General features: G+C 37.2%; 4 protein-coding genes and 1 pseudogene across 7 annotated transcripts; 2 read left to right on the top strand and 3 right to left on the bottom strand.

Moving 5' to 3' along the window:
- The first annotated feature begins 289 nt into the window (after positions 1 to 289).
- Positions 290 to 5,056, top strand: LOC108172114 (tetratricopeptide repeat domain-containing protein PYG7, chloroplastic). 3 transcript variants are annotated; one of them, XM_017329249.3, is made up of 5 exons: positions 290 to 651; positions 3,263 to 3,314; positions 3,496 to 3,788; positions 3,978 to 4,124; positions 4,548 to 5,056. In XM_017329249.3, the coding sequence occupies exons 1-5, from the start codon at positions 397 to 399 to the stop codon at positions 4,845 to 4,847; spliced, it is 1,047 nt and encodes a 348-aa protein (XP_017184738.3). In that variant the 5' UTR covers positions 290 to 396; the 3' UTR covers positions 4,848 to 5,056. The 3 variants fall into 3 exon arrangements, with proteins under 3 accessions (XP_017184738.3, XP_017184739.2, XP_017184736.3); XM_017329250.3 differs by having other exon boundaries at positions 290 to 657; positions 3,259 to 3,314; XM_017329247.3 differs by having other exon boundaries at positions 291 to 657.
- Positions 5,057 to 5,927: 871 nt separating this feature from the next.
- Positions 5,928 to 8,652, bottom strand: LOC103424223 (probable arabinosyltransferase ARAD1; annotated as a pseudogene). The gene is made up of 2 exons (XR_011575503.1): positions 7,439 to 8,652; positions 5,928 to 6,880 (listed from the first exon to the last, which is right to left on the bottom strand). The product of XR_011575503.1 is annotated as a probable arabinosyltransferase ARAD1 (transcript).
- Positions 8,653 to 18,998: 10,346 nt separating this feature from the next.
- Positions 18,999 to 22,750, bottom strand: LOC103430924 (NADH--cytochrome b5 reductase 1). Its single transcript, XM_029092762.2, has 9 exons — positions 22,356 to 22,750; positions 21,133 to 21,274; positions 20,832 to 20,922; positions 20,477 to 20,554; positions 20,283 to 20,363; positions 20,103 to 20,192; positions 19,694 to 19,759; positions 19,437 to 19,523; positions 18,999 to 19,321 (listed from the first exon to the last, which is right to left on the bottom strand). Exons 1-9 carry the CDS (start codon positions 22,459 to 22,461, stop codon positions 19,229 to 19,231), a joined length of 834 nt encoding a protein of 277 aa, XP_028948595.2. The 5' UTR covers positions 22,462 to 22,750; the 3' UTR covers positions 18,999 to 19,228.
- Positions 22,751 to 24,924: 2,174 nt separating this feature from the next.
- LOC103453976 (zinc finger protein VAR3, chloroplastic-like) lies at positions 24,925 to 28,662 on the bottom strand. Its single transcript, XM_008393568.4, has 5 exons — positions 28,091 to 28,662; positions 27,888 to 28,005; positions 27,060 to 27,343; positions 26,821 to 26,919; positions 24,925 to 26,723 (listed from the first exon to the last, which is right to left on the bottom strand). Exons 1-5 carry the CDS (start codon positions 28,546 to 28,548, stop codon positions 25,103 to 25,105), a joined length of 2,580 nt encoding a protein of 859 aa, XP_008391790.4. The 5' UTR covers positions 28,549 to 28,662; the 3' UTR covers positions 24,925 to 25,102.
- An 18,420-nt stretch (positions 28,663 to 47,082) lies between these two features.
- Positions 47,083 to 49,744, top strand: LOC103414850 (transcription factor CSA-like). The gene is made up of 3 exons (XM_008353215.4): positions 47,083 to 48,179; positions 48,404 to 48,877; positions 49,098 to 49,744. The coding sequence occupies exons 1-3, from the start codon at positions 47,717 to 47,719 to the stop codon at positions 49,379 to 49,381; spliced, it is 1,221 nt and encodes a 406-aa protein (XP_008351437.3). The 5' UTR covers positions 47,083 to 47,716; the 3' UTR covers positions 49,382 to 49,744.
- The last annotated feature ends 11,204 nt before the right edge of the window (positions 49,745 to 60,948 follow it).

Raw genomic sequence — 60,948 nt, 5'->3', positions numbered from 1 at the left:
ATTTTAGTCAATTTTACTAGGCTACTTTACACAAATAAAAAATGTAGATCTCTCTCTTCAACGGCTGCATCTCTGGCCCTTGGGGCTTTGGACATAAGATATCCAAAGAGATCTCGTCTCAGGTTGAGTGAGTTATTTTGGTGTAATGAATTGTCACTTTTAGAACTTCAGGGGTGGGTGTGCCCTGAGTCCTACAAGTATATTAACCATACGATCAGACCACATCCGCATCCAACGGTTCAGATCAAATTAACTGCCTTTATGTTTGGAAAGAAATTTAAAAATCTTTGTCAGTTTTCATTATCCACAACAGTTACCCACTCTTAGTACTATCATTAATTCCACTCCTGTTTTCAATATCGCCACTCTTATCTCTCCCAGCTCTGAGCTCCTCCAATGGCCACCTTCCTCCGAACTCCACCTTTACGAGCACCGTTCGCACCGTCTTCCTCCACCGTTTCGCCCAACCATCCGAGAACTTCATACGTCTCGTGCAGACAAGGCTCGAGCAGCACGGCGCAGTTTCTTAGTCTCAGCTCTCTTCGGTCATCTCACTCGCCGTCCGTACGGTTCCTCAAGTTCGCGCCTTTAGCTTCCCGCCATGAAACTCTAAGTGCCGAGACGGCGGAGGAGATTCGAGAGCTCAATGAGGTCGAGGTATTATTTACTTTTTTCTTAACAAGTTTCAGAATTGGTCTTTTGTTTTCTTGAATTGAAGTTCATGAGTCTGTTCGTTGATTGTTGATGAGGAATTGATTTCGCAACGAAACACGATCGAAAAATGCAATTGATTTTCTTAAATTTCAGGTAAACGGGTCATGAGCCCGCTTCAACAACACCGATACTATCCCACGACCACCACTCCAACAACACCGATAGTATCCCACGACCACTGGTCAATCCGTTAGACGTGGGGTTTTAATCCAAAAAACTTTGGTGTTAGTTAGAGGAAGGTAATTCTATTTAAAGGCCTTGTTAGACGTGGGGTTTTAATCCAAAAAACTTTGGTGTTAGTTAGAGGGAGGTAATTCTATTTAAAGGCCTTGTTCTCAAGCCTTTTGGCCGATGTGAGATTGAGGAATTCTAACACTCCCCGCACATGAGATCCCATTTTATGGGTCACACGTGAAGTTTCACACATCAGCAACCACGTGGAGCCAAGTCAGGGCTCACCTGTTCACGCAGGGCCAATGGGGACCCATTCATTCACGTGGCATCTCTTGGCCTATGTGGAGCCAATTCGGGCCTCACCCATTCGCGTGGGGTCAAAGGGGATCCACCCGTTCACGTGGATGTATAGGCCAGTCCCTTGGAAATGATACCATCTTAAACTTCAGGTAGACGGGCCATGGGCCCACTTTAACAACATCGATACTGTCCTCACTTGACCACATGCTCGATCCGTCAGGTGGGAGGTTTTAATACAAAAGACCTTGGTGTTAGTTAGAGTGGAGTAATTCTATTTAAAGGACTTGTTCTCAAGTCTTCTGGCCGATGTGGGACATATGAATGAATTCTAACACTCCCCTGCACGTGAGATCCCATTTTATGGGTCACACGTGAAGTTCCACACATCGACAACCACGTGGAGCCAAGTCAGGGCTCATCTGTTCGTGCGGGGCCAATGAGGACCCACTCAATCACGTGGCAATACGAGCCCATCACCTGACTTTGATACCATGTAGAATTTTTCAGGTCAATGGGCCGAGGGCCCACTCCAACAACACCGATACTGTTCACACTTTACCACCTGCCCAATCCTCAGGTGTGGGGTTTTATCATAAAAGGTATCGGTGTTAGTTACCATCTGCCCAATCCTCAGGTGGCTTTTCTCCTTCCCTCCTGGCCGATGTGGGATAGATAACACTCCCCCCACGTGAGATCCCATTTTATGGGTCACACGTGAAGTTCCACACATCCGTAACCACGTGGAGCCAAGCCGGGGCTCCCCCATTCGCGCGGGGCCAATGGGGACCCACCCATTGAGGTGGCATCTCTTGGCCTACATGGAGCCAAGTCGGGGTTCACCCATTCACGCGGGGCCAAAGGAGACCCATTCATTCACGTGGTAGTACGGGCCCGTTCCCTGGCTCTTATACCATCTTAAATTTTAGGTAGACATGCCGTGGACCCATTCCAACAACACTGATACTGTCCCCACTTGGCCACCTGCTCAATCCATCAGATGTGGAGTTTTAATCCAAAAGGTCTCGGTGTTAGTTAGAGTGTGCTAGTTCTATTTAAATGGCTTGTTCTCAAGCCTTCTAGCCGATGTGGGGAATTCTAACAAATTTTGCTACAAAAGCTGTTGTATTTAATCAATTCTGTAGAGTGTCGTAAGAATTTGCATTACATAAATTGAGTTTATAGAAAGTGTTGGAAGTGAATTTTTATGGTTGTGTAGTAGTTTTGATCAAAATTTGGAAGCAATAACGAGAATTAATCACTCAAAACAACAACAACAATAACAACCAAGCCTTGTCCCGCGAAGTGGGTCAGCCGTATGAATCCTAGAACGCTACTGCTCTCGATTTTGCGCCAAGTCTTCTATTAGCTCCAGGTACTCCATATGACTGATGCCTAAAACTACGTTTAGTTGTGGTGGTGAAATTTAAAAGCATTGGACAAAGAAAGGCACAAAATCTTTGACACCGGAGGCAGTTCTAGTTGAATATCAGAGTGCGCAACGAACAAGATTACAAAATAATAGGAATATTATTAAACTAACGGGAATGCCGAAACGGCTACAAAAAACCCTAACAAGCTACATTATGAATAACTTGATTCTCAAATGAATAACAAGCAGGCTATTTATAATAAACTAACCCTAATCCTAAAAGGTAAGAAATCAAAACCCTAATGCTAACGGGCTAAGCCCAGAAAACTAAGCATTCAAATAAACCTAAATATGCTAATATTTTCCAACAGTTCTGAGTTATGGACCGAGATTTTTATAGCTTTGAATGATTCATGTTACTACAAGGGAACCATTGTCCTTTCTTCTGCTTCCGCATTTTGAAGCGTCGAAGGCTTGATATCCATCCTATAAATAGCGCTTATGTTCCAAATGATTCATGCTTCTCCTTTGTGTTTTGATTTTAAAAAAAATCTAAAGAGATGATAGTCTAACAATTTTTTGTGACAGTGGCTCTTTACAACGCCTGATTAGAAGCATCTGCAAGATATTTTTGTGGCTTTCTTAGTCTAAATTCCGTTAACAATTGTTTTTACTAATATGTTGTTCAATCGTGGGTGAAGGCAGATACTCCGTGGAGAACTAGCAGTGGAAACTCCTGCCTCAACAATTTTGGAGAGTAATTTCCTGTTCACCACAAATATTGATCTTCACATAGACATGATACAAATTGTTAACTTTTATGGACCGCTCGACATTTCTTTAACATGATGTCATTATGTACCTAAATGTTTCATTTGTTATATACTTTTTACTCGGTCGTTGGGAATGATCTTTGTGATATCATCATCTTATTGCAGAGATTTTTGGGAACCATTTGGTTACCGGGGATGTAAAATTCATGAAGAGGCCATATGATTGGGTATCTGCATTCTTGGTTGGACAGAGCTTATTGCTGATTTCTGCTCCAATGGCTCGATCACGTGATATTATTAAACCAAATGCGGTTTATGAGACCGGGGAGTTATTTGAATTAGGAATCCAGCTATCATACTTGCTACTATTGTTAGGTTTTCTTGGGGTTGGAACTTTCTTTGTGATCCGTCAAGTGCTTGTACGTAGAGAACTTGATCTTTCTGCCAAAGAATTGCAGGTATGAGCCTTGCATTTTCCATTATGCACTGTTTTCAACATACTTTGCTCCTGCCTTGACACTTGCTACACATCCTACACTAGACATTAAATTCTTCAATGTTTCTCTGCTGTTATGGACATTTGACAGAGGCTGTCTACAACCGCCAACCGGTTACTCACCTTGTAATGTTTTCTATCGAAATACCAGGAGCAAGTAAGAAGCGGTGATGCTGATGCAACTGAGCTTTTCGAACTTGGAGCAGTGATGCTGAGGAGGAAAATTTATCCTGCTGCTATTAAGTATTTGGTTCAGGCAATTGAGAAATGGGATGGGGACGACCAAGATCTTGCTCAGGTATGATGACTTCTCAGATATATCTGCACTTCTATTGTCTAAACTAAAGCACATCATACTGAATCCAACAAACAGATGGGCCTGGCTTAAGAATTGTGTTATAAAAATACTTGCGACTGTTTAATTGTTGTATTCCAATTGCAATGCTTGCTACCTGGTTCTGTTGTTTGTATTAGTCCTTCCCGGAGTTGCATCTGTTAAAAGAGCGCTAACTTGTCATTCTGAGTAACGCATATTCAGTGCTGTCGTATGATTGTCTCTGTTCGTGTGTTCAGGGTGTCTACACATCCCGAGTTTCATATGTTTTGAACTGTAATCCCATCCACCCTATTAAATCAGATTGTATTTTTCTTTACATCATATGTTTGGGCTTGGATTATGAATTTTCTGATATTGGTTTCCACATTTCATGTATTTGAATAGGTTTACAACGCCCTCGGTGTCAGTTATGTCCGTGAGGGTAAACTTGCTAAGGGAATTACGCAGTTTGAAACTGCCGTGAAGCTTCAACCGGGCTACGTCACAGCTTGGAACAACCTAGGCGATGCTTATGAAAAGAGGAAAGACTTTAAGGCTGCACTGAACGCATTTGAAGAAGTACTGCTGTTTGATCCGAATAACAAGGTAGCAATACCACGGCGGGAAACTTTGATGCAACAAGTGAAAATGTACAGAGATGTTCCGGTGAAGACAAAGGAGAGATCATCTGACAGTATGCGTTGACGAGGATATTACCAGCAACAGCTTGTGTAAGTTTTGCTTGGCATTCTCCGAAACATTCAATGGTTGTTGAGTTATCATTTCGTTTTTTCCACGGTCCAAGATTTAGGCCTGCCTTCGATAGTCACATTTTGTATTCTCTTGCATCTAAGTCTGTAATTTGATTCGGAAAACTTGATTGTTGCTATCCATACATCCTTTTTTACCTTCAATACACCATTAATTTTTGTTTTTTGTTTTTTTCAATTTATTCGACCTGACGGCCTAAAATTGCATGTATTCAATACAATCTCTATCTAACAATCAGATAATAATTCATGTGATACATGTATTTAATACAATCACCATCTGGCCGTGGATAGAATGATTGTCTTAAATACAGGAGCCAAAATCCTAAAATCTTGAATATGCCCCACCAATTTGAAAGGTCAAGATTGTAAACCTAAGGCGATTACCATATAGTAACGTAGTGGCAATAATCCGCTTTATAAAAGAGAACTAGTGGAGTTTCGCTTTTAAAATGAAATTTTCTGTGCTACAATGATAGCGTTTTTAGTGGGTTAAATAGTTAGTTATTAGGAAGAAGGAGAATCGGTAAGAATCAAATCCGCATCAGAATGCATAAACATGATTGTTTTTCATTATTTCAATATAAATTAGTCATCCTTAGGAGTTTAGACTGGAAAACACAATGTATTTCAACAAATTCAGATACATTTCAATTTCGTTGTTAACTTGTTTGTAATTTTCGGATTTCAATTTTTGGATGTCGAATTTGATTTAAGGTGCTACAAAGTCAAAAAATATTGGATTGGAAAGCTCAAATCAAAATTTTCAATTCAATTTGCCCCCCTTGTCGAAAACTATCTTCTTTTTTAAGTGCTTTCAAACTTGAATAATCGCATTTTGGCCCTCCAACTTGATTGTAATGTCAGATTGAAACCACTAATTTATGTAAATTTGACCACCAATTTTTATTTCCTGCACACATTCGTCCTTTCAAGTTTTCATGCAAATTGGAAAAAACAGACCACAGTCTACATCTAGTTGGCCAAACAGAACAGTCCCCATGAAGGGAATAGAAACCCAGAAAAATCATAGATATTGACAAGAAATGCAAGCCTATTCACCGGTACGATCATCCAAACGATCATTTTGCCGGTTCGTTGCTACGAAACAACACAACGACAAGGACGAAATGCGTGTAAGAATGTCGGATGCAAGTGACCAGATAAAAATATTATGAGTTTACAGATGACAACCTTTTCCTTAGAAATGAAATATGACTACCAACTGAATTCTATCCTGAGTAGGAGCGAAGAACGAATCGGTTTTGAAGGCGTAGATCTAACTTATCCAATTTAATTTTCTAATGTTGGAGCAAATGAAGATGTTTGCACAATGTTGTTTCTTGTAGTTTAGTCCTGTGTGGCTGTTAATAGTCAGAAAATCTGCAGAGACAGACTGTTAATTCCCCCGTCTTACCAAAAGTTACTTGGTGATGGTATCCTGCTTAATCCCGTCTCCTTCCGAGAAACTGTTCGAGAGAATCGTCTAGACTTGTGTAACTTCATTCTGATAGCCGGAACTCTGCGAGCAACTGCTTGCCATATCATCTGGACAGCATCGCCCTCCCTTGATGGAAACTGAAACTCATAGAATTTCTGAACATCCTGCAACTTCTTCCACATTCGCGTCCACTCGTCCCTCCCAATGTTCCTGGTGAGGTTTACGAGAAAGTTCTGCTTAAGAGCATCCCTTGTTCGAATAAATATGCAGAACTCAGAGTAGTCAAGCACATCCTCGTACGGAAGTTCAATATCATCACTGATGATGACGGGGACACAGTGGCTAGCAATAGCGTCAAAGAGGCGATTTGATGATGGGGTGTCACCAGCTATGTTGAGGCAGAATTTGGAGGTGTGCATACCCTGGGAGGCCTTGTTGATTCCATCTTTTTGAACACTCCCAAATGTGAAATGAACATCTTTTTCGTCTTGTAGAAGATAGAACAACTCTTGCCGAACAAAGCCACCCTGAACATGTGGAACCGGAAAGTCAAGAGCCGTGAGTTAGGAATGAACATACAGCCTAGACCAAAACCGAAAATGAAAGACAGAGGAAGTCAACATGAAAAGAATGAGCAAACATTTTATGTTGCATTCTTTCTGCATAATGCATCTCCTTCACCGTAGCAAACTATACGAACAAGTTAACATGTAACTCTCAAATCCTGAATCGCCTCCACTATGTATGCCATATCCAGTAAAAATACGAAATTTATACTTGAATCTATGCAACTAAGATTGCTGTCTTGACAACTGCAACATATGCAGATTTAGAACTAGGTCTTATTGATTTTACATCGAAACGCATCTATGTAAAAGGAAATTTCTTTAGAGAGTATCTAGATTTAACCTTGATCTGTTCAGATTTGATAGTCAGCATTAACACATTAGCTTTTCTATGACTGAGCAGATTAAATTTGTCCGGGTAACATCAGAAACAAGAACGAGCAAAATTACATACTTTTCCTCCATCAAAGGTTAGAAGAAACAACCAACATAAGTAAATAAAGGAGAGAGAATACGTACATCCTTTCGATATATCGCGCCTTGGAAGTACAGCAAAGTTGGCCGACTATCAAAAGTAGACGAGTCATTCACATAGGATTTGATTACATGCTTGTAGGGAGCAATGACATCTTTCTCCACATTTGCTACGTTTGGAGGATACCTCCCAAAGTCCGAAAGTATGAATGTTGCAGGCCATAGACTCATCCTCGCGTCTAAAAGGCTATTTGGATGGTGAGCCACAATTAAGTGGTCTCTTCCCCCTGACCTCTTCCATTCCTTTTGAGCAGTCACATACTTAACCAATTTATCTTGCAGCACCTTATTACTGCTTTTCTTCTGGTGCGGGTTTCTCTTGGAGAATCGGTTATAGCTTAAGGAAGAAAAGAACGGTATAAAAATAATGTCAGCTTCGCTAGCATTGCGCACTCTCATTGCAGCACGAGCATTTGGTGGGTTGGGAAGTTCCGAAGCAAGGAGGTCCAGTGTCAGCCAATATTCTATACTGTGTTGCAAATTCAACCCGCCGGGATAAGCAGGTATTTTAGTATGAAAATCTGGCCAAACGCTACGCCCTTGGGGTTTCCAATTCAGGAGTCCGAAATGAAATTCGGGGGGGTAAATCGTACATGAACACCTTGAGAACTACTTTCTCATTTGTGTTACATCTGACACCATTGTTAGCTTGGGACGCTTCTTTTTCTTGGGATGAAGATGATGGCTTTTCTTCTTCCTCATTATCCACAAGGATTGCTCGATTCCCAGTTGAGGGTTCGTCATCTTTTTGACTCTCACTTCCAGAACTCCTGCTGCCAATAACGGCATTAAGCTTGGAATTGGGTAACAATTTATGGTCAATGAAGCGAGGACTGCCCGTCGAACGCAACACAAAGAACCAAGATAATATGAAGAGTGTTGATGTAACTATAAACAAAAAGAACAAAGATTTTCGAGTAATGACAGCGAGGGACGAAACATTCCTTTCGGCCATTGTAATTCCCATCCCAAGCGATTCAATGAATCATGATACTCAATACCCGAAAAATCGAAAACCATGAAAACCAACGAGAATTAAACTAAATGATTGATGAAACACATCACGGAATCATAAAAAACCGCGGCATTTAGCCGAAAGAATCTAAACACTGATCGGAACAGATTTCCATCAATCATTTCCCGGCACCATCACAAAAATGCAGAAACTTTCAACACCCAGAAGAGAGAAGAAACGCTAAGATTGGTAATCCAATTCAAAATATAGATTGAAGATGGTGAAACTAACCCATGAAAACAGATCTCATTACGCTCTCACACCATTGTTTTCTCTCTCCATTTCGCTACACGGGCTACGATTGAAGAACAAGAACAATACAGAGAGAGAATCAGCTCAGAAAAAGAAAACCCAGATGAAATCAGATGAGAAAAAACAGAAAACCCAGGTGAAATCCAATCAAATGTGATCAAACCCACCAGAAGAAAGCAACCCAGAATCCAGCTGAAGCAGAAGAAGAGAAAACAGAGAGAAATCCAATGTGGGTGCGTTGGTTTGGTAAGGAAGAAAATGGCGTGGATTTCGTACCGTGGATGAAAACCAATCGCCGCGGTTGGTATTTTTGTTGAGTAGGTGACGAATTTGCCAGCTGAGAATTCGAGTTTTTATCTCAGAAGCAAAGGAGTGGGAAGAAGGAAGCGTTGGAATAGGGGGGTCTATCTGTTGAAGCGGGCTCATCTGTTCTCGTAATTTCAATGGACTTTCCATAATTTCTAATTTCTTTGTTTTAATTTTTGTATTTTATTTTATAAAAAGTATTGTTATTGCTACTTAAGTTTAACTCAACCATAATTATGTTAATTATGGCAAGCAACAAATAGTCTATTTATCAAGGCACGTTATTTTGGAGGAGACTTTTACTTTCGATTCTTCGATGACGACGATCGATATATTTGATATTTTATTTTCAAAATGACTTCATTTTTAGTGTAATTTTTCTTCTCGATACATCATATAAATAAGCAAAACAATACTAGCGTGAAATTTTCATGAAATCAAAGTTAAGCAAAACAGAGAGGAGTTCACTGTAAATGTGTCACATTGTATACTAACGGAATACTCATACTAATGCTCGATTAGCTTATTAAAAAGTAATATTACGATAACATAACCGATCACCAATGTACCTCTCTATCCCTCTTGATTACTTGTTTTATTTTGATTTTGATTTTTTAGAATATTAGATGCTTTACTAACTCGATCGGGTAGTTAATTAAAAATAGTGGAGTGTACTTAATCTTTGATCAAATATTATTTGAAAAATAAAATAAACATATTTGTTAACAACTCTCAACAACTACGCACTGGTTGTTCTACTTTTTTAACATAAAAAACAGCCACGAATTGATGGGTCTCCTTGAAAATAGTGGACATTTTGAGTCAAACTATGCAAATCTGCACGTTGATGCTCAATTGGGATATACAAATGCAACCAATGCAAATAAATATATTTTCTTAGTTGGGAGTGTAACTAGTTGAACTCCGTCGTGTAAGTTTATCTTACATTGCCGGTTCCAAGCCCGGATAAAGGAGGAGGGGGAGGGCGTCAGGTAGTCGACAGCCGGCACTCCATGATTACGTCGAATCCTTATGAAAATGAATCCAGAACGAAATCGCGCTAAAGCTAGGGCGTCACCCGTAAGTGCCGCGCTATGTGGCCCGAGCACAGTGATAAGTGAGCAAGGGTCGCTGTATCTCCATCGGCACCCGGATGCAGTGTTAAATGAGCAAGGGGGCTATAGAAACTTCTTTTCGAACGACGCCACTCAAAGTTGTTTGGGAGCATATGCTCCTATCAACTTTACACGGGACACACAAAAGAAGTACTTTGATCATATTAGACGGGGAAGGGTGAAGAAGCTAGGACAGAAGGGTAGAGTTCAAGAGAGCAAAATGCGTTTAGGAACGTGGAATATAGGAACCTTGACGGGAAAATCTATGGAAGTAGTAGAAGTTATGGTGAGGAGAAGGATAAATATTATGTGCCTACAAGAAACTAAGTGGGTTGGTCGTAAGGCAAAGGATCTAGAAAACTCAGGGTTTAAACTATGGTATTCGGGCACAAATAGAACGAGAAACGGTGTTGGCATCATCGTGGACAAGACCTTGACACAAGATGCTGTAAATGTCAAGAGGTTAGGAGATAGAATCATGGCAATCAAGATTGTAATAGGACAAGAACTTATCAATGTGATTAGTGCGTACGCACCTCAAGTAGGGTTGGATACGAGTTCGAAGGAGAAATTTTGGGAAGACCTTGGAGACTTGGTGCAAGGAATTGCTCAGACGGAGAAGTTATTTATAGGAGGAGATTTAAATGGACACGTGGGCAGAGAGACAGGCAACTATGGAGGTTTTCATGGTGGCCATGGTTTTGGGGAGAGAAACGAGGATGGGGAAGCTATCTTGGATTTTGCAATGGCATATGATCTCTTCTTAGCCAACACCTTCTTTAAGAAGAGAGAAGAACATGTGATCACCTATAAGAGTGGGTCGTCAAAAACACAAATATATTTTCTTCTAATGAGGAAAGGGGATCGTATAACTTGTAAGAATTACAAAGTTATACCAGGAGAGAGCGTGGCTAATCAACATCGCTTGTTGGTGATGGATGTACATATCAAAAGAGTGAGAAAAAAGAACAAGACTTGGAAGTGCCCAAGGACTAGATGGTGGAATCTAAAAGAAGAAAAACAAGTCATTTTCAAAGAGAAAGTAATCACCCAGTGTGTGTGGGATAGAGAGGGGGAAGCTAACCAAATGTGGGATTCCATGGCTAGTTGTATCCGAAAAGTAGCAAAAGAGGTATTAGGAGAGTCCAAGGGCTTTGCCCCACACCAAAAGGAATCTTGGTGGTGGAATGAGGAGGTACAAACAAAGGTGAAGGCTAAGAAGGAATGTTGTAAAGCCTTATACAAGGATATGACCGATGAAAATGGTGAAAGGTATAGAAAAGCGAAGCAAGAGGCGAAGAAAGCTGTGAGAGAAGCTAAGTTAGCGGCTTATGACGATATGTATAAGCGACTAGATACCAAAGAAGGAGAATTGGATATCTATAAACTAGCTAGAGCAAGGGAAAAGAAGACAAGAGACCTAAACCAAGTGAGGTGCATCAAGGATGAGGATGGAAAGGTTCTTGCTACAGAGAACGCGGTTAAAGACAGATGGAAATGTTATTTTCATAATCTTTTCAATGAAGGACATGAAAGGAGTGCTTCTTTAAGGGAGTTGAGTAACTCAGAAGAGTGTAGAAACTACTCTTTTTATCGTAGAATCCGGAAGGAAGAAGTGGTTGTAGCTTTGAAGAAGATGAAGCATAGAAAAGCAGTAGGCCCAGACGATATACCAATCGAAGTGTGGAAAGTTTTGGGAGAGACAGGTATAACATGGCTCACTGACCTTTTCAATAGGATTTTGAAAACGAAGAAGATGCCAGATGAGTGGCGAACGAGCACTTTGGTGCCTATCTACAAGAATAAGGGCGATGTACAAAATTGCATGAACTATAAGGGTATTAAGCTAATGAGTCATACAATGAAGCTCTGGGAGAGAGTCATTGAGCATAGATTGAGGCAAGAGACACGGGTTTCGGACAACCAATTCGGGTTCATGCCAGGGCGCTCAACCATGGAGGCAATCTATCTCTTACGAAGATTGATGGAAAGATATAGAGATGGGAAAAAGGATTTACACATGGTCTTTATAGATTTGGAAAAAGCGTATGATAGGGTCCCAAGAGACATTCTTTGGAGGATTTTAGAGAAGAAAGGAGTACGAGTAGCATATATCCAAGCTATACAGGATATGTATGAAGGAGCAAAGACTGCCGTAAGAACTCATGAAGGACAAACCGAAAGCTTTCCCATAACTGTAGGATTACATCAAGGCTCATCCTTAAGTCCTTACCTTTTTGCGTTGGTAATGGATGAGTTAACAGGACATATTCAAGATGATATTCCTTGGTGTATGCTTTTCGCAGACGATATAGTGTTGATAGATGAAACTCAGGAAGGGGTAAATGCAAAGCTTAACCTTTGGAGAGAAGTGTTGGAATCTAAAGGTCTTCGCCTAAGCCGATCAAAAACAGAATATATGGAGTGCAAGTTCAGTGCAAATGGAGGCCAAAACGAGTTAGGGGTGAGGATCGGAGATCAAGAAATACCAAAGAGCGACCGTTTTCGTTACCTAGGATCTATCTTGCAAAAGAACAGAGAATTAGATGGAGATCTCAACCATAGAATACAAGCTGGATGGATGAAGTGGAAGAGTGCATCCGGCGTGATGTGTGACCGCCGTATGCCACTGAAGCTCAAGGGAAAATTTTATAGGACGGCAATAAGGCCGGCGATGCTGTATGGCACAGAATGTTGGGCGGTGAAGCATCAACACGTACACAAAATTGGTGTAGCGGAGATGAGGATGCTTCGTTGGATGTGTTGGCACACGAGAAATGATAAGATTAGGAATGAGGATATCCGGGGTAAAGTAGGAGTAGCCGAAATTGAAGGAAAGATGAGAGAAAATCGATTACGGTGGTTTGGACATGTGCAAAGAAGGCCTACTGACGCTCCGATTAGAAGATGCGACTATGGGACAGAGGTTCAGGGCCGAAGGGGTAGAGGAAGACCTAGGAAAACTTTGGAAGAGACCCTAAGAAAAGACTTAGAGTACTTGGATCTAACAGAGGACATGACACAGGACAGAACACAATGGCGTTCTAAGATTCATATAGCTGATCCCACTCAGTGACTTGGATTTTCCAAGTCTCCAACCGAGAAGTTTTCCTCACTCGGGAAATTAAGGGAACACTACCTCAACCTACATGCTCCACTCACAAAGCTTCAACATACAAGCTTCAACAAAAGAAAATTCAAAGAACTTAGCAAAGAAGGCTTTGGTGTATTTAACACAATACGTTGAAATGAAGGAAAGCTTATTTATTGATATCCCCGATAAGTTACAAATATGTACATATACTTGAGTCAAAATAAACAAACAAGAGGGAGCCTTCACAAAGGTTGCTTAGGAGAAGTCTCAGCAATCGGTAGAGCCCCAGAAAGAGAAGGCACCAGAGGGGGATCATTCGGAGCCTCAGTACTGGACAGAACCCTAGAAGGAGGAGGCATTAGAGGTTGATCATTTGGAGCTTCATTACGCGGTACAGCCCCAGAAGACGAAGGCAATAAATGCCTTTGGAACAAACCCACAAATCTCTGATGATCAAGTAAAACCTGACCATCAGATTCCTTCATCTGGTCAAGCTTCCTCTTCATGTTTGTAGCATAGTCATGTGCGAGCCGGTGCAACTGTTTATTCTCATGCTTGAGCCCTCTAATCTCCTGTTTGAGACTCATCACTTCAGCCGCCAATGATTCAACTTGGCGGGTTCGAGCAAATAGGCGTTGGGCCATATTAGACACAGAACCTGCACACTGAACACTGAGAGCCAGAGAATCCTTAACAGCCAACTCATCAGACCGTTTGGAAAGTAGTCTGTTATCTTTGGGAGTGAGAAGGTTCCTGGCCACTACTGCAGCGGTCATATCATTCTTCATCACGGAATCCCCAACGGTAAGAGGACCAGTAAGGGAGACGAAGGATGGGCGCCATATGTTGTCTGGAGAAGGCGGGGATGCCTCTTCAACAAGGTTCAAGTCAAAACGACGGTCGGAGGGGCCAGACATTTTCAAAGGTGTTGAAGAGAGAAGAGGTCGGACAAATCAAGATCTTAGAAGTGCAAGAATTGAGCTTCTACTGGTGGATATTCAAGTGTGCTTTGGAACTTAATGTCAGCCCCTATAAAAATCTGCACTCGACGAAGCTTCAGAAATCGAAGAGGCGCCTGCTCAGAAATCGAAGAGGCGTTTGCTTTCTCAAAAGCTGGGCTGCTCAGAGACCACGAGGGTCGATCTCAGAAATCGAAGAGGCGTTTGCTTTCTCAAAAACTGGGCTGCTCAAAGACCACGAAGGCCGATCTCAGAAATCGAAGAGGCTTGCTTTCTCAAAAGCTGAGCTGTTCAGATACCACGAGGGCCGATCTCAGAAATCGAAGAGGCACCTACTTTTCCAGCCTTGTCAGCACCTGTCGAAGATTTCTGGCGAAGTAGAAAGCACATGAATCGTACTGTTCAATCACTCACTTCCCACACGCAACAGTAGCTCATGGGTACCAAAGATAACTTTGCCAAAGTTCTCTGACAAAGTTGATACACGTGAAGCTTGCAGCTCCCACTACATCGCTATGACCAAGAAGGGTAAAAGAATAGCAAAGAAACAACACTAACAAAGTTTAGACACATAAATTTTGAAGGTCTAGCTACCATATTATTACCCACAAGGGTAAAGGAACAGTACCACTGCTGGATAATTGGAAAGTCCCGGTGTGTCAACTTCTGTGCTTCGTGGCAAGGTAGACTAGCAAACATGCCCAACCTTTACTCACATTCGAGAAAACACTCCCAACAAGATTGCTTGCTCCAAAATTGAAGAGGCACCGCCCTCCAAATCTCGAGAGCCAGACTCCCAACATGATTACTTTCTCAAAAATCGAAGAGAGGGTAAAGGAACAGTACCACTGCTGGATAATTGGAAAGTCCCTGTGTGTCAACCTCTGTACTTCGTGGCAAGGTAGACTAGCAAACATGCCCAACCTTTGCTCACATTCGAGAAAACACTCCCAACAAGATTGCTTGCTCTAAAATCAAAGAGGCACCGCCCTCCGAATCTCGAGAGCCAGACTCCCAACATGATTACTTTCTCAAAAATTGAAGAGATGGTAAAGGAACAGTACCACTGCTGGATAATTGGAAAGTCCCTGTGTGTCAACCTCTGTGCTTCGTGGCAAGGTAGACTAGCAAACATGCCCAACCTTTACTCACATTCGAGAAAACACTCCCAACAAGATTACTTACTCCAAAATCGAAGAGGCACCGCCCTCCGAATCTCGAGAGCCAGACTCCCAACATGATTACTTTCTCAAAAATCGAAGAGACACCGCTTTCTGAATCTCGAGAGCCAGACCCCCAGCAGGATTGCTTTCTCAAAAATCGAAGAGGCATCGTTCTCCGAATCTCGAGAGCCAGATCCCCGACAGGATTGCTTGTTCGAAAACCGAAGAGGCACCACTTTCCCAACTTCAAGAGCTGGATCTCCTTGGATAAAGCTTGTCTGTAATCTTCACACGCAACATCAGCTTTCCAGATACCACAGACCACTTTTTCAAAGTGCTCTGACAGAGTTAAAACATGTGAAGCTGGTAGCTCCCACTACCGTACTATGACCAAGCAGGGTAAAGGAATAGCATTATTACTTGATGTTAGGGAGACTCCTATATATGTCGACCTCCATCCCCAACGGACAGGCAGACCTGCAAAAATGCTCAACCCTTCTTCTTATCTGAGAGGGCACTCCCAACGAAGCCTTTCGAAATATTCAGCTTTATTTCCCCCCGATAATACCTCTATAAACAAGCTATACTAGAGCAAGAATATCTCATATCATCAGGATTAAAAGCAAGAGTATCCCATATCATGCTTTTTCCCTGTCTTTTCCTTTGGCCTTGTTCTTACCTGCAAGACAATGAGAAAGAGAGCAATCAGTCAGCACTTGGAATCAAGCTTCCAGTCAGGAACTGACTGCCTGGAACCCCTTACCTGATTACTTACCTGGCATTGCTCTCGAGTACTCATCTTCAACATCTTATGCTTCCAGGGAAGATACCGCATCTGCCTGAGAAACAGATAGGGCAAGTGAGAAGGATACAAGGAAGCATGTGGAGACAAGCGTAACAACACACGTGCCGATACATCCACTACTCTGTCAAAAGCAAAAGTATCCCATATCAGCAGGGTCGAACGTACACTAGATTTGATGGACTTGTTTTGACCCTCAAATTCTTCAGTCGGCCTTATACTCTGGAGGAAACCAGAAAACCCTCCACCCCAGTTCAAGAATAAGCCTGTGGAAAGTTACTTCTTCAAAAGCAAAAGTATCCCATATCATCTCTTCTCATTTTTCTTCTCTTTATCCTTCATGCTGCCTGCAAGATAGGGAGAATGTGAACAATCAACCGGAGCTCTGATTGCTTACCTTGTCTGTCACCTCTTTCAGCAGATCCCCTAGCTCGGCGACTTGGGGGACTCCTACTACATGGTTTGTATCGCGCTTGACCAAGCCTGAAACTACAAGTAAGCTTCAAGTGAAATTGATACATTACCTTGTGCATCTCCACCAGTTACAGATACCACCCCTGGATGGAGGAAGAGTACTTCCAGAGAAGATGCCACATCTACCTATGAGACAGATAAGGCAAGTCAAGACGATACCACACTCCGGTACTTAGAAGTTTCGTGGTTATGAGATCATTCTCCCACAATATTTCCTAATGTCATTTGTACTAAATCATTCACTTGTACTCACTAAAGGAGAGCTTGAACCTATGTACTTGTGTAAACCCTTCACAATTAATGAGAACTCCTCTATTCCGTGGACGTAGCCAATATGGGTGAACCACGTACATCTTATGTTTGCTCTCCTATCTCTATCCATTTATATACTTATCCACACTAATGACCGGAGCAATCTAGTGAAGATCACAAAAAGTGACCGTTTTCGCTACCTAGGATCTATCTTGCAAGAGAACGGAGAATTAGATGGAGATCTCAACCATAGAATACAAGCTGGATGGATGAAGTGTAAGAGTGCATCCGGCGTGTTGTGTGACCGTCGTAGGCCACTGAAGCTCAAGGAAAAATTTTATAGGACGGCAATAAGGCCAGCGATGTTGTATGGCACAGAATGTTGGGCGGTGAAGCATCAACACGTACACAAAATGGGTGTAGCGGAGATGAGGATGCTTCGTGGGATGTATGGGCACACGAGAAATGATAAGATTGGGAATGAGGATATCCGAGGTAAAGTAGGAGTAGCCAAAATTGAAGGAAATATGAGAGAAAATCGGTTCCGGTGGTTTGGACATGTGCAAAGAATGCCTACTGACGCTCCGGTTCGAAAATGTGACTACGGGACAGAGGTTCAGGGCCGAAGGGGTAGAGGAAGACCTAGGAAAACTTTGGAAGAGACCCTAAGAAAAGACTTGAGTAATTGGATCTAACGGAAGACATGACACAAAACCGAGCTCAATGGCGTTCTAGGATTCATATAGCCGACCCCACTTAGTGGGAAAATGCTTTGTTGTTGTTGTTGTTGTTTGGAGAGTAACTGGTTGAAAAAAAAAAAAAATCATTCGGTATATTAAGTAGTATAATATAATTGGTTGAAAAAAAAAATCAAGTAACCAATCATTTTTATTAAAGAACTTTAACAAAAAACTTCCGGTATTATTTACTTTACCCTTTATTTTGTCATTTTCGTTAAAATTCAAAATTTTCAAGTCATTTTCCTTTTTTTTGTTATGATACTTAGTGTACAAGCCAATGTTCCCAACACACCAAAACATTTCTCCTTACGTGGAACGAATTTATCATCACATTATCCATTTTTTATGGCATTGTATTATGATACCGGAATATTGCAACATAAATTCGTTCAATGTAAGTCACTTTCAGCCAGTTGGAAGGGGTATATGACTTGGGCTTCCCTTTTTTTTTTGACCTTGTTAGCAACGATCCCTTTTACCTGATTGATTTTTATTTTGATTTTGTCTAGGCATGGAGAGACTTTGTCAAGTGACATATGCTGTCTCTCACCTTCCTTGACACAAATAACAAGAAGATGATAAACTTAATCAATGATGATAAAACTAGTTTGCTTGGCTACGAGTTAGGAGAGAAAAGTGTATTAATAGCAGTATGATTTTGTAGTAGAGAAATGCTAAGGAGACTCTTTATGAATTATCTGTCATCTTACAGTTTAACGTTAATTTCTATGTCAACTTTACAAAATATGGTGCTAAAAACATAAAGTGACAGAGATTTCATGAAGAGAGTCCCACTTTTAAGAGTCTTGTTAACAAGAGTTTTTTGGTTCAACTCACATTAATATAACAATTACCATGCACATTAATATAACAATTATCACACACACTAGCAAAGAGAGCACACACTTTGTGTGAATGAACAACCTTCAAACTATCCAAAAAATATCATGATTTCACTTACCTGTATGAAAAAATGATGGTGTGACAATTTCTCTTAATAAGTGCATATTTTTATCTTATGTAAATATTTTGATACAAAATTATTATTTTGCCCTCATTTAAATATTGTGTATCAAAAGTGAGGGCAAAATAGAAAAAAAAAGGGACAGAAAGTTCAAAATGTACAAAATTACTATTTTACCCTTCTCATGTCAACATTATGTATTAAAAAATGAGGGCAAAATTGAAAAAAAAAGAGCAAAAAGTTGACGAACCTTCTTCTCTTACTAGAATAGATTAGTAACCATTTATGAATTTCGGCAAAAATTAAAATGTTTCCGAGAAGATTTGGAGTTGTTACGTTGACATCACTGGTGTGTTCAATCAAGATTTTTAAGAATTTTAAAAAAGATGAAAAGGGTGCTTAGAGTTGCTTGTATTTGTAGTAAAGTGAATTTATTCCTAGGATTAATCCAAAATTCCGATCCCAAACCATCAGCAACAAGATCCAACATCCCTTCTTGAACCAAAGGAGTCCACTTTAACAATTACAATTGCCATGTAAAAAGTTCCATCCGACTTTTAAAGCAAAGAATGTGCCAATGAATGGAATTCCTTCGCTCGACCCGCGAAACCTCTGATTACAGCGTTTGTAGAAGAACGATCAGAACTGGAACTGCATCTCCGGTGCATATCCAAGTGCTTCAAGGTGACCAGCCATGGCCTTGTTCATCGGGGGCGGACCACACCGCAGAATCTGCAGATTTCAAGGACAATGTCAGCACTTCGTTTATAACAATACGCTAGCGACTTTTCATATCTAACAGCGCGATAATGGAAACGCGTGTTTGCAAGCTTTTAGATTCACTTACCTGAATATCATGCGCCGGGGCAGGCAATTGCTCTTGAATCATTTCCCTTGAGACAAAGCCAACACCACCATCCCATACTTCCGGAGGCTGTGAAGTACCGGTTTTCAGAGGCAGGAAAAAAAACATAATGGTCGTCAGTCATGGCATACAACATAAGGACTAGGAGTCAACACTAACGAACAAAAGACGGAATATCATTCACAGTAACGAAATAATAGCATCGAAGCAGAAGATACTGCATGAGAAAGGCAACTAACCTGATTCAAGACGTAGTAAATCTTGAAGCGATCAGGGTAGTTCCTAGCAAGGCCATCCAACTCTTCCTGCAAACAAACAGAAGGAATTCCAATTACATGACTGCAATTCTCTAGTGCCAATCACAATTCCTACTTCCCAGTTCAATGTCAAAGCCGAAAACAAATAGCATCTTCCTAGACTATATACAGATCAAGCATGTAATTCACTGCACATTCAACAAGGCAGGTTATCTAAGTGGGAATTGTATAGTCAACTAAGAAATATCAAATTAAACTGCATTAGTATGTTGGCTCCTGGGTGAAAGAATGGGCCAAAGCAGTGGTAGTATAAATTATCAAATAAACATAAGTAGACAATGCAAAGATGATACGAAACACGATACATGATTCAAAGGGGAGAGCAGGATACCATTAAGAGAATGTCCTCATATGTCACATTGGCATAGATCAAGTGCACCTTCGTTTTGTCTTTTGGGTTTTCTAATATTGCCCTCGCAACCTACAGTGGACGCAGATAAGGTGAGAATATTCTCCAAGACTAGAGCAACGAAAGAACAAATTGTACTCTTATGTGCTAAAACATACATACCTGGAACATTGGCGTGATTCCAGACCCTCCAGCAAGCATCCCAAATGCTCTAACTTGGCCAGGTTGATACTTGAAACGCCCCTGGTAACCATAAAATTTCAGGTATCAACTTGGTGGAAAAAAAATTAATAGCGCATGTAGGATTTACGTGATTTAAGTGCCAAAAACATTTGAATAGAAAATAAAATGTGTACCTTCGGTCCCTTGACAGCAAGATGATCTCCAACACGCATCTCTCGGAAATGATGTGACATTCTTCCTTGAGGATACATCTGATGCAGAGAAATATCCAATACATGAAACCAATTTAAAATAGGGAACTCTCAGTACTGTTCACTTTAACGAAAAACCACATTTTTACACTAAAAAGTCAATCCTGATACTATTCATTTTACCTTTTATTTTATCCTTATCGTTAAAACTCAAAGTTTCCAAGCCTTTTTCATTAGTTTTTCTTTTAAAATAACTACATGTACATTTTTCTCTGTTTCCATTTTTCAATAAAGTGAAGGTACAAGTGAATCTCCCTACAAGTTAACAGATAAATACCTTTATAACCAATTCAAAATATCCAACATCAGAATCCAATGTAGTTGGGGTATATGGTTTGATTATCTCTTCTCCTTGCGCATCCTTGCCCCTATTCGACAAAGTATATAACATATGAAGCTACAACGATACAATCAAGACAAAAAATCATCCAAACTTCCTCTTTATCGATCGGAATTTCCAACAAACATTCAGTGAATCATCCATCATATATCAAATTATCAAAAGCTAAAAACTCGGAAAAGATGACCATTTAGTATACAAAGTAAACGAAAAATAAACCAATATGAATCAATCGTACCTGCAACTGATGTGCTGTCCAATTGGAAGGCCTAAAACTGCTGTAGGTGTTGGAAGTTCAAACTTAAACTTTGCCACATTGTGGCTCAGCTGCGTGCGCTTGACAAGTTTGAAGTCCTTGAAATTCTCCGGATCTAAGTAGACTGTAAACATACACAATGATGTGAGGCATTTTACACATTTTAATGGTCAATGTTTAGAAAAAGGCCACACACACAATGAGTCCACCCAGTTTTGTATACCTTACATTGTTAACACACAAAGCTGAAGGAAACTTGAGTAGAAGCTGCCATTTGACTACCGAGAAGGGCAAAAAAGCAAAAACAAGAAGGACTAGAAGTAAAATGGTCAAATCTAGGATTTCTACAAACTAAACAAAACAGATATTAAAGATAAAAACATTTTCAAACTCTATAAAAAGATATACAAAACGTTTAAAATAGTCCTGCTTTTCGATGTTTGATTCGTATATTTACAAAAGGATGAAGAAGGGAAAAAAGAAGAATTTGAAGATTAAGGCTTTGGTCCACCATTGACTTCCAGAAAGTGATCCTCTTACTTTATAAACCATTCTACTGGATAACATATAACCCTTTTCCTTTAAATCAAGCATCAAACTTTTTTGGATACAACAGTGTTCTACTCTAGCGGAAATTTTAGCTAAGCCACACACAATGGGCATGCGATAATAATAATAAGGGAGTTTTAACGAAAAATCTAAGATACTGTTTACTTTAACTAAAAATCACATTTCTACACTAAAATATCAAACATGTATTATTCATTTTATCTTTTATTTTGTATTTATCATTAAAACTCAAAGTTTTCAAGCCATTTTCATTAGTTTTCCTTAATAATAAAGTATTGAACTTGTCATCCACGTGAGTTTAACTTAAAACCCCTACTTACAAATGATGAGAAATACGAATAAACTGTACTACTAGTGACAGTGGCAAAATCAAGCATCAATCTTAATCGAAATATGATTACCCAATGATCATTACAACTCAAACAAATATCACAAAAGAGTACATCACAAAGCACCAACTTTTCCCACTCCTCCAAATCCAATCCAGACAAAAATCACAGAAAAATAATACATATTCATAACCCAACAACACTAAACACTCGAATGAACAACCATAAGTATGATCAAAGCTATGGAAACCACCAACTAATCACAAAAAAATTGAAAGGAAAACAAAAGGGGCAAAAAAAACAAACCTTTGGGCTTCTTGGAGGAGAAGAGATAAGCAACAGCCGCAATAACAACAACAGCCACAGCTGCACCCACAAGGATCTGGGGATCCAGTGACTCTAAGAAATCCATAGTACTTGCGGGTTTTCGGCAAAAAAATGATCTTGCTTCTTGATTTTATCAAAAGATATCAACCATTTATAGTACAGTGTAAGAAGCGCAGTGAGAGAGTTGGAGGTGATAGGGAGGTAGGTGAAATCGTTGATGGTGGGCTGACAGATCCGGTCTTGGTATACCAAACGATGCTGACCCACAGATTGCAGGCGCCCATAGAAATGATTACTTAACCCGGGACCGTTCTTAAAACAACATTTCTCAATAAACAAAGGATATTACTCCTCCAATTAATTTCTCATGTCTTTTCCCATGCGAAATTTCGTCATATTTTTATCATGTTGTATTATGGGTAGTGGTATTCTTCTTCATTATATTGAAAATTTTCGGATTAATTTTTGTTAATGGTAGGTATACCAAATTTTAAAATCATATTTACAAATCATATGATGTGTCAGTATTACTAATAAAAAATCAGTACGTTAATAAACAGTTAAATAATAATTCAATCATCAACAATCACGTCATATGATTTATAAAATGGAAAATGATCATCTTTGTGGGGATCCGAGGGATAAATCAATCATGTATGTTCATCGTACATCGTGTGGTCAGTTTTCGTTAATTATCATTTATATTCAATTTTAAATTTTAAATAATTTTTTACCGTCGATATACGATGAACGTACATGATTTATTGATTTTCCAAATCCCCACAAAGAGGATATAGAGAGAATCTTTTTCCTGGTTAGAGAGTGGGAGATATAAGCCTCTTTCATTCGAATAGAGATATTGTTATAGAGTTTAAAGGTGGAGGGTTAAAACGGGTTATAAAGTTGAATCTAAAATTCATGTCTTTACATTATCCTATTATTTTCCTGTATGACGAAGATGAATATAAATCTGACTTAGAATGGAACAATTATTTTAAAGGTCATAAATGTAAAAGAGGGAGAGTACCAATGAGAGCTTTCATAGCTTATCAGTTTTAGGGAAAAGGAATCTCACAATTGGACACTCTATTAAAGGGTGAAAGGTTAAGGTTGTTCCAAGTTGGGCTGGGCACGGGCTGGGCTGGGCCCATTTTTGAAAGGACCGGACTATCCTAAATTAAAGAAGACGGGGTGAGCCGGAACTTCCAACAATTTTTAGTTGATTCTTATGCAACATTTGAAGAAAATTGATTGGATTATATTTGAAGAAAAAAAAACTGAGAAGTGAAGTTTATAAAGGTATTTATAATAGAATCTCAAGGGGTGACAATGATGCCAATAATGTAAGACAAAGAGTGATATTAGCTAGCTTATACCCTATAGCTATTTATAGACAACATGGACATCCTGATTTGTTTAATACAAATAAAAAGATAGACTTGTCATTGTTTCTAAGGTGTTTAAAACGAAGCTTACTTATATCAAATAAGGAAATTTTTTTGGAGAAATTGTAGCAGGTAAATACAAACTCTACACTTCTACTTTTCTCTATTTATCCTCTTTTAAAACACGATAGAACTTATCTCTTATTTTTTTTATTTAATCACAAATAGATGTTTGTATGATTGAATTTTCAAAAAAAAAAAAAGGAAAATAATTGCCTCATTCTCACTTGCTGATTTAGTTGAAACAGGCTTACAAATGCATTTTTTCTGTAAAATGTTGCACAAGTTATGAGTGGTGGCAAAATATAGAACATGTGGTGCCATGGGTCGAACATGTTATGGGTGGTGGCAAAATATGGAACATGTGGTGCCATGGGTACAACATGTTTTCCTGTAGCCCCATATGCTTTGTGGTACAAACAAAGAAGTACCAAGCACAAATGTGGGAGCACATGTTTCTCATTTTTCATCCAGATAAGATAATTAGACATCGTGGAAAAATGGACCTAAATTTGTACTCTCTGAAATTTAATTTTAATCTCATTTTACACCTTGAAACTGAAAAGTCGTCATTTTGCTGTATAAAACTCGAAATTCGCTCCACGTTGCCTTAATTATATTAATTCCATTATTTAGGTTGTTAACTCATAGTGGAGATTTATAACATTTTCTGTTAATTTCGTCATTTTACTCTACAAAACTCGATTTTAATATTTTTTTTCATTGTTGAATGTTAACACATAGTTGATATTTATAATCAAATACATTATCACGTGACATAGTCTTATTGAATTATGGGTCTCACATATGTTTTAGATGATGACTTTTGAAGTTCGAGAGTCCACAAGTCAAAGTGAAAAATACTTTTAAGTTTCAAAGAGTAAATTGATGATTTTTGAGTTTTAGGAGGCAAAACGAGATGAAAATTAAGTTTCACAGAACGTAGCTAAAAATAAGACAAATTTTGAGTTTCAAAGAGTAAAGTTGTGACTTTTAAGTTTCAGTTGGCAAAGTAGGATCAAAATTAAGTTCCAAGGGAGAAGAGAGTCCACAACAAAGTGCCCTCACCTAGTGTTCGTCCATCTCTCAACATGTAAGATGCATTTAGCTCCAATCTGGACATTGCATAACTAGAAGAAATGTATATCTTTATACACTGTTTGGAATGCACCCAAAGTTTTGTCCAAGGCAACCTATGAAAAATACAATTATGCAAAAGTAAGAAATAAACAATTACCTCATCTTCCAAAACAACAGAGAGGAAGTCCTTTTTGTGATTTCTCAGTTACCATCTCTTTCCTTTGCTGGATCAGAGCTTACAATAGGAAGATTTTTTCTGTATTGTGGAGATGTCAGCCTCCTCTCCAACGGCGTTTTCCGCTTGCTGACAACAAACCTATTCACCCCTTTCCGCATTGGCATTATCGACGGGAAATCTTCATCCGGAATCTGACTCAGCTCTGAGATGTCTTTTATCTGCGCAACGCGCTTGAACCATCTCTCCGCCTTTGCCTCCTCTGACATATCTAAAGGATCTGGCTCCTTCACTGCTGACCCCTCCAAACTTTTCCCAGTCCAGCCCTGCCTAATGTTCTGATCATTGGACTGCTGCGGTGGATTCCATGTCGAACTTGCTGTCTGGTTAGAATTCTGTTTCCCTGAAGATCCACTGTTCAATCTATCCGTGCCGTTTGGGCTAGAATTAGCAAAATTGCGGGCAGTATCCTTGAGCTGATTTTGTCCCGAATTTTCTGAGTTCCGGCTTGGCACACTGCTTTGCTGATTTTTCATCTGTTGAACATGATCAGCATTCAGCTTCCCAGGTCTAGCATCAACCATATTGTCTGAAGTGTTGTTATCTGGGATCATAGTTGTAGTTGTTTCATCAACAGTCTTGTTAGTCAAATCTGTCTCTTCTGTCTGCTGGTGGTTTTTTTTAGCAAAGTAGTCGGGTGGAAAGGGTACGAAGGGAACATAATTGGCATTGCCAGCTTGTTCAGTAGCTGAACGTCTCTTGTATGCCGGAGTAGTCAAAGACCGATCTTTCTTCTTACTGACAACAAATCGATTCTCTCCCTTACGCATCGGCATAATTTCAGGAAAGTCCTCATCTGAAATTGCGCTCGCAAGATCAGTAACATCGTGCAACTCTGCAACCCTCTTAAACCATCTCTCAGATTTTTCCGCTTGATCTCTTTCGTCATCCTTGCTCCCAGCCTGTTCTGGAGGCTTCTCAGACAGCTGCATACTCTCCTCCACACTTGAATTCTCAGGTTTCCTGGCAAACTTATCCTCAGGTGACAGCACAAATTGGGAATAATTGGAATTGCCCCCATTAGGTTGTCCATACTCTGAGGAAACTGAGGTCTGCATGGAAGAGGGAGTGTCAGTTCCAACATTTTGTCTGGGGTTGGTACTTGTATTATTTGATTCAGGAACAGATGCACGGCCAAGAATTTCATCTAAAGTCCGGTTGGCTGTACGACCAAGTGACCTATTCGCACTCCCAGCTTGAAGATCCTTGCCTTGATAATTGCCCTCATTATCCACATTTCTTTGGTATTGAGCATTTTCCAGCCTCCTCTCTAATGGCGTCTTCCTAGTGCTTACAACAAATCTGTTTACTCCTTTTCTCAGTGGCATTATTTCAGGAAAATCTTCATCAGATACAGCGTTGCTCATGTCTGAAGTACTGTCTAGCTGAGAAATCTTACTAAACCACCGCTGTGCCTTCTCTTCATTAGCGGCCAGCCGGCTATCGATTTCAGCCCTATTTCTATCACCCACATTTTCATATCCGATATCTAACCTATTTTTGGTGGAACGAAGTGAGACCTCCCCAGGGCGCTTACAATCACACCTCAAGCATACCGTGTTTCTACCATAGTTGAAAAAATCACATCTGAGAAAGAAGTTATTTTCATCATGAGTTAATCGGTAAAGGAAACAAAATTACCGGAAAACCAAAAAAAGAGATTTAGTAAACAAGCAATGCTTACTGAGGGCACTCCCACTCATTGCCAGTCACCTGTCTCTTTGGCCGAGCCTCCTCACACTCCAGGCATTTCATGTTTCTTGCAAAGTTCATGAAATTACACCTGCTCATCAACAGAATCTCATATGAACAATAAACAAAAGAAAAATAATGTAGAATAAACTATACCTATAGCCCTGAATCATTTCATACAAAATGCATTATAATATAAATGAAGATAGTAGGCCAAAAAAGGGACTCTACCTCTGACAAATCCAATCACCTCTTTTCATTTCAATAGTTTTTCCAAAAGGCCTAACAGATTCTCCATAGTTATCGGGGGATTGACTCTGCATTGCCCCAATAAAGTTCAAATCTGGAGCGCTAAAGCAGAGCTTGGCCATTTCACCCAACAGAGTACGAACAGATGATTCAACAATTTCTCTATTGTACAGATTGTTTCTCTCCGACGAAAAAACAGGGGTACTAGCATAACTCAAAATAAATCTCATCAAATCAACCGTTTGTGCTTTATCAATGTCCAAGGCCTGTTATGGAGAAGGCAAATAGAGCATAAAAATTTGACTGGGTTAGCAACTTGTAACTTAAATGTACTTAATTTAAAACCGAGAAATTAGAAGATATCCAAATCATGTGGAGAGTCATAATGGTAAAAATTTAGACAAACCACATGAAACTCAAGTGGTCTTAATGCATTTATATCAAATTTAACATAGAACAAAATTCAATTAGGCTGGAATGTTCAGTTTACAGAAAATTTTCAGCTCAACGGTTTTAACATAATAAACCTGCCTAGAGAACATCAGCTTTTGTACTTCTGTGGAACACATTACTTTCTCTGGTGGTTTCGCAAAGTGCCCAACTCGGGGAAGGCCATATATGTTTGCTCTAAAAAGTTACCGAACGCTACAATTTAAGATAGATTTCTGTAGTAAAAATGTTTGTTTGACTATATTTGTCTACCAGATTTTCTTCTTTATAGGTTTGTTGTATCTGATCACTCCAGTGTCTGAACAAACCATTTCACCAGAAACAAATTCAGGAGCATTGACAGAGTTAATGAAAACTCACATTGGTATCGCCTTGGCCGAGAAACAATCTCATTCGCCTCACCGAATCATCGCCATTCTGAAACAGAAATGGCGTCCCATTCTCCACCACAACCTCTAGATCCCGCCTCGAAAGAAACCTGCATTGAAAACCCCACACAATTCACCCATTGGTAAACATGTCGAGACTTTTACTGATTGAGAGAGAAGCATATAAAACATTACCTCAAAAGGCCAGCTCTTTGCCTAGCGAACGCCAGGCAAACATTCGCAGCAAGCATGAACTCCTCGGGCAAATCCCGGACCACAGCGGTGAACTCATCCTGGCCGTTGGTTCCGTTGTAGCCGGCAGCGGAGAGGGAGTTGAGGAAGTGGGACCACTCGGGCCAAGGGTGCGAGTGTCTTAAAGGGGCGGAATCAGCATAAGAAGGGTAGGCGGCGGAAACGGGGGAGTGGGAATGGGAATGGAAATGGTGAGAGGAATTGGGAGGGAAGGGGGAGGCGGAGCAGGAGGAGGGGCGGGAAGAGAGGGAGTGACGGTGGGAAAGGAAAGAGAGGGAGGGGGAAGGGAGGAGTGGGGGTTTGGAGTGGCGGGAAAGGCGGACGAGAGAAGGGAAGCGGTGGACAGGGTGGGTGGTGGTGGTGGAGAGGAGGGTGAAGAATCGGTTGCCGGCGCCACCCATTTAGAAGTGGCGTAGCATGGGAGTCTCGCGGTGGAGCGGGAGATGATAAACCCTACTTGCTTGGGGTTGGGGATGGAAACGTGGTTGCAGGAATAAATGGCTTTTCTGAGGTTTCTGATTTTTTTTAATCTTTTGGATTCATAATAGGCCCAAATAAACAACAAAAGTAAGCCCAATATAATTCTCTAATTAAAATAGGGGTGTAACTTGAGCAGGATCAATTCGAACTCAGTCAAAACTTAACTCGAACTCAATCGAAACTTAATTAACTCGAGGCGTTAGAATTAGGTCAATACTTGCTCGTATCCAATAAAATTTTCGGTTGGATAGAGATAGAGTTGAGTTCTTCTCCTCCATAATCCAACCAGATTTCTAACTCGAATGCTTATTAGCCTCATGTTCAACATTTGTAAAGATATGATGACACTACATCATAAGTAAAGATGGTGAGTAAAATGTAATTAAATTGAGACCTCAATTTTATTTTTTCATAACAAAATGATGTTGGGGCGTGAGGAGAGGAATTAGATTAAGCTACACGGTAAATTATATTAATTAGGTATCTAACTCGTCATTCTCACAGGTAGCGTTTGGTACGCAGACGGGACGGGACGAAACAAAGATTCATGTCATGTTTGGTAATGACAAGATGGAACAGAACGAAACTGGATTAAATGACTAACTTACCCTTTTTATTTGACTCTCTCTCTCTCCCGTTTCTCTGCTTTCTCTTCTTCCATTTGACTCTCTCTCTCTCGCATGCTCAGATCTCCCAGTAAAAATCAAACCCAGTAAATCAAACCCATACTTTCTCTTTATTTCATTATCTTTCTCTTCAATTCTAGTAAATCAAATTATTTTTCCCCAATTTAAAACCAACGATATGAAAAGGCTAAGGGAGGCGAGTGTGGACTGAGCTGCATCAAACTATGATTTCCCTGCACTTCGCAAACGCCGTGTCATTCCGGCCAGCGCAAACGCCAAGTTTTTCCCTAGAAGGAAGTGCATTTCGGTCTGTTTCGCCGGTATTTCGACGGATTCGTCTCCGACTCAGCCCGGAAAGCCCGAAATCGAGCTCGAATTCATCTGGGTTGCTGGGGAACGAAGCTACATTTGGGTAACAAAGCATTTGGGTTGTTGGGTTTGTGGTGGAGGAGGAGGCTACAGGAGAGAGGGAGGGTAACGAAGTTACGGGAAAGGGAGGCTGCAGGAGAGAAAGGGAGGGTAGACAGTGGAATTTTTGTGTTCCACATATGTGGAACAACCCGTTCTAGGGGGGAGGTGGGACGCAAAAACACCCAATTTCTGTCCCATGGAACAGCGTGTTCCACCCATTTTTGGCGTACCAAACACGGGACGGAACGCCTCGTCCCATTCTGTCCCGTTCCGTCCCACGTACCAAAAGCAGCCATAAGTTAAGACCTAAGACACTTAAGAAGAATAATATTAGTAAAAGTTAACTGAGCCAAGGTCAAGCCCAAGCCCATAATTTGAATGAAGACTAATAATTGGGCCTTGGTGTTCGTCAACTACACTAGTAACACTACTTGGCCAACTCCTTCGAACCCACATCAAAAGGAGCCCAAAATACAAAATTTCCGACATATAGAGGTGATCCAATCCAGCTCGTTTGAAATGAAAATTGGCAGCCACACAAAAGATGCAAAACAAATTGGTGTTGATATAATGCAGATGGCATTTTATTGCAGTGGTAAAAAACAATCATGCATATGCATTCTAGTGCGAGTTCGTTCCCACCTATCTCCTCTGTAACAACTAACAATTTAATCTATGTTTTTCCAAACAAAACAAAAAACAAAAAAATAATAAAACAAAAGTATAGCTTAACATATTCCTTACATTGTTGACTGAATTCTTTCCAAATGTCTTCAAACACAATGACTTTATTAGGTAAAGTAGGGAGGATACTTGTCGGCAAATATATCATTCACGTGCAAACATATAGACCACTAAGTGATGTCGAATTTAAATAATAATAGAGCTACATTCTCTAGGTTATTAGGTGACTAAAAATTTACCATCACTTATTATGGAATTTGATACTAAAAGTTAGAGATTAAAAATAAAAGCTCATCCATTAATTCTTCATTATCAATATCAAATTCACGGTGAGTGACTATGCATTCTTGGATCATTTGGTCATCAAAACATCATATCGGATGACTATTATTATAGTATGGAAGTTGAGTTCATAGTGGTTTTGGGGGTTTGTCACATTTTTTTAGCGTGTTAATTCCTTTGCAAAAAGGGCAGTAGTCAAAAAAGGCAGTTTAGTTGCAAATGGTGATGCCCCAAAGCCGCTTTTTCTTTTGGTTCAACAAAGGCTGCGATTGGTGTCTTGTTTTGGCTACAAAAGAGGCAAACCCCCAACCAATCTCAAAAGGTGTCGCTAAGACACACAAGTACCACTGTCTTGTAAGTTGTGTCTCTCCCTAGTCCCAAATGGGTGCATGGTGACTGTCCATGCCTTTAGGTCATCTGGATTTCTGAGTTGGGTTGATTTGGAGTTTGTTTAGTATGCATCTGTGTGTTGTATAATCTAAATTCTTAACAACTAGATCTTTAGTTTTTTAATTTAAGGCCTTATATTCATCTTGGTCAGTTCTTCCAATAAATATCATGCATCGGAATATAGTAGAAATTTCATGATTTATTATCATGCTCTCGTCTATTAAGTTTAAATGCATGATCTCATTTGATGAAGTGAAGACTAAATGTCATTAACTAATTATTATTTGCCAGCCTTTTGAGAAACCATGCAGATTAAGCCTATCTGTATACGTAATCTTAACCAAATCAAGTATACTACTTTGTTACCCATAATTTATTTGGGATTATAAAAGTCTCTTCTTTTGTTGGAGAAATTCTCCAGTTTAAATTTCATAAACAACAGAGAAATGGGAATGTTTGTTGATTTATTGGTGATACCACCTGGACACCTCAGGAGGTTTTAACTAGGGCAACTATCTACATCAAGTAACAACCATGAAAACGACTGCAGGTTTGGTATATAGCGTTCAAACACATATTATATATAAAATGGAATATAATTACTGCAAATATGATTTTAGCCCTTGAAACTCAAGTTTCTTTACATAAAACCCGACATAGTCTTTTTACTTGAATAAAACCCAATGACTAGGCTCCACATAAGCAAATTCATTAATTATGTTTGACTTTACACATTTTGCATCTTTCAGATGCCTAAAATACCCTTAATTACAATTTTAATGTATACATTTAATTCTATGCAGATTTGAAGGGAGGGATTAATGAAAAAAAAATGTATTAATGTTTAAATTCATTGTATATTAATATATCATAACAAATTGTATGTTAATGCTTCTGGCAAAAAATAAATAAACATTAATGTTATACTTTCCTTTAAATAAATAAATAAATAACAATTTTAACTTAATCTTGTCATTTTCTTACCAAATGGAAACTGAAAGAGAACTATGGAGTAATTTACATAAAAACATAGGTAAATTATTTGGACATATGTGTTAGTAATAAAATATTCCCAGTATATGTAATAATACATGCAAAATAATTTATCTACAAAATAAAAAAAATGTTATTTGATTCAATATTAATTTATCTACATTTGATATAATAAAGTATAATTGCACGTATATATTACTCAAATGTGCCCAATATATGTAATAATGCATGTAAAATTATTTACCTACAAAATAAAGGTATGTAAGTTGATTAAAAAATATATATATATCTACTACCTTTTTTTTATGAATTTTAATTTACCTTTTTTTTTTGTACAAATGTAATGTACCTACAATATATAATTCCTACTAAAACTAATATATATTTGCGCGCACGCACACACACACATATATATATATATATATATATATATATTAGTACTAAAATGTGCCCGGTATATGTAACAATGCTTTAAAAAAATTATCTACAAAATAAAGGAATGTAATTTGACTGAAAATATAATATATGTACAACTTTTTGTTTATAAATTTCAATTTTTCTTTGAAAAAAAACATATTGTACCTACAATATAATTTACCTATTATTTAATTCTTATAAAAAATTAATTTACTTATACTTTACATATAAATATAGATAAATTATTTTTGACACGCATATATAATAACAAATCAAAATGGCTAATGTATGTAATAATCTGTGTAAAATAATTTACCTACAAAATAAAAGAATGTTAATTGATTCTTGTTTTTTTTTTATTTATCAAACAATATTATTTGATGCAAAATAACTGATTATACAAAGGATCCTTTTTTTTATACAAAAAATATGCCTATAATTGTTTATGAATATGGGTAAATTAATATATATATATATATATATGTTAATAATATTTATGAAACAAAAAAGGTAAAATTTTCATATGGGGTTAATTGCTAATCATAATTAGGGTGAGTAATAATATTTATTAACATAATTAGGGTTTTGTGGCATAAGTTGTAAATATGTTGTAATAATTGGTTATATATTTATCTACATGGTAGTCTATTTGAAATTTAGGTTTTATTTGAATGTTTAATATTAATTGGGTTTTTGTTTGAAAAATAGGAATTTCAAGGATCTTTCTCTAAAGAACCCATATAATTATCCCACATTATTGAGACGAAAGCGAGTATAAAATTCGAGCTTTAAGTAAATGACAAAGATATTAGTTTTGTAACTATAAACTTTTGAATAATAATATAAAACCAAACACTTAGTTTAGTTCTGTATAGGAATCTACGCAGAACTCGTGCTGCTAAGATTAGTGCCATGGCTTCTGGCAAGTGTACAAATATTTGAGCACATCATTGTCAACGTCTTCCACCTAAATTTGAATTATTGTCCATATAATGATTTTTTATGAACATGTTTTCTATGTATTAATTCGAAGGCTATATATTAATGTTTTTAGATTCTTGGAAATACAATCAGGGATATGATGTGAAGAACAAGAGTCAAGAAGCTGACATCTTGATCGTTAGCTTGGCCCACAGTTTACATTCATATATGATCTGTCATCTGAGATTATATAACTCTAATTAAACTAAAAATGTTCATATAAAAATTTAATGGCGATTTAACTAACATGCATGGTTTTGCATGCAAAACAAAATGCTAACATGCTTGGTTTTGTTGACCTATATTGACTGATAGGAATGCCATGTCATATTTGATACAGTTTATCATTCGAGGACCAAACACCTTCATATAGATTATTTTGTAGAGAGAGTTCATAAAAGGGATCTTTGTGGAGCTATAAATAATCTCAAAAAATCTTTAAAATGACATATAGTCTTTTTCCTGAAGAAGACAAGATTACCCTCATTGCATGAGTTGGGCACACAAATATTCCCACGCACAGCTTAGCATCTCTGGACGTCCAAGCAGTAGACGACGACTGCTCAAATCTCCCATGCTCATGTCGTGGAAAAGTGAAAGCCATTAAAGATAAGATTAATCACCAAATCCTATCTTTAATAACTCCACAATTGAAGATCAACTCAATCAAGTAAGAAATCCTATCACAATCAAGGATGTTTCCATCTTCATCCCAAGATATTATCTCCTAATCCAAAATATTAACCTCATCCATCCTACAGATGACACAATCTAGGCCAATGGGAAGTCGCCAGGTGTAGGGCAAAACCCTACACCTAGGCCGGTTACCGCCCTATAAATACCTCATCTCCACCAAATCTTGGTAAGCTTTTTGCTACACATACTAGCCCTAAACACTCACTCTTTTCAAAGATACTGACTTAGGCATCGAAGATCCATTAGCCAACCCCACCCCTTCCCCCAAAACACCTCGTGGGCGAGTGTGGCTTTGGCTTTGATCAAATGTGTTGATTGTTTTGTAGGTACACATTCGTCAAGATTGAAGACAGAGAATTTTTACTACCACAATCTTCATATTAAATACTAGCCTACTGATGAACAGATTAATGATATGTTAACTAAAGGACTTCATAGTCTTACCTTTGTTTGACATTGTTGCAATCTTAAACTTGGTTACCCTAGTTGAGATTAATGGAAGATGTTGACCTATATTGACTCATAGGAATGGCATATCATATGCCATGTCATGTTTGATAAGCTTGTCTAGTCATAATAGGATTGGATTATGATAAGATTGCCATGTCATCATTAGTTTGGATAGGATTTGTTACATTGGCTTATAGTGTAAGAAAGGTAGTTATCCTTGTATTAGTAGTGAGGACAGATATAATTTTGTACTACTGTTGTATTGAAGCTGATACACAGAGATTGTTTTTTCTTCATCAAGCTTTCTCTTTGTTCTTCTTTCTTTCTTTTATGTCATACTTTAAGAGGTTTTATTTCTCATTTGTTACAACAATTTAATGATATTCTTTTTTAATGTAAATGGATATATAGTTTTAGGTTCGATTTTTTGAATGACGAGTTAGATACCAAATTACTATGGCTAATCTCTTATGTGACTTGCCCGAATTTCTTACCCCTTCATAACTATATCGTTGTGAAGAACCATGCATAGTTTTATCGTTTATATATGCAGGCAACAATTTCGTTAGAAATGGAATCGATTCAGGACATCTGAAAGGTTGAGAATATCGAACATGCATATTTTATTCGTAAAAACACTCGAACATATGTATATTTTATCAAGAAGGTGTAGGCTCTTGTTAAGTAATCACCTAGATCTGTTAACCTGTAAACATCTTAGTGAGTATATTGAAGCCAAGTTTTTATCTTGTTTTATCGGCGAGTATCTAACACTCGTGACAATGTTAAGAAAAATAGACTACATTTGGAATTAAAGTAAGTTTCTAAATATATGAAACAACATAAAATGATAATATTTAACAAAGCAAGGGGTACACACAGGTCGCAACATAAAATTTTATATCCGAGTTTTAAGTACGGAGGTGCATTTTTTCTATGTTATGGATGTTTCACTAAATCTACCTTAGTCTTTAATACGTAGAGTAATGATAGGGAGATTACATATTGAACAACATGATATGGCAAATGATGCACAACCAACATTCAATGAGATAAACTCATTAGTTGATATGATGTATACATGTCACTTGCCGCATGTGGTATACAAATAAATATATGACACAAATATGTAGTCTCACTAGCATTTTCCTAAAAAGTATAGATGTACAATATTTGGCTCCTCCTTTTCAACGTTCCTACCTGAATTTGAATTTATTATGCACATATTTGGTTCTTTGAAATATTTTCCTATAAATTCAAAGTCTTTGTATAGTAAATTAATTCTGTTAGATTTATTGGAAATACAATTAGCGATAGGGATGTAAATAGAACAATTAATAGTCAAGAAATTAACCTTTTCATGGTGCTTGATGAATTCCCCCATATGTGTGTGTGTGTGTGTGTGTGTAGCTAAGATGGTATCAAATAATATTTGTTGTATACGTTGATGTTTTAACTGCATGATTTTGTTTTTTGGAATGGATCCAGTTGAGGACATATTTCGTATATGTCCTGTTATGAAGGCATGAGACCATCGATATTGGCTATGCATAATATTTGTTCGCATGGTCACACTATAATTGCTTAGTAACATGTTGGACGTCGTACATTCTTGTTAATTAACCGCCTTGATCTGTTAACCTCTCTAGACATCTTAGTCTACTGAATCCAAGTTTTTATTTGGTTGTATCGGCAAGTATCACACTCGGTGATGATAAATTCAAGAAACATGACCTACAATTGGAAGCCCATTCCTAAATATATGAAACAATTATGAACGCTTGAGACAATCGATATTTGCTATGCAAAATATTTCGTCGCCTGGATACTCATATTGCTTATTAGTTGCATGTTGCTGTCGTTCGCTCTTGTTAAGTAACCACCTTGATCTGTTAACCTCTCTAGACATCTTAAGTCTATTGAGTCCAAGTTTTTGTTCGGTTGTATCGGCAAGTATCACACTAGTGATGACAATTTCAAGAGACATTCCCTACAAAGGAATCCCGTTCCTAAAATATGAAACAGCATTATTAAATAAGAATTTACAAAACAATCGGTACGCATAGATCATCACATATATGAATTGTGATGCACCTTGTAAAATATTTAGAGCAAGAGGCCAAAGACAATATATACACTTCTATGTTAGGCTTTGAATTATAGATGACCTTCAGGAAATGTGGAATGACTCGAGCTAAATACATACTATATTGAGCATTGGATATATACATGTGGCTGTTAGATATACAATGGGATTGTTGATAATGAATTTCCCGTTGATGAGAGGAGGGATCTTGCATGTGCTTATAAAAAGTTGAGCCACTTTCCATACTGCTAATTAGTTTTATGGTGAAACCTCAACTTCTTCATGCTATTAGAGCAAGTTGTCCCACATGTGAAGTCCAATAGTCACACGTGCTCCATGTCACCCTGTTGTGTTGTCCCATGTGTTTGACTTGCAAATTCATCACACGTGAGAGGGCGTGTTGAGAATGAATCTCACATTGATGAGATGATGAACCTTGCATGTACTTATAACAAGTTGGACTACTCCCCATATACCAATTCGTTTATGGAACCTCAAGTTTTTTCAATGATAAATACTATCATATATGTTTCTCAATATACATTGTTTTCCGAGTTCAAACCTCCTTCGATTAGTGTAGATTAGTACAAAGTATCACTTGCAATAATAATAATAAAATAAATAAATAACTTCCACTTAATGCAAACTTTTGGCAAAAAAATGTTCTATAAATCAAAAGAAAACGAAATTGAACCTAGGGTTCCAATTGTGTTGCAGTGCCCATCTCATCATTAGTTTAAACGGCTTCGAAATATATACGTTAAAGTGACGGCGTGATAATTTTTTCTGTATAACGGAGCCACTACGAAGAACTGTCGGGAGTCACAAAGAAAACTTCGAGCTCATATTAGTTATCTAATTTATTGAAATTAATCTACATTTGGCTTCAATTTGTGAGACCTGTAACCTCCATATCTTCGTAAAGGGTATCTCATCTCGAATTATGGATTTATTTTTCCTTGTAAGTTTCCCTAAATTTCTTTTTGTATTATTAATTAGACTGCTCGTATAGTAAGTTTAACAACGGCATATAAAATTAGAAACGTGAAACTAGCCTTCTTGAGAAAAATTTCCACTCAAGAAAACGGAAGAAAACGGAGGTGGATTGTCTGCCTTTCTATTTCCATACTCTCTCCATACCTTCCTGTGATGTGTGGTTACGGTTAAGACACGTCAACATTTTATATTAATTTTTTATATAAATAATAAAACAAAAAGTAATAAAAATATAAAATGTTGATGTAGGTTAACCGTGACCACACAAACAAAAAATGATAGAAAAAGTATGGAAATGTGAGGGCAGACAATCCACCTTCCAAGAAAACAAAGCTTAATTAGTTCAAAAAAAAAAACAAAGCTTAATTACATAATGCTACTAGCTCCCACATGATTAGCAGTAGTACGTAGTGGATGTTTACTGGTCGCTTGGTCATTAGGTAGGGTTTCCATTCATTTCGTCGGCAAGAGGTGACACCCTAAACCTAATACTATAAAACCTATGCATGACGCTTGGGAGATCGAGAATAACAACCTGTCTTTCTGATGGAGACCCAAGACATAGATATATTGTACGCATATGTGTAATCATAGAGTGACATGCACCACAACTACATCTAGAATTTTTTTAATCCAATGATTTTTATTTTAATAGAACGTAACTTTGAATGATACGAAAAATAAATGATTATAATTGAAAATATATGATTTAACAATTATGAAAATAAAATTTAACGGTTAAAATACTCATACACTAAATACTATGTAGCATTAAAATCACATCTTATTTAGTCGCTTTCTCAAAATCTTTTCCATAACAATATAAAAAACAAAGAGAATTCCTTGAAATTGTTTGTGGTGGGTTGGTCACTTAGTTGGTTAATTGTACCGATTCCTCCAATTATTATTCCAAGTAAAACAAAAAGGCTTTTGTAGCTCGTGGTCTCTTTAGGGGTCAAAAGTTATAGTAGGCCCTTCGGTTCATGCATGCAACAAATTAAGGGTCATCGACTCATCATTCAGCAAGAAAAAGGGAACAGAAAACAAACAAAAGAACATTGGGTGGGACATCTATATATGAACTATGATTGTGACTAAAGATAATCTCGGCTAACGGCATGATATATGTGATATGTGTACAAGGAACAAATTAACAAGAACTGAATTATATAGATAACTAATCATTTCTTTAATCTAGTTAGTTTCTCGTAATTATTCCTTCTTGTTTTCGTCGACAGCTATAGGCAATTAGGCATTATTAATAAGAAAATGACAACTCATCACACGTTATAATTTTAAGGAAAACTAATGAAAATGGTTTGAAAACTTTGAGTTTTAATGATAAGGACAAAATAAAGGGTAAAATGAATAATACAAGAACTGACTTTTTAATATAAAAATGCAGTTTTTTTGTTAAATTGAATAGTACCAGAAGTTTTTTGTTAAAATTCCCTACATTTTAATATTCATACACCTATTTCGTTATTTCTGATCATCAAACTGAATAAATTTAATAAAAACACGAATAAAATTAAGCATGTGTCGTGTCGGGAGAGAAGAAGAGTGTGTAATTATTAGTTTTTACTGTTATACAAGATGTAATTAACTAATACGTACTTTTCATGTTGAAGCATCCAAATTAATCTTTACCAAGACCTAACCAACATGATGCACCACGGAGTTGTTAACGAGATGTCGTTATCTTATATTAAGACGGAAATAATTGAAAATGTTGATGAAGCAGCCAAATTAATCTTTACCAAGAACTAACCAACATGGTGCATCACGAAGTTGTTAACGAGATGTCTTTATTATCTTATATTAAGACAGAAATTAGTTGAAAATGTTGATGTGATCCTCCTATTTGGATTCCTTGATTTTATAGTTAATCACGTGCACGGTAATTACCACCAGTACACATTGACAAAAACGTATGTGTTTGGAAATAGTACTATAAAGTATGTTTTATGATTCTCTCTATGGTACGTAATTTTAACTATTGCACTCCATTAACGTGAAAACCCTCCTTGTATATGATGTTTCTAATTATCTTTCTTAATTAATCTTCTATTTGTTTGATGTTTGATTAATACATATTGAGAATGAATTCCACATCAATAGGAGAAGTAACTTTATATAGCCTTTATAAGTAAATTGGGTTATTCTTCATATTGTCAATTGGTTTTATGGTGAAACCTCAACTTTATTCGTGGTAGAACAGGTTGTCCCACGTGTGAAGCCAAACGGGCACAAGTGCTTCACATCATCCTACTATATTGTCCACATGTTAGGTTTGAAAATTTGTCACACGTGAGGAAGTGTATTGAAAATGAATCACATATTAATAGGAGAATGAATTTTGCATGATCTTATAAGTAAGTTAACTTTCCATATTACTGATTGAAGTTGTAATTGCTGCCATTAGCTAATTTTGTTATTCTTTTTCAAAGGGGTCGGTCAAATGAAGTTGTAATTGCTGCCATTAGCTAATTTGGTTGTTCTTTTTCAACAAAGGCTGCTCTTTATGTTCTTTTTGTTTATAAGGGAAACAAACCTAATTCATAATTGCACATATTTTATATCATTTTTTGTGTGTGTGAAGACATATATTATATCATTGCCATGTATACTTAAACGATTTTATGAACACTACATGATAACAAACTGAACGTATTATTAAAATTAAAATTAAAGTCACATTTCCTAAGTTATTGCTTGAAGAAATGACTTTAATTCCGTGAACTATATAGGCTTTGTTGCAATGCACTTGGAAATTAATGGATCAAGTTACCTAGTTTGCCACAAGTAACACATTGTGCCAATTGCAATGTGCATATTTGTGATCATTACAATTTTGTAACGGGAATGCTGAAAATGCTGATCTCACACCAATTGTGTCAATCCATGTAAGTATGTCACATTTAGTGTCTAAGATTAAATTTTATGTATTAAGTCACTAATTCAAGTTATACCAAAGAAAGTGGAATGAATATCAACTTCTAAATCTTGTCTATGCTAGTGGAACTAGATGAACTAGTTGTATGGTGTTTCTATCCACTTTGAGGTCATTTCATGACTAATTCAATTTAGAAGCCGATTCCATTTCTTCCTTAAAAATACCTTAGACCTAATGAATTATCAAATTCAATGTTAAACAAACACGTAACGTGAAAGAAAATATCCTTCAAAAAGTTCAAAAACAAAAAGCAACAGGAATTTGAAGTATAAATGAGATGTAATTTTATTTTTATGAATTATTAAGATGACATTAACCTTAAAAAAAATTTGGATTCCTACTACAAGAGGCAAAGCGTTCATAATATTTACCATCTGTCAAAACTCATGCATGATATTATCATGTCATGATGAACTCGACTGCTAATGATATTTAGATTTTGAACATCCTGTGCACGAGGGCATGTGGGTACTTTCGTCCATCCACCACCTCCACGCAACACCATGGGGGTACTTTCGTCCATCCACTTTCCCCAAACACTTTCTTAACAACTCCTCCAAGTGCGGGATAAATTTTTTATTATGACATGAATACGTATGTTACATTACGTGTTTTTATATAAATGATGAGAAATTTTATTTTTTAAACGATTAACTTTTTAGCACATATATCTCATTTGTATAGTAACATATGATGTACCACCTTATGTGCCGGTCACACTAAAAAATCTCACTAGATGCGGGACCCACGTCCAATATCCTCATAGATTTCGTTACCCCAGATTGTCATGCCCCGGTAACACCGTTCACGTGTACGACAACGATTCAACCGCACGTGTAACCAGAAGCCCCAAACACAAAAGCCAAACGGTTTCGGGAAACAGACAAAACGGCAGTGCATGAGAGATGCAGTGGAGAAAGCACGAACCAAAAAAAGTATAAATAACAATAATGCTGATGCCAAAAATATAAATAAAAATAAATTAATCAAAAGCCCACTAATCTAATTTTTAAGATTATTAAAGTATTGTGTTTACGTTAGCAGGAAACCGATGAAACCGTTGTCGGTCGCTGCGTCTCTATGCTCTTCCTCTCTCATCGTTCGCACGTGTGCGTATCAGAAAACTCAGACGTTTGCAAGGTGCGTTGTGTTCTGGAAAATATTTTAACTCACCATTTGACCATTTAAAATATTTTAACTTAAAATATTGTGTTTAAGTTAATTGTCACTATGTAAATTTTGAATTTCGAAATTTATGTAAAAATTGTATTACATTGAATTTATATAATAATAATTACTAAGTGATGAGCATAGTTGCCACTTAATAATAGTGAGAAAACATGTATTTCCATTAGTACTTTTCTTAGTATTGAGATTCATTTTAGATTTTTGTGTTCGGTAGCCGATTATTAAGAGATTCACACCATTTAAATTCCAAATTTTACCGCTTTTATTAATCCATCCAACTGGCCAACTTAAAAAAATAAAAAAGCTTAAATGATATAAATCTCTTTTTTTCTCTTAAACCGTCTAAAGCTTTCAACCTACGGATTCTAAAGTCTGACATAGAGATCTGAAGTAGATCTCTCAATTCTTTCCTTACTACTCTCTCTTTGCCCTCTCTCTCTGTTACGCAAATTCGGGGCAATAACAACGATATCTTTCACTCACTCTGTTTCTTGATGTGATTTTTTCTTTTTTACTTTTTTCTTTCTTTTCTTTTTGTTACCAATTTTTTTGGTTTTTTAATGTGAAACGCAATGATGAGTGTTCTTGGGGTAAATAAAATGTAATGATGGGCATGGCTACGTTCGTCGTGCAAAGATAAAGCCGATCACTTGCATTGCATTGTCAATCAAGTTTCTTTGGTTTTACTTTATACTCCGGTTTCCTTCGTTTGTTGTTTTAGAAGAAAAGAACATGTCATTTCATGTTTTTTCGAAAGAGATTTTTCAATATATTGAAAACACGAAGATATGTCAATTGTCATTATACAAGTAGATTTTTATTTTTATTTTTTTTATTTTTTAAATATCTCTTTACTTGTATAATAATACTTAGTACATGCTTGTATTCCATGCACACTAAACAATCTCTCCTAAAGTTAAGTAACTTACAGGCTTTAGTCTCACTTAAGCTCTAGGTCAACATAACTCTTACTTTAATTGATAGGGATTGTGGAATAGTTTTCATAATTCCAATTAGTTTTATGATCGTTTCGACAAAAAAATATTCTATGATGGAACCCCATATTTTTTCATAGTAAAAGAGCAGGTTATTCCACATGTGTAGTCAAGCGGCCACACGTGCTTGACGTTACCTCGTTGTGTTACTCATGTGTTAGACTTGAAAATTCGTCATATATGAGGAGGCGTGTTGAGAACGAATCTCACATTGATAGAAGAAGGGACCTTGAATGGACTTGTAAGTAAGTTGAATTACTTCCCATTTTTCCAATTGATTTTGTTGTAGAACCTAAGTTAATTACAATGGTTCATATTCACAATTTTAAAAGAAGCAACGTTCAACTCTAGACCATCCAAATAAATTTATATGATAAAATAACCAACCTATGGGTAACATCCCCTTAGCGTAATTCCACTTAAAGTTTAGTTTTGGTTTCATTTCGTTGCGAGGACAAAATCGGTGCAAGTTTATCTTTCGAAAACTGTGTCGACTAGCCAGTTCTAGTTGGTCCTCGATACTTAAAAGAGAACAAAAACAGTTCATATATTGGCCGCCAATTATACTTTGGGTGGCTGAATAGTGAAAATATGTTTATGTGAGGCAAATTCTTCTAATGATTTTACATAGCGATTGTTATAAGATATTAGAAATGATATGTCCGATGGTATATTAGGAATCGCTGAATAAATGCAATTGTCCCATATCGAAGAAGTGGTTGTTTGTAAAAATGTATATTAAAGTAAGAGTTGTTAAATTGCACCGCGGTTATTTTGAGGTAAAACTCTACGTCTAGCAGCCTAAAGGCCCAAGACATGAGATTCGACAAAATTATGATTTTTCTCTTTTTTATCGCATCTCATTATTAAGAAAAATATCGTTTTATGTTCACAATCAGATGGAAATGATTGAATAATTTCTTTTTATGATAAAAAGAAAATTCCATAATTCTTTTAATTGCATTTGCATCTAACCTGTCACATCCCGGCTCGAGCGATATACAAAATATTCCTTTAGCGTATTCCTGAAGTACTTGACGATGCATATGTGTAGGCACAAGCAAAAACAGATTTGAAGTTATGATTAAAGTTTTACAGAACTGTAAACCTGAAAAGTACTTTTGTATTGGTTATTATTTATATATATTTATATATATTTTTTATAATCTTTATATTAATATCTTTTTGTTATTTTAAAGTTGGTGAAAAAAAAGGGAGGCTGCCTGATGGCAACGAATGAGAGGAGAGGAAGAGAATATAGGAGGAATCAGAAGAGAGAGTGGCCGAATGAGGAGATAGGAGAGGAAGGTGAGTGACCAACCAGAAGAAGGAAACATGAGGGGAAAGGAGGGAGATGGATACACCGGATCCCTCTACCCGGTTTTCCATTTCGGGCTGACCTGGCTGCACCATTGATTCCAGTGCATTTTCCGATGATTCTCCAGCAAATTAGGACCCCTTATCACTTGGAATCATCCTAGAATCCTTCCCTTTATCTTTCTTATACAGAAACCCGAGACAATTTGGCTCTAATTCGTGGAATTCGAACAGAGGGTTCAAGGGCAACCACATCGACAATCCGCCATTTCTGAAGCCACCACCGTTGATCACGATCACCATAGCACGTCTCTGGAGGCCAGGAACAAAGCCCAAGCAATGATGGAGGTGTTGGAGCGCGTATGGAGGTCGAATCGAAGCACACTCATTCTAGGGTTTTCGACAGGTTTGAGTAAAATTGAAGCTCTTCCTAGTCAAATTGGACTTGGCCACAGGCGACTATGGTTCGTGACGCCTCGATATTAGTTCTAGAGAATTGTAGTGCGGACTTTAGGTGAGTGGGTCTTTTCCTTTTTATAGTATATATATGATTGATAGTTCCACAAATGCTTTTAAATTGATTTATGCATTTTATGTCATGTCATATATATATATATATATATATATATTTTTTTTTAAATACTATGATATGATTGAGTTTTAGATTGCATCATGGCATATCTATATGCATATTACCTGCATATAATTGTTGTAAATGCTTTGAAGTGCTAAGGTGAACGGGGACGCATAGGTAAGTTTAGGTGAGTTTAGGGTGTTATTTGAAATGATTGAGTTATGACATGACTATATTTATGTTTTATGCAACTCTAATATTGTGGTACATGTTGCAATAATAGGCAACTCTGACACTGTCGTACATGTTGCTTATGAGTTGTATAGGTTGCATTATGCAACTCCGACTCGTGTGTTAACATAGATTGATTTATAAGTCGTACAAGTTGCATTAGGCAACTCCGACTCCTATGTCAGCATAGATTGATGAACACCTGATTTTATTATGCTGCTGCTGATATGTAGTGATTTGGAATATTTCTGGATTTACTGTTGTTTTGCATTTGATTTCATACTATAACATAGTATAACTTTCTGGAAACTATACGGGTTTTACAGCGAGGGATTATAACGTTTTCAAAAGGTTTTTATTAAAACTTTATTTCCAGGCCCACTTACCCTTGTTTTTTTTGCCCCTCTAGGTTTTAATAGCTGAGCTTTCTTATCGACGATGATTTGTGGCAAATCTTGGTATTGGAGATTACCTTCGATGATATGATTCTCAATCCACTCTACTGTACTTTACTTATGCTCTGATGTCACGCGTGAAATGAGTTCATTCCCGGTCACAGTGCACTCTTGTATTTAGGCACTTTTAGGTTTAAATTTATTTACATTTTTCACATCACTACACTTTATGGCTTCGTCACCTTCCAAGTGTCAGTCATCACAGCTTGATTCGGAGTCCTAGTGGACATTCCGGGTCGGGGTGTGTCATAACCTGTCATTTTTTTCTAGGTCATGTACATTTAATCTACCATTGTTGCCAGAAAAAACTCGTTTTTTGTTCACGATCATATGAGAAGAATGAATAATTCTTCACGATGAGAAAAAGAAAATTCCATAATTCTTTTATTTGCATCAAACTTGTCATTTTTTTCTAGGTCATAAACATTTAATCTGCCATTGTTGCCAAAAATAATTTTGAGACAACACCGCCGAATAATTTGAAAATTTTGAATTTGGAAATTTCATATCGATTCGAATTTTTTGGAATGGAAATTGATAAATTTGTTTCCAATCCGATTCTTTCGTAAATCATCTTCGAGGTTCGTAAATTAACAGTTTCTACTAATTTCTCCTTTATTTTTTACAAGTCATTGACATAAAAAACATGTCACAGCTAGCGCAAAAACGAATTTTGAATCACATTATTACTTTACCTTTGCGAGACTTAACCAACATCCTAATAACTTAATATAGATAATATCGTTTATTAAAAAAAATTAAAAAAACTGCCACATCTATTCAACTCTTAATTAGTCAGTTGGTCAAATGAAAAACGTTTGCTTGCAGAAGAACGTGAAAAAAGCACTTTTGCTTGGGCTGGTACATTTTGCCAAGTTGGATCCTGCAACAAGGACATGCATGCACTACTTACAAATATGGAATAATACAAAGGAAAAAGGGGGAAAAGAAAGAAATCTGTCAAAATCTACTTCCTTAAGCCAAGAGGTTTATACGGAAGAAGTAAAATAATAAAAGGAAATAAAATTTAAACAGATAGAAAGTAGTTGAATATGATCGGATAGGTAGTTTTAGAACAGTTGAGTTTTGGTGTTGGTTTGAAAATCAAACGTGAGTTTTTTATTATTTCACATTGCACTCAGATGTTTTAAAATTCGTCCAATTCACACCTTTTGTTTAATTGTAATCATAGTGCCAAAAGAGTCTCAACAAAAAGTGTAAATATAAGAAGCATCCTATTGAATTTCGTTACCAAAATTGGGTTGGCCTCGGACTCTCAATAACATAATAAAGATTACAATTTGACGGAAAATGTACATTGAACAAATTTCAAAATATCGGAAGTGCAAAGTAAAAAAAATTAAAACTTCGTGCCCCTCGTTTTAAATTTGACACCAAACTTCGTTGGCATGAAATGTACTTAGTCCGAGTATCATATATGGAAAAAAAAAAAATAATGACAATAGTATTTTTAGTTATGGTACGAGAGCACAGAAGGGCAAATGACAGGTGGTGGGGATGAAGATTAAGACTTCGGTCCTTGAAAATTTCCGTTCTTTGAAAACGAAGGAAAAAGAAACGTTTCGCAAACAGACAAACAGATTCTGGTTTTCCCCAAAACCCAATGCCAACGCACAAGAAAAATAAATAAATAAACAAAAGAAGATGGGACAAGCAATGCAGCACTACGAGTACAACTAGTAGTACTTCTACGACTACATTAATCCCCTACCCAACCCCCTCACGAAAATCTCAAACTCAAAAGCATCGGTTTTTAGAGAGAGAGAGAGAGAGAGGCTGGATCCCCACCACCACCACCCACACGAGCGGTTCTCGAAGTGCATGCACAACAGCACAGACTTTCCTGCTTTCCAAACAATCCCACCACCCCATTTTTTCCATATGAGAGAGAGAGAGAGAGAGTGTGTGATGATGATATCAGTTTAAAAATAAGCACCCTGGCTCTTTGAGAGGAGGAGAGAATCAAATTTCAACCGTGCGGTTTTTTTGTTTATTTCTTTCTCCCAAACAAAACCCATTTCTCTGTTTCCTGTTCCCTTTCTTGTTTAATAGATTTTCTCTGGTTTCTGCTTTTTCTCTTGCATTTTCTCTCACTTTCTTTCCTGCCAAACAGACCCTTGTTTGAGTGAGTGATCTCACAGATAGAGGGTCTAACAGAAAAAACCCGAATCTTGGTTTCTGTTGTTCTACCCTGTGGCATTGCACTTTTTACGTTCGATAAAGAAACCACCCCAAGTTTTCTGCTTTTTTTTCTTCCATTTTCTTCTAAAATTCTGCATCTTGGGTTTTTACCCTTCTGATTCCTGTTTGGTGGGTTAATTTTCCAAGTGAGAATTACTAATGGGTTTTCAACATCTGAAGAGTGATTGTAATGGTTTCACCAGATACCAAGATTTGAACTTTTCGCCACCACCTCCTGTTTCTAATCAACTTTCTCTCTCAAACACCTTTGGTGGTTCTTCTACTTCTGCAATGGGGCTTGGGCCTTTCAGTCCCTTATCATCCCAGCAAACCAACAAACCATGGAGTTCTCAAGCTTTGGAAAATGGGGGACCAAAAAATATAAGCGATCATGGTGTGCTTTTTGGGGTTGATCTGAAAAGGCCCGTGCCTTTGAATTTGAATCTTGTTGGAGAGGAAGATGATGATGAAGATAGGAGCCCTGCTGGTGGGAGAATTAGTGCTAAGAGTTGTGCCAGAGGCCATTGGAGACCAGCTGAAGACTCAAAGCTCAAAGAACTTGTGGGACAATATGGTCCTCAAAACTGGAACATAATAGCTGAGAAACTTGATGGTAGATCAGGTAAACCTTTTTATCCCCCTCTTTGAATTTGGTACTTTCATAGTAAAATGATTTTCGCACTCATTTTCTCATTTTTCGCACCCATGTTTATTTCTATCCCTCGGATGTAAAAAAAGGATGTTAAAAAAAAAGTGCGGAAAATCACTTCTCTTTAAATGTTTTTGATTATGAAAATGTAAACTAATTAATTTGACATTGTTCATCATCTGATTTTTTATTTGTAGGGAAGAGTTGCAGATTGAGGTGGTTCAACCAGCTAGATCCAAGGATCAACAAAAGGGCATTCAGTGAGGAGGAAGAAGAGAGGCTGTTGGTTGCCCACAGACTCTATGGCAACAAATGGGCAATGATTGCAAGGCTCTTCCCTGGAAGGACTGACAATGCTGTGAAGAACCATTGGCATGTGATCATGGCCAGAAAACACCGAGAGCAATCCAATGTTTTCAAGAAGAGAAAGCCCTCTTCTCCTCCACCTCCATCTCCTCCATCACCTCCTCCTCATGTGGTCGCTAATTTCCCAAAAAATCCTTCCACCAGTACTGAATCAACCATCTCAATAAGTACCATCAATGATGACAGCACTCAGTCTGCCTCAACCTGCACTGATCTCTCCCTCACTCCCTCAAACAAACCACCTCCCACCCTTTTCACCAAGTTCCATCCTTTTCATCACCACCAAAACTTTGGATCACATTTAGGTATGTGTGTGTTCCTTATGTTACCTCTTTTTTCACTTTATAAATGAATCATAACAAATGCATGACCAAATTGTTCATTGGTCGGTGCGGATTATACCAAACTCACATCCTATCAGAAAGTTAAACGAGTCTGTAGGAGAACAATATAAGATGGGTTAATTAGTTTATTGAAAATTATAATCTATATTTGTTACTTATTATTATTTTGTTGTTGTTGCAGGCTCATCATCAAGTGATGGGGGATTTAAAAAGATGATTGGTAGCAATGGGAATGGTTTCTGCAGGAGCACTGGGCCAGTGAGAGGAGTGGGAGCAGCAGCTGCAGCTATGATGGGTGTGGATAATTCTGGTCATCAATCAGATTCAAATTCAGATATTTCTGGGGATGAGTCAGTCACCACCACCAGGACCAATCTGTCCTTATCTGGGGAAAATCAAAATCTGCATCATGAGAAGATCACCAGCATCCATTTCATTGATTTCCTTGGGGTAGGCACTCCTTAAAAAAAGATGTGGGTTTTTAGCCAGCGAAAGCGGATTTTCTAGTATGCATCGGTATATCCAGAAAAAGCCTAAAACTTTAGCAAAAGTGCAAGAGCTTAATATCTGTTATGTGGTTAAAAGTAGGTCTGCAAATTGAGAGGGGGCATAATCTCTGCAGTCTTTGTGTACAGTTAGTTCTATAAAAGGCAAAAGAGAAACTACAGTGGAACTAGGTAAAAGAAAACAGGGGAGAGAGTTAAAAATATTTGAGAGTGGGTTAAAGGTAAAAGTCTTTGGATGTGTTGCGTGGCATTTTGTACACAGTTGCTACCTGCAGACTACTTGCTGACTCAAATCAATGAATGAAACTGCCCATGTTTTTTAGTGACTAGTGTTTTAAATGTCAATTCTGTCAATGTCATTTGTGAGTTTTGGTATTACTTGTTTGACAATGTTTTCCTCGCCCTTGCATTTACTAACCTCCTTCTTTTGTGCTTATGGTTTCTGCATTTGTGAGGTATGTGCTTTTATCGGCAGTAATGCAGTTCCTACATGAATGATGTATAAAAATTGAGGTATGCAGATGTGGTAATTGGAAATTTCACAGGAAACTGCACCTATTAGTACTCCTACGAGACTTCTCTTACGGTGGTAATATACGAGGACTTGGTGGAACGAGTTCACCGGCATCATAGCATTGTCGGGTAGAAGGCCATGGAGATAGTCTTTGACACAAGGTCATTGAAGTCTCTTTCATACTATACATTTTTGAGGAAATAGTACTAACTATCTTCAATAGAAAGGGCTAAACATAGTTCCGTTTAGAATTATATGTTTAGCCACGTGCAAAATTATCACCATGGAAAAATTATTTTTAAATGAACAATATCAGGTCATATTCATATACCATCTCTAATCGAATGGACTATCCCTCAATAATTTATTAATTTTAAGTTTATACTTTAAATTTATTGATTAATTTAATTAAACTATTGTTAGATGTTTTTAAATGTACCTGTTAAATTTGAATCAATTATTGCAATTGAGGAGATGAGTCTCAAACAAAGAGCTAAGAGGAGGGCAACATTTGGCCAACATGGTGTCATTTTGGCTAAATAATGCATGGTAGGCCCCATGGAATTATAGCTCATCTATCGGTTGAAGATGAGTTTTGGGCAAATCAGGCCATTTGTTTTGTTTTTTTGACCTTTAGCCCTCTCAATTAGAGATAGCATGATGTTATATTGACAGGGCATTGACTAGGATGGCCAAAATATCCGAGTGTTTGGGTAATCACGATTATTTGCTCATTTATACTTGATGGTCACGGTTATGGGTAACCGTTTAAATAAATACACTATTATCAGTATAGCTATTTACTTATGAAATATAGATAGATGATTATGAATATTAGCCGCGGGTACAAACAAGGCAAACATTTAACCGTTCCTTCTAATTTGTTGTTGTAGTTCGTTTGTGAGAGAGATATCTCCTGAGCTATCCATGTCCCTTGAGACTCCAATTTGCAAAAGACAATTGCTATTTTGGTGAAGGACCTCTGCTTGTCCATCCAACTCCATGGCTTCTCACGCCATGTTTTTCCCTTTCATTTCTGTTCTTTTAAATTGTGGTGCAAATTGTTTTGGGTTAGGATAGATGGAGGAAAACAAAAAAAATATTCCATTAAATTGTAAATTTGCCTTTTTCTATTGCCAAAAATCTTGTTAAGAATATGCTTTCTCTTAGCACACTAGCTGCATCTATATTTTTCTCACCACGCGTAAGTTAGAAAGGTTGATAATTGATTTTGAGAAAATCAAAGGTTGCCTCCATGGTTCTAGCATACACCCAGAGACGAAGTCAGAGATTTGTATGAACAACGACATCCTCAAATAATAAAGCCACATTTAAAAGGCTCAAGAATTTACTTAAAAAAAGACACTGATATATTAACCTATACAGTTTTTGTCATAGCCCGTCCCAGAGATATGTATTATTTTATTCTTAGTGACGTAAAATGACGATTTTAACCGGGGACGATGAATCTTGTGGTGCGTGTGTGTGACTTATTTTGGAGACCTAGATGTTGATTTTTTGTGGTTTTGATTTGGTGACCCACGTGGACCACACACACACACACATTATCCTTCTTTCTCTTCCTCCCCGTACTCTCTCTCTCCTTGCTATATGTACGGACAAGAGTAAGAACACCCCAAACTTCGCAGATCAAAGGTTTTGAGTGCACCATTGTGTTCCTCGTGGTGCTACGAATCGTTTGGTACCAGTTCCAGGTAAGGAATCCTTCGAAAATTCGTGAACCCGTAACCCAATTTTCATGCACTATTCATACTCACGTTAAACCTTGTGTTTTAGGGAAATCTAAGCTCATAGGAAGCTTAATGAGGCCCTCACGAGTCTTGGGGTAGTTTGTTTGAGGAATTTGGACCTCGGGATCACGAGAAACGACGAGTTACAGGTTTGGTCGGAATTGTGAAGCTTCCCCGATGTGATTTCATGAGATTTGAAGCTTCAAATAGGTATAACGTCATTCTGCTCACTCTAAGCTTTCATTTGGTTCAAATTTCGAAGAAAATGGTTGAAAAATGAGTGAGAATAGACATTTTGAAGTTTTACCCAGTTTTCCAGTGACCGGCGACTCGCCAAAGACGAAGACAGAATATTCCATCAGTTTGGACGGAATATTCTGACGCCGTCAGTTAGTTTGGACAGTTACCGTCGGGTTTAACGGAATATTTCGTGGAATATTCCTAACGATAGTTAGGGAATCCGCAGGATTCCCTGCGCGTGGCCGCGTGTCTTGCCATGCACTCACCGGTGCGTGGCCGCGCGTGAGGGGTCCAAAATTTTTTCTATAAATTTGGGGATGATCCTAAGGTTGTGTAGGTCACAGTGGTGTATTCATATACCCATTTTGAGCTATGTATGAGAAGTTATTAGCTAGTTTTACCTTTGTGCTTTAAAATAACGTTTTTATAGTTAATTTGCATATAGGTGAGATGTATCCCGAGGACGAGCGTATCCAAGGGCGACTCGGGGGCTACAACCTTTCGACTTACCAGTGAGTGAGCTTTTGGTTTTCAGTATATATTATGTACTTGATATGTTCCCAGAAAAATATATTTAAATGTTTATGCCTTGAATGCCATGCATATGAGTCTATAATTCGTTTATGAATTGGTGCATGATACGTTATATATATAATTGTGGTGTTGTGGACGCTCAGGTAAGCCCAAGTAAGTCATGTTTGGTTATATGAATCATCGATGATGTGATATGTGATTGAATAATGTTGAGCTCATAAAACTGCACTTAGGGTGATTGTGATTTAGCCAGAGATATGATAGAAGCTTGTTTATTATGTCACCTCCCGCACCATATGCTCATATTGGATCCAATTTAGGTGCACAGTCTTGTCGTACAGACCTTATTTATGGTTCCGACTCGTAGGTCACTAACGATTTATCGCCCGGCTATTATGTGAGAGTAGTATTGAACATGATTATATTACACCCATTATTATCGTATAGACCTTTTTGTTTGGTTCCGACTCTTATGCAGTATATTGCCGTATAGGTCATAGTAGTGACTCCGACTAAAGTGACTTTTGAGTTATGAATTCAGCAGTACAGACTACCATAGGGGTTTCGGCTCACATGTATTATTTCTATGAAATTATTCTTACTTGAATTGCGTACTCCGTTATATCTTGGCATGACATACATATGTTTATGATTATGTGAAGCATGATTGAAATGTTATGATTACATATATATTTATGTATATGCTTATATTCTGATTCTGGGAAAAATTATACATGTTTTACAACGAGGGATTAGATATGTTGATAAATGAAATGGTTTTGTAAAACATTTGTTTTTGCCCACTCATGTTTTCTATTTTGCTCCCCTCCAGGTTTTAAGTAAGCTTGCTGTTGGTGGCTTGAGGACGTCGGTAGTTCTGACCTACCTAAATAATAGTAGGACATTCCTGGTACTGTATAACTAGTACTTGTCCTACTGGACTACACCTTGACTTATTATGCTCTCATTAGGAGTGTTTACTGTTGTAACTAGCTCTTATCACTTCCTGTTTAGTAGTGCACTCTAGTATTTCAGTTTTTAATTATTCGTATATTTCTTATTTGCATTGCTTCCGCATTGTGCACATGGCTACGTCACTCTCACGTGACGGCCAGCATGCCTTGATCTTGGTTGGGGTGTGTCAGGTTTACATACAATATATTACAATATTCCTTAACACGTTTTCATGTTTTGGAAGCGTTGCATGACAACATCATTATCAATATCAACACATATTTCTCTCTCTATAAAAATAATCATGTTATCATTCATCCATCTCCCATCCGATTTTTGAATCGATTCTTCAGATATTTCATAGCTGAAAATGTTATTTCAACAGTGGCAATAGCAACTAAAAAAGTTAGTGCTAACGTCACTAGCAATTAAATTAGTAATTAATTTAATTGTCATCACATGGGGTACTCTGGATGCAAAACGGTAGAATTATTTTAATTGTCTACCAAGTTTTACTTGTAGTTTAATTAGGACTGATTATTGGAATGCAAAACTATATAATTTAAAAATAAAAAAGACCTAATTGGATAAATGGTCCTCGTGGTGATAAGGTAATTGGAAAATAGTCTCGTGCTAAAAAAATTAGGATATAAACCCACGTGGTGTAGTCCGTTAGAAATTTTAGTTCAAAAGTGATTTTTTCGTTAAATGTTCGTTAAATAGAAGGGTAAAAACGTATTTTAACATGTGCACCTTTTCTTCAATGTCTGTCTGCTCTCTCTGATTGTGTGAAATTTTTGGGATTTTGAGTCATTGAAGAGGTGGCTAAGATGAATTTGAGCGCTGCCCACCCTATTGTTGTTCAAGAATGGAGGTTGCCCACATTTGTAATATATTTATGGGATTAATCTTAGTTTACTATCATGAAGTTTCTTGGTTTTCAACATTTAATACATGAAGTTTTTTTTCATCCCAGAGTGGTACATACAGTCATAATTTTGGGACACTTTCATACATTCATTAAGTTTGCTGTTAAATCAAACCTTAACTGGTGACTAGGCACCACGTGTCATAGGGGCCCATATAAATATTAAAAAATTAAAAAAAAAGTTTTTGGCCTGTCCCCTACCTCAACCCCCGACCCCCCTTCCTCTATTCTCTCTTCTGCACAACCTCTCCGCGCACCTACCCTTAATTCCCTCTCCCAAACCCCTAATTCCATCTCCCCTTTTTGCTTCCTTTCATTCTTCTTTTTCTCCTTATATTTTGTCCATTTTTCTTGCTTTTTTTTTTCAAATCGTAAAATTTACATAACCCAGTTTTTAGGTGGAGCTTCAGCGACATGGGATGGGGTTGGTGCGTAGCCAATTGCAGTCGTCCATCTCCATTTCCATAAGCAGACTCTCACCCCTTTCTATGTGATCCAACAATGGCGACTTCAATTTCCAAGCTCTTTAATCCCACCCCGTTTCCTTCTTGTCCTCCATCTTCAGCTGCAGAATGCTGTAGCCCAAGTGTTCATCGAGCGTGAATTGCAGAAAAGCGTCATCGTATCAGCCAACTTAAAAAATTTCACAAGGTAAGCCAAAAAAATATTTAATTAAACAAATATGTGTTAAAATTAAACAAATCCAAACTTGTACATGTAAAAGAAGCAATGAGAAAAATGACGTAAGAAAAAGAGATGGTTTGTAAACCGTATTATATAATTTTATATAGTTAAACCTAGGGAATTCGGATTAGTGACTAAATATTTGGTGAGCTACATTCGAAATCAATCAAAATTACATGTAAAATTTTATTTTTCACCAAAAGCTACCTGAGCAACAGCCCAGGACAACCGTTAACCTGGCTTCTCCAGTGTTCACCACCATTGCCATTGAAGAAGAAATGACACATTATTTGATTTGATATCAAAAGTTCATATGGAGTTCTCTTCAAACCACTCCCGCCCTCCCCCAAAACTCCCCATTTTCCACCCACCACATCTCTCTCTCTCTCTCTCTCTCTCTCTCTCTCTCTCTCTCTCTATATATATATATATATATATATATATATATCCGACTTTGTTTAACTCCATTGATTGAAACCTTATTTCTTTTCAACTTTTAATCAAGGTCCATTGGTTTTAATAAACATCATTAATTATTTCAATAATAAAATATTTTACATATCAAGATAATTAAATTTTATTTCTAAATTATTCATTTAGTGTTGGAAACTTTACATTTGATAAATTTATATTTATGGCTAAATTTTGTATCATATATTTTTATTTTTAGTTTGTACCCATTTTAATTTGCAACCCTTTTTTTAAATTATGCCAATTTTCTATTTAGTTTTAAAAACGATAGCTTTTGTTAGTTTGTACCCATATATTAATTTCTTTTTGTGTCCATATTTTTCAAACTTTTATTTTTACACATATTTTTTTACCTTTTATTTGTACCCATAATTTATTAATAATGTACCCATTTGTCTTTAAAAATGTACCACTTTGTTATGTAAAATGTACCCTTTTTTTGTGTGTAAGTACCACCTCTTTTGTGTAAAATGACACACCCCGACTGAGATTGAGGCATGTTGGCCGTCACGTGAGGGTGACATAGCCATGTGCACAGTGCGGAAGCAATAAAGATAAGAAATATACAAATAAACAAAAACCAAAAGCTACTAATGTGCATTAATAAACGGGAAATGTTAGGAGTGATATACAAGTGTAAATACTCCTAATCAGAGCATAGAAGGTCTAGGTGCAGTCCAGAAGGACAAGTACTAGTTATACAGTACCAGAAGATATCCTACAATTATTTTATTATGTCAGAACCGCCGAAATCCTTGTACGCCACCAACAACAAGCTTACCTAAAACCTGGAGGGGCGCAAAACAGAAAACGTGAATGGGCAAAACCAAATGTTTTTCAAAACCATTTCATCATTAAAATCCTCTAACCCCTCACTCTAAAACATGTATAATTTTCCCAGAAATAGAATATAAATATATGCATAAATGTATATATAAATATCTCAATTCAAATCATGTTTCACATAACCTTATTCATAAGTATGCCATGCCAAGATATAAACAAAATAAGTAATTCAGGTGAGAATAAATTCATGGAGAATAACGTAGTAGCCGGAACCCCTGTAGAAGTTTGTACGGCTGAATTCATAGCTCATTAATCAATCTAGCCGGAGTCGCTACAATGACCTATACGGCACTACACTGCACATGAGTCGGAACCACTAATAGGGTCTGTACGACAAGGCTGGGTGTAATACAATTATGCTCAATACTACGCTCTCATGATAGTTGGGCGATAAATCGCTAGTCGGAACCACAAGGCTGAGTTGGAACCACCTATGATGGTCTGTACGACAAGACTATGCACCTAAATTGGATCCAATGTGAGCATATGGTGCGGGATATGACATTATAAACAGGCATGTGCCATATCTCGGTCTAAATCACAATCACCCTAGGTGCAGGTTTATGAGCTCAATGTTTCTCAATCACAACTTTAATCACATTCACAATTCATAACTCACCTGGGCTTACCTGAACGTCCACATCACCACAATTATATATTATGAATCATATACCAATTCATATATAGAATATAAATTTATATGCATGGCATTTCAAGGCATACTTTCAATTAAATGCATTTTTTGGGAAAAATATCAAGTATATAAGTATATACTGAAAACCAAAAGCCCACTCACTGGTATGTCGAAGGGTCGTAGCCCCCGAATCGTCCTTGACGGCGCTCGTCCTTGGGATAAGTCTCACCTATATGCGAATTAACTGAATAAACGTTAATTTAGAGCACATAACCAAAACTAACTAGTAACTTCTCATACATTGCTCAAATGAGATGTTTGAATATACCAACGTGATCTACACAACCTCACGAACATCCTTATATTTTTAGAAAAAAATTTCGACCACCCACGCGCCGGCCAAGGTGATATAATTTGAACATTCCCCTCTATACTTCAGGGTATATGAACAGTAAAATACATGCGATATATTCAACTAAAAAATATAGGTGATATAATTTGATTGTAGTTACAACATGAGGTCGATATATCATGAAGTGTTACATAGTCACACAATGTAACTTTTCGAGTAATTGATAAATTCAAGTGGGGTCTTAGACACATGGAAACAAGGAAAAGAATTTCCAGTAGGGTCTACAGATCTTTGCATGAGCTTTTATCAAAGGATACCAAATAACAGTGAATGACAATGTTGTAGGCAGGATAATGGTGCTAGTCATATATGCAGTGAGAGCTAGTAGGGGTGAAGGAGGGGAATGGTCATGTCAATGCGGTTGGTTTTATTTGGCACATTTGACATTTCTTTTCAATGGAGAAGTGGCACACTCATGTCCAGTTCTTATAGAGTTTAAATTTGTTTCCTTTTAGATTAGAAAAAAATTACAGCATCGACTATAAATTTTAATCGAATTGGAGCTTTTGATGTTTAAAACAAAAAATTCTGAGTACTAGTTTATAAACTTGTCACAACTCACAATCTGTAGCAATGATCATTTTGAGTAACCATGTTATAATTTTTGTTCCTTATTCCTCTTTTTAAACCTTTTTTCTCTTAGTATTAAACTCTTTATTTTGTATATAAATTCTAGCAATGTTTCCCAAAAGAACCACTGCTCCTTATTATGACAAGTCCAACTCATAAATTTTTAATTCAAGGGCCAAAACTCTATTTGAACCAAAATTTAGAGAGTAATGCCTTTTTCTGATTATAATTCACTTGATATGTGCTAGCCTTTCACCATGATTAGGGCTACAAAATGAAGACATTCTTGTCCTTTTTATTTTATATTTTTGTTACAAAAAGTTTAGGACATGAGAGACTATCCCATTTCAAGGCCAAGGCCCACCGCAAACTTTTTTGAGGACTTACAAAGAAAATCTTAGCATAGTTTTTAGTTTTTACAAATCGTCAACCAAGAGAAACTTTTGGCAGCTTGGCTCGAACTTAGACCTTTGTTCTAATGAAGGGAATGATCCTTTTTATTTTTGTTTGTAAGAATGTTATTTTTGAAATTTTTGTTACTTTGCATTTCGAGGTCACGAATGGTATTAGAATTAGCATAAATTTGGACAGTTTGGGGCCCAAGTAAGATAGGCCCATTGGTACCCATTTTTCTACATGTAATTTAACTGTTTAGACCTGGGCTTTCATTCCTTTCTGATCCGTGCCCCTTGTTTCCGGCCCTTGTTGTTGTGTTTAGGCCATTATGGGGTGGGTATCTTAGCAGGGTTAGGGTTAGGTTTAGGGTTTATGAGAAGTCTTTATCACAAGTTTTGATGAATCTGAGTACGCCAAGTTCAAGCTCCGTGTCATAAGATTACTTCATTGCGTACTGATGAGCTTCTGAGGAAGATGAAAGAGGAGCTGAATGTTCAAGTGCTGGCTTTACTTTTGCATAAGCTCAAGAACTTAACAAGGATGATATGATTTAGCGATGAAGATGATCTAGGAGGCCATTAACATCACCCATATAAATTTAACAAGAATGTCCGAAAGAATCACCAAATATACAAGATTGATTATAGTTGTGCCCTAACGTAGTTAAATCAATTGATGCCATGGTAGCTTCTCGAAAGATGCTATTTAGCGCATAGTTAGGATTTTGTTGCAGAATGTGTCAAAATAGCCTTTTGGATAGATAAAATATGCCCAAGGAACGTGAATATCTTGTTTAATTGTATGCATCAAGATCTTTCAAATCTCCTTCTATGTTGTAACTTTGTGAAAATGCATTCGAATTAAGCTTTTTAGTAAAAAATCATACTTGAGATTGACATAATTTTTTACTTTGGTCTCTGAGATTGAACATCGTAGAAGTGGTATATGAGTTTGTCCACCATAAATCATTTTGCTCATTCCGAAAAATCTGTCAACATCATTATTAAATTGTCACGAGAGCGACCACGTGACTACCTTTTTCATGCTACTTTTGTCAAACCAACCCCTTTTAGCCAAAATAGTCTTTGAGATAGACATAACTCCTCACTTTGGTTCTTGAAAATAAAAATTGATACAAGTTGTCTCTAAGTTTGTCCATCGTAAATCATTTTGGTCATTTCGTAAAAAATGGTCAATATTCTCATTAAATTGTCAAGTGAGCAACCGCATGACCACATTTTTAAGGATAATTTTGTCAAACCAACCTCTCCACTTAACGAAGATATTGACAAACTTTGTTATATAACAAGATTTTTCTTTAATTCATTAAAAATGGATTTCAACCATCCGCTAATTTGGTTTACAAATTATGGTGTAAAAAAAAATGGTCTTTGTAGCATTTTCTTTAGGATGATGCTATCTACACACCCATTTTTACCTCTTACGTATCTTTTTTAATTTGTAATTGTTGAATCGAATGAATTAAAGAAGATCAATATACAGAAATTAATAAAGGATGTGTGAGGGAAAAATAGATGTTAGATGGCACCACCCTTACCTTGAAACTTTCAACATTGCATTCCCAAAAAGGTTGACTGGCTGTTCGTTGGTCAAGTACAAGAAGATCAATAACCTTGCTAACAATGTATATTAAAATTTAAGCACAGTAATTTTCTATTATGGCATCTATAGAACCATAGAATCTAACGAAAGTTAAACAAGCAATTTTAAAGGAGATGCCAGCCAATAAAAGTTCTAAATTTTGACATCACATAGTATTTTATTCCGTACCGAACATCCGTCTGTTTTGGATTGGTTATATTGGTCGGTGTGGATGCCAAGTTGCTTATTCTTTTCTAGGGTTTTTATTCAAGGAGAGGAATCCAGCACGTACTACTGGCCATGCAGTTTCATCAACTTCTATGTTCAATATTTTCCCCACTTATTTTTGTTCGGGTCGAGAAGAAAATTGGAGATTGCCCAAAAAAGAAAATTTGAGAGAGATTCCAAAAGATTTAGAACGAAGATAAACGATGAGGTAAGAGTAATGATTATATACGTGTACCTAAACAAGAGCGGCCAACAGGAAGAACCATATTAAGCCATACTTTTGTATATACTTACCTAGAATTCTTAGAACATTAAGCCATATTTTTCTATACATTCAACCCAACGATTGGGAAACACTAAGAAGGAATTTGCTTATTTGTGTCTTGCCAAGTAATGAGGAAGATATCTATATGAAAAAGTTCCTTTTCCCACATAATTTTAAGTCGTTAACATATTGTAGCACTGTCAAGTCTTTTGAATAGTTTAACTCACCTAACTCTTTATTTCTCCGGTTACCAAAAAAAAAAAAAAAACTTTAACACATATTAATTAGGTGAAACCTTGTTTAAAATATATATGATCTAAATTTACAATATCACAATACAACATTAAGGATATAATATTGCTTAATGAACAAATACACATATTATAACCTTAAGTGATTAGTAGTGTACTATCATGCGTAAGTGTGAGAGTTGGACCAAAAAAAAAAAAAAAAAATCAAATTTAGTTAGTATTTTTTATGAGAGGAAACTTTAGAAT

This window comes from Malus domestica, chromosome 14 (genome assembly GCF_042453785.1).
Source record: "Malus domestica chromosome 14, GDT2T_hap1".
NCBI classification, from domain to species: Eukaryota; Viridiplantae; Streptophyta; class Magnoliopsida; order Rosales; family Rosaceae; genus Malus; species Malus domestica.
Note: the sequence above shows the minus strand (reverse complement) of the source record. Positions and strands in the feature narration are given on the sequence as shown.

What these genes read in the sequence shown, in the direction of transcription:
- LOC108172114 (XM_017329247.3), top strand. Translation starts at nt 397, where the DNA reads ATGGCCACCTTCCTCCGAACTCCACCTTTACGAGCACCGTTCGCACCG. An exon ending in TTTCTGCCAAAGAATTGCAG is followed by an intron (nt 3,789 to 3,977) that starts GTATGAGCCTTG and finishes TCGAAATACCAG; the next exon opens with GAGCAAGTAAGAAGCGGTGA. An exon ending in ACGACCAAGATCTTGCTCAG is followed by an intron (nt 4,125 to 4,547) that starts GTATGATGACTT and finishes GTATTTGAATAG; the next exon opens with GTTTACAACGCCCTCGGTGT.
- LOC103430924 (XM_029092762.2), bottom strand. Translation starts at nt 22,461, where the DNA reads ATGGATTTCTTAGAGTCACTGGATCCCCAGATCCTTGTGGGTGCAGCT. An exon ending in GGACAGCACATCAGTTGCAG is followed by an intron (nt 20,923 to 21,132) that starts GTACGATTGATT and finishes TTTGTCGAATAG; the next exon opens with GGGCAAGGATGCGCAAGGAG. An exon ending in ATGAGGACATTCTCTTAATG is followed by an intron (nt 19,760 to 20,102) that starts GTATCCTGCTCT and finishes GTTTGTTTGCAG; the next exon opens with GAAGAGTTGGATGGCCTTGC.
- LOC103453976 (XM_008393568.4), bottom strand. Translation starts at nt 28,548, where the DNA reads ATGGGTGGCGCCGGCAACCGATTCTTCACCCTCCTCTCCACCACCACC. An exon ending in TCGGCCAAGGCGATACCAAT is followed by an intron (nt 27,344 to 27,887) that starts GTGAGTTTTCAT and finishes TCTCCATAACAG; the next exon opens with GCCTTGGACATTGATAAAGC. An exon ending in GGTGATTGGATTTGTCAGAG is followed by an intron (nt 26,920 to 27,059) that starts GTAGAGTCCCTT and finishes GTTGATGAGCAG; the next exon opens with GTGTAATTTCATGAACTTTG.
- LOC103414850 (XM_008353215.4), top strand. Translation starts at nt 47,717, where the DNA reads ATGGGTTTTCAACATCTGAAGAGTGATTGTAATGGTTTCACCAGATAC. An exon ending in GAAACTTGATGGTAGATCAG is followed by an intron (nt 48,180 to 48,403) that starts GTAAACCTTTTT and finishes TTTTATTTGTAG; the next exon opens with GGAAGAGTTGCAGATTGAGG. An exon ending in AAACTTTGGATCACATTTAG is followed by an intron (nt 48,878 to 49,097) that starts GTATGTGTGTGT and finishes TTGTTGTTGCAG; the next exon opens with GCTCATCATCAAGTGATGGG.